At 37.2% G+C, this 72,089-nt stretch overlaps 1 long non-coding RNA gene across 1 annotated transcript; it reads right to left on the bottom strand.

Moving 5' to 3' along the window:
* Nucleotides 18,809-62,651, bottom strand: LOC108637878. Its single transcript, XR_001919390.1, has 3 exons — nucleotides 62,597-62,651; nucleotides 37,904-37,952; nucleotides 18,809-19,071 (listed from the first exon to the last, which is right to left on the bottom strand). It is a non-coding gene; the product is annotated as an uncharacterized LOC108637878 (long non-coding RNA).

The following is a 72,089-nucleotide window of genomic DNA, read 5'->3' as shown; positions in this document are numbered from 1 at the left end:
AGTAATCAAAAGGCTTGGAAAATTCTAACATTTCTCCTAAAATCTGCTTTCTAAAATCTTATTTTAGGAAAAATCATTTTATGAGGAACCAGATACTCCTGCTAAAAGAGAAAGTTACTTTAAAATAGGATTCCAGACATTTAAGGATGTAGGGAGCAGACTAAAGCCCAATAGTAGGATGTGATGATTATGTATGTGCAATTTTTCAGGCCAGAAATCCTGCTGGGCATTTTCCTTGCCCTCGGGGAGGTGAGATTGACAGTAGCTGTTCAAAAACCAATAGACAAGCAGTTTTCCTGAAGTTCTGAAATAAGAACAAAGCATTTCAGAACCTTTCCTCCTAATGTTCTTCTCCAATGGACAGAAAGACTCCTACTCCAGGTCAGTGCTTAAGAGTCACAAATTACCATTCAGTTCTCAGGTGGGGAGTTGGTTGGGAGGACTAGAATGCTGAGTCAAATGGTGCTTTGCAACACTGATATCTTTTTGACAGATTGCCCAGATTTCCTGGTTGATGAGCCATCCTTATCTGTGTTCTGGAGATGCACAAAATGAAAGTTCTGAAAGACTGCCACTCTAGTGCACTGTCCATTATTGATTGCCCTTTGCAATCTTGTCATATACTAAAACTTAGAACTGTGTATGCATGAAACGGGGGAAAAATAAAAGAAAGAATGTGTTATTAAGGATAACAATCAGTATAGTTTCAGGTTGCTTTTTATTTTGGAACATAAAATCTAGCAAGACGGAGTCTAAAGTATTGATATCTAACCTTAGATTAGGGAACAAAAGAATTGGATTCTGACTACTTTACTAAGTGGTTTGAGTAAACTACTTCATCTTTGTGCATCTAGGGCTTTATCATCTGTCAAAAAATAAAATGAAAAAAGAGAGAGAGAGAGACATTAACTCTAAAAACCCTTCTAACTCCAAAAGTGGTTTTAGTTTCAAAACATCATTCTCCTAGGATAGTAATCTAAGATATTATCTATTTAGAATATTTAAATATTTTACCTATATCTTTATAATTTCTTGCTTACTTTTACTGCTAATCTTTTGATTTACATAGTTTTACATCACACCCATTAGGGATATAGGGAAAATCTATTGTGTGCAGAGCAATATGAAATCTTTTTATTTGATATTAAAATTATAATATTAATTAAGATGCTGGGAATCTGGGGTTAGTAGATGCAAACTATTGCATTTAAAATGTATAAACAACAAGGTCCTACCTTATAGCACAAGGAATTATATCCAATCTCCTGAGATAAATCATAATAGAGAAGAATATTTTAAAAGGATGTATATATGTGTAAAAAAAAAAAAGACATGGCAGCACCCTAAATGTCCCCTGATGAATGGGTAAAATAGATGTAGTGCACATTAAAAATGGAATGCTACTCAGTCATAAAAAAGAATGAAACAACACCATTTGCAGCAACATGGATGCAACTAGAGAGTATCATAGGAAGTGAAGTCATAAAGAGAAAGACAGATGTCATATGATATCACTTATATGTGGAATCTAAAAAAGAGACACAAATGAACCTCTCTACAAAATAGAAACAGACTCACAGACATAGAGAACAGACTAATGGTTGCCAAGGGGGAGGAGGGAGAAGGAGAGAGATGTGCTGGGGGTTGGGGTTGGTAGATGCAAACTATTACATTTAGAATGGATAAACAACAAGGTTCTACTGTATAGCACAGGGAACTATATCCAATCTCCTGGGATAAACCATAAGGAAAAGAATATTAAAAATAGAATATATCTACATATGTATAACTGAGTCACTTTGCTATAGAGGTCGCTAAGAGTCAGACACGACTGAGCGACTTCCCTTTCACTTTTCACTTTCATGCATTGGAGAAGGAAATGGCAACCCACTCCAGTGTTCTTGCCTAGAGAATCCCAGAGACGGGGGAGCCTGGTGGGCTGCCGTCTATGGGGTCACACAGAGTCGGACACGACTGAAGCAACTTAGCATCAGCAGCAGCAAAAATTAGTACAACATTGTAAATCAACAATGCTTCAATTAAAAAGTATAAAAAACATTAAATTTTTTTCAATTTTAAGGAGAAGAACAAGATGGTGGAAGAGCAGGTGGACGTGGACTACATCTCTCTCTACGGATACATCAGGAATACACCTTCAGACACAGAAGTGCATGCAGAACACCAGCCAAGAGAGGACAGGAGTACCTGAGCAGAGGAAAAGAATACATAAAACCATGCAAAACTCGGTAGGATGAAGGAACTAGGGGGTAAAACAGGAGTGTTAGTAGGACTGGACCTGCTCTCGGTGGGTGGGAGAACTGAAGCAAGGATCCGATCCCCACATCAGGGCAATTGTCTAGTCAGAGGAGAAACATTTAAGGCTGAGAGTGAAACAGCTGATTTGTGGCAGCCTAAATGGAATGAGAATCAGATAGTCCTTGCCACAGCCATTCATACCCCAGACAGAGACTAGAGCCCCCTGGAAGGCACAGTGACTGGGAGCTGGAGTTTGAGGAGTGTGGAGCAATCCCAGAGCGAGGGGTGCTGTTGACTGTGGAGAGGTGGATCGACGGGATGTGAGGGAGGAGATCATGGTGGGAAATGGCTGTGGAGGAAAGCCAGGCAGCCAAGGAAGCAAGAGGATACTGCTGAGTCACACCTAGTGGGTGGAGACATCACCATAGCCTCTCTCTCCCACATGCCAGCATCGGCAGCTGAACAAGACAAGGCTGGCCCATCAAATGCCTGACGCACTGAACTACAGAGCAGGATCCCATCCAGGGTGCCTCTTGAAGTGCATGACACAACGATCCACAGAGGAGAACCCCAGCCAGGGGGGCCTCACTACGTACCCGAACAACAGAGAAGGACCCTAGGAAAGGGAGCCCTCTAACTGTCTGAAAGGGCAGAGCTATGGAGAAAGACTGGACAAAAAGGCCTCATCGCCAGCTACAAAAGCCTTGAAAAACAGACTCTGATAGGGCCGTAACTCCTGTGGCTGAGGCATTCCATGTCCCCGCACACTTGGTGCTGCCAGGGTGCCCACAAGCCAAGCAGTTGCACCACCTTCACACTCAACTCTCACTGGGGCAGAGCTGCCACAGGCAAAAAAAGGTCTTGCATCTATGCGCGAAGGGTCTCTTAGGTTGTGTCCAACTCTTTGCAACCCTGTAGACTGTGGCCTGCCAGGCTTCTCTGTCAGGGAGGGGGACTCTCCAGGCAAGAATACTGGAGTGTATTGGCCAATACTGGTTGCTATATTTCCTGCTGCCTTAGCCGCCAACCCCCCTGAGTACCTGGTGCTGCCAGAACCCCTGTGACCCAAGCAGCTGCATCACCTCCACTTCTGGCCCTCACAGGGGCAAACTCAAGTCCTCCAGGGAAGCCTCAGGAGCCAACCCCATTGGACAACCCACATGCAGAAGTGGAAGCAAACCACAATTGAAATACAGGGGCAGTGTGGCTAAGGAAGAAGACCCAAAACCTTCCCAAAAGCTGTACCAGCTGCAGATTAAATCCACACGATCAACTAGGCAGACTTTGTGTCTATGGAATACATAAAAGATCATTGAGAGCTCCCACAAAAGAAAACAGACTAGTTCTGATAGCTGCGGATATTGGAGGCAAGAACACATAGGGGTAAGACCAGATTAGAATCTGAGCTGCCCCTACAAAAGGTCCAGAGATCAGCACAGTGTTGGAGGCATCCTAGGGAGGTGAGATGGACTATGACTCCCAGCGAGGGAAAGGACTCTGACAGCAGTGACTAAAGAAAAACATATATTATTCTTATGTTTTGACTTGCTCTGTAGAGATGGGCATACCAGACCACCTGACCTGCCTCTTGAGAAACCTATATGCAGGTCAGGGAGCAACAGTTAGAACTGGACATGGAACAACAGACCAGTTCCAAATGGGAAAATGAGTACATCAAGGCTGTACATTGTCACCCTGCTTATTTAACTTCTATGCAGAGTACATCATGAGAAACATGGGGCTGGAGGAAGCACAGCTGGAAGTTTGCCAGGATAAATATCAATAACCTCAGATATGCAGATGACATCACTCTTATGGTAGAAAGTGAAGAAGAACTAAGGAGCCTCTTGATGAAAGTGAAAGAGGAGAGTGAAAAAGTTGTCTTAAAGCTCAACATTCAGAAAACGAAGATCATGGCATCCGGTCCCATCACTCCATGGGAAATAGACGGAGGAACAGTGGAATCAGGGGCTGACTTTATTTTTCTGGGCTCCAAAATCACTGCAGATGGTGATTGGAGCCATGAAATTAAAAGACACTTACTCCTTGGAAGGAAAGTTATGACCAACCTAGAGAGCATATTAAAAAAGCAGAGACATTACTTTGCCAACAAAGTCCATCTAGTCAAGGCTATGGTTTTTCCAGTAGTCATGTATGGATGTGAGAGTTGGACTATAAAGAAGGCTGAGCAGTGAAGAATCGATGCTTTTGAACTGTGGTGTTGGAGAAGACTCTTGAGAGTCCCTTGGACAGCAAGGAGAGCAGACCAGTCCATCCTAAAGGAGATCAGTCCTCGGTGTTCATTCGAGGGACTGATGTTGAAACTCCAATACTTTGGCCACCTGATGAGAAGAGCTGACTCATTTGAAAAAAAACCCTGATGCTGGGAAAGATTGGGGGCAGGAGGAGAAGGGGACAACAGAGGATGAGATGGTTGGATGGCATCACCGACTCAATGGACATGGGTTTGGGTGGAGTCCAGGAGTTGGAGGTGGACTCCAGGAGTTGGTGATGAACAGGGAGGCCTGATGTGCTGCAGTTCATGGGTCACAAAGAGTCAGACACGACTGAGTGGCTGAACTGAACTGTAGATTCTTTTGGATTTTTTTCTTTTTTTTCCCATTTTTCCCCACTCTGTTGTAGTTTATTTTACTGGCACTATGAAATCTATTTAAGCTTTTGAGCTTTTATTTTCTGTCACATTTTTTTTTTTTTGCTGTTATAAACCTCTGCCTCTATGTTGGGCTTTTACAGTTCTGTGGAGTTTTCCTTTTATTTTTTCTCTTTTTTTAGTTTTAATTTTTTAACTTATTATTATTTTTCTACATTTATTCCTTTGTTTGCTTTTCCTACTGTTGTTTTCCCTGTGCAGTTAATCTTTAATGTATACAAATCTTCTTCATCTACCTCTATTTAACTTTGCATATCTATTCTTTTTTTCTTTTCTTCCTTTCCTTTCCTCTCAACATATTTGTTAATTTTATTTTCATTGCATTATTCCCCAATTGGCAGCTTGCTCTAGTTTTTTTATGTTTGTGCTTTAGTTAGTTTTGTTTTTAACTAGTAAATATAATTTTTTATTTACTTCATTCACCAGGTCAATCTACTGTACTTTATTTTGTCAGACTGTTTTCCCTTTGCTCATGGGTGTATATGTGTATGTTCCACCATTTTAATTATTATTTGCCTGATTTTGTAACTGCCATTTCTCTGGGGTTCATCTTTGGTTTCCCATTTTTGGATATTTGTTTTAATCTCACTTAATGCCATAACAAACCACTTGTGGAATCTTCACTCCTGACCACAGATCAAGCCCTCAGCCTTTGGTGTGGGAGCACTGACTCCTAAGACCCAAGACTACCAGAGAACTAGCCCTGCTGCTGCTGCTGCTAAGTTGCTTCAGTCGTGTCTGACTCTGTGAGACCCCATAGACGGCAGCCCACCAGGCTCCCGCATCCCTGGAATTCTCGAGGCAAGAACGCTGGAGTGGGGTGCCATTTTCTTCTCCAGTGCATGAAAGTGAAAAGTGAAAGTGAAGTCGCTCAGTTGTGTCTGACCCTCAGCGACCCCATGGACTGCAGCCTTCCAGGCTCCTCTGTCCATGGGATTTTCCAGGCAAGAGTACTGGAGTGGGGTGCCATTGCCTTTTCCAGAACTAGCCCTAGGGAGTAGCAAATAGCCCCAGGGAGTATCAAATAGTGAGAACTCACACAAAGAAAACCACTTGAATACAAGACCCAGCATCACCCAACCACCAGTAGCCTCCTGTGCAGGATGTCTCATCTAAACAAAAAACAAAACAAAAATATGAACCCAATCAACAGCAGACAGGATTACCACCTCACTCAGCCTTGCCCATCAGAGGAAAAACAAACAAACAAACAAAAACTCAGCACAAATCTCAACCTATACAAAGCTTACACAAACCACTGGATCAGCCTTAGGAGGGAAGAAACAAAAAGGAAGACAGAATTCAACCTTTAAGCCTGGGAAAAGGAGACTGCAAACACAATAAGTTAAAAAATAATAATAATGAAAAGGCAAAGAAATACTACACAAGTGAAGGAACAAACTAGAAACATAGAAGTCCAAATAAATGAAGAGGAACTAGGCAAACTACCTGAAAAAGAATTCAGAATAATGATAGTAAAGATGATAAAAAAAAACCTTGAAAACAGAATGGAGAAAATGCACAAATCAATTAACCTAGAAGAATTAAACAATAAACATACAGAGACAAACAACACAATTACTGAAATTAAATATACTCTAGAAGGAATCAGTAGCAGAATACCTGACGCATAAGAACAAATCAATGAGCTGGAAGATAAAATGGTGGAAATAACTTCTGAAGAGCAGAATAAAGTAAAAAGAATGAAGAGAACTGTGGATAGTCTCATGGACCTCTGGGACAATATCAAACACACCAATATTCAAATTATAGGGGACCTAGGAGAAGAAGAGATAAAGAAAGGGTATGAGAAAATTTTTAAAGAGATTAGAGTTGAAAATTTCCCCAACAAGGGAAAGGAAATAGTCAATACAGTCCCAGAGGCACAAAGAGTCCCATACAGGATAAACCCAAGGAGAAACACACCAAGACACACACCAGTCCAACTAACAAAGACTAAACATAAAGAAAGAATATCAAAAGTAGCAAGGGAAAAGCAAGAAGTAACATACAAGGGAAACTCCATATGCTCAACAGCTGATCTTTCAGCAGAAACTCTGCAGGCCAGAGGGGAATGGCAGGATATATTTAAAGCACTGAAAGGGAAAAATCTACAACCAAGATTACTGTCCAGAAAAGATCTCATTCAAAGTTTATGGAGAAATAAAAAGCTTTTCAGGCAAGCAGAAGTTAAGAGAATTCAGTATGGCCAAACCAACTTTACAACAAATGTTAAAGGGATTTATATAGTCAAGAAATACAAGAGAAGAAAAAGCATTTACAGACTCAACCCCAAACAATTAAGAAAATGGCAATAGGAACATATATATCAATAATTACTTTAAACGTAAATGGATTAAATGCTACAACCATAAGACACCGATTGCTGAATGGATATAAAAACATGACCCATATATATGCTGTCTACAAGAAACCCACTTCAGACCTAAAGACGCATATAGACTGAAAGTGAAAGGATGTAAAAATATATTCCATGCAAATAGGAAGTAAAAGAAAGCTGGAGTACCAATCCTCATATTAAACAGAATAGGTCTTAAAGAGTATTACAAGAGATAAGGAAGGACACTACGTAATGATTAAGGGATCAATCCAAGAGGAAACCATAACAATTGTAAATATCTATGCACCCAACATAGGAGCAGCTCAATACATAAGACAAACTCTAACAAACATAAAAGGAGAAATTAACAGTAACACAAAAATAGTAGGAGACTTTAACACCCCACTCACACCAATGGATCAATCATCAAAACATAAAATTGATAAGGAAACACAAGCCTTAGATGATACATTAGATGAAATGGATCTCATTGATATCTTCAGGACATTCCATCCAAAGGCAGAAGGATACACCTTCTCAAGTGCACATAGAACATTCTCCAGGATAGACTACGTCTTGGGTCACAAATCAAACCTCAGTAAATTTAACAAAATTCTAATATTTAAGAAATTTAAGAAAATTGTATATATGGTTCCTATACACAATGGAATTTCACTCAGCTATTAAAAAGAATGCATTTGAATCAGTGTTAATGAGTTGAATGAAACTGGAATCTATCATACAGAGTGAATTAAGTCAGAAAGAAAAACACCAATACAGTATATTAACGTGTATATATGCGAGACAGCAAAAGAGACACAGATGTAAAAAAACGGACTTTTGGACTCTGTGGGAGAAGGCAAGAGTGGGATGATTTGAGAGAATAGTATTGAAACGTGTATATCACCGTTTGTGAAATAGGCTACCAGTCCAAGTTCAATGCATGAAACAGGGTCCTCAAAGCCAAAAACAGGACTACCCTGAGGGATAGGATAGGGAGGGAGGTGGGAGCGGGGTTCAGAATGGGGGACACATGTACACCCATGGCTGATTCATGTCTATGTATGGCCAAAACCACCACAATATTGTAAAGTAATTAGTCCCCAATTAAAATTAATTAATTACTTTTTAAAAAAATAATTTCATGAACTGTATAGTCCATGGGGTCACAAACAGTCCGACTCGACTGAGCGACTTTCACTTTCACTTTTTGAAGAGGAATAACTTCCACCATCCTGCTAGGAATTCTCAGGGTTTATCAGATTCTTTGGCTACATCTGCTCCAGGCTTCCTGCTCCCTCTTTTGGCTGAATTCTTAAGCTCATATGCCTTCTCTCATTGTTGCAATATACACACGGGTGCCGACAGCCACTTTTTTGCTTAACCAAGGACAGACTTAAAACTTAAAAAAAAAAAAAAAGACGACTTAAAGTTTCTGGTCTCTCCCTGGCCTGAAGAGTCAGTCTGATTTTCTGTGAGTCCCCGCTAGTCATCAGCCAGAGCTCACTCCAGTCACCATCAGGAATGTGCACCAGGAGCCAGACACAGGGTGTAGTAGTATATGAGCAAAGCAAGCAGAGTGCTGGAGTTGGGGGGATCAGTGGGCAAGGTATCACCAGTGACTCATGGGTGGGCTTTTTGATGCAGTCCCTGATGTGGTTAGGATTTGTGTCTCTTTAATACTATCTAGGAGTTCTATCTGCTACTCCCTCAGCCTCTACAGTGATGTACTTATCAGTACTCTGGATAAGATAAGCAAATGAGTCTCATTGGCTGTGTCCTGTACAGTTGGGGAAGCTACTTTGCCCAGTTTTTAATCGCAGTGGTGGTTGTTGAGTTTTAGTTCTTTGCGTATTCTGGATATTAATCTCTTTAAGGATTTGCAAATACTTTATCCCATTCTGTGGACTGCCTTTCCACTCTCTTGATAGTTTTGAATTTTACACAAAAGCTTAAATTTTGGTAATGTCCAATTGATATATTTGTTTCCTTTGTTGCCTATGCTTTTTCTGTCATATACAAGAATATTGCCATATGCTTTTCTTCAGTACTTTTCTAGTTTGCATATAGGTTTTTGATCCATTCTGTATTAATTTTTAAACGTGGTATAAGAAAAGGACCAATTTCATTCTTTTGCACGTAGACATCCAGTTTTTCTAGGACCATTTGTTGAAAAGAGTCCTTTCTACCACACAATGGTAGCACCTTTGTCAAAATCATTTAACTATATACGAGAGGGTTTATTGTGGATTTTTTATTCTAGTCTCTGTTATTTATATTTCCATAAGCCAATACACAATATTTTGATTACTTCAAATTTGTGGTAAACTTTGAAATCTGGAAGTATAAGTCTCTAGCTTTGCCTTTTAAAAATTATTTAAGCTATTTGGGGCCCATTAACATTCCAGTGAATTTTGGAATGGGTTTTTTATTTCTGCAAAAAATGTCATTGGGGTTTTAGTGGAAATTACATTGAATCTGTGTATCATTTTATGTAATGCTATCATCTCAACAATACTAAGTCTTCCAGACCATGATTAAAGAATGTCTTTCCATTACCAAAAAAAAAAAAAAAAAAGGAATCCAGATTGGAAAAGAGGAAGTAAAGCTCTCTGTTTGCAGACAACATGATACTGTACATAGAAAACCCTAAAGATAGTATCAGAAAATTACTAGAGCTAATCAGTGAATTTAGCAAATTTGTAGGATACAAAATCAATACACAGAAATTACTTGCATTTCTATATACTAACAATGAAAAGTCAGAAATAGAAATTAAGGAATCAATTACACTCATCATTGTGACAAAAAGAATTAAATATCTAGGAATAAATTTACCTAAGGAGACAAAAGAACTGTACATGGAAAATTATAAGACACTAATGAAAGAAATCAAAGATGACAAAAACAGATGGAGAGATATTCCACGTTCCTGGGTAGGAAGAATCAATATTGTGAAAATGACTATACTACCTAACACAATCTACAGATTCAATGTGATCCCTATCAAATAACCAAAGGCATTTTCCACAAAACTAGAACAAAAAATTTCACAATTCAAATGTAAACACAAAAGACCCCAAATAGCCACAGCAGTCCTGAGAAAGAAGAATGGAGCTGGAGGAATCAATCTTCCTGACTTCAGATTATACTACAAAGCTACAGTCATCAAGACAGTATGGTACTGACACAAAAACAGAAATATAGACCAATGGAACAAAATAGAAAGCCCAGAAATAAACCCATGCACCTATGGGTACCTTGTTTTTTACAAAGGAGGCAAGAAAATACAATAGGACAAAGACAGTCTTTTCAATAAATGGTGCTGGGAAAACTGGACAGCTATGTCCAGCTATGTCCATTCATAAAAGAATGAAATTAGAACAGTTCCTAACATCATACATAAAGATAAATTCAAATGGAATAAATGGTCTAAATGTAAGACCAGAAACTATAAACCTCTTAGAGGAAATATAGGCAGAACACTTGATGATATAAATCAAAGCAAGATTCTCTATGACCCACCTCCTCGAGTAATGGAAATAAAACCAAAAGTAAACAAGTGGGACCTAATTAAACTTAAAAGCTTTGGAACAGCAAAGGATACTATAAGCAAGGTGAAAAGACAACCCTCAGAATGGGAGAAAATAATAACAACTGAAACAACTGACAAAGGATTAATTTCCAAAATATACAAGCAGCTCATACAACTCAATGCCAGAAAAACAAACAACTCATTCAAAAAGTGGGGAAAAGACTTAAATAGGCGTGTCTCCAAAGAAGACATACAGATAGCTAACAAACATGAAAAGATGCTCAACATCACTCATTTTCAGTTCAGTTCAGTTCAGTCGCTCAGTCGTGTCCAACTCTTTGCGACCCCATGAATCGCAGCACACCAGGCCTCCCTGTCCATCACCATCTCCCGGAGTTCACTCAGACTCACGTCCACCGAGTCAGTGATGCTATCCAGCCATCTCATCCTCAGTCGTCCCCTTCTCCTCCTGCCCCCAATCCCTCCCAGCATCAGAGTCTTTACCAATGAGTCAACTCTTCACATGAGGTGGCCAAAGTACTGGAGCTTCAGCTTTAGCATCATTCCTTCCAAAGAAATCCCAGGGCTGATCTCCTTCAGAATGGACTGGTTGGATCTCCTTGCAGTCCAAAGGACTCTCAAGAGTCTTCTCCAACACCACAGTTCAAAAGCATCAATTCTTCGGCGCTCAGCCTTCTTCACAGTCCAACTCTCACATCCATACATGACCACTAGAAAAACCATAGCCTTCACTAGACAGACCTTAGTCGGCAAAGGAATGTTTCTGCTTTTGAATATAACTAGAAATGCAAATCAAAACTACAATGAAATATCACATCACACTGGTAGAATGGCTGCTATCAAAAAGCCTACAAACAATAAATGCTGGAGAGGGTGTGGACAAAAGGGAATGCTCTTGCATTGTTGATGGGAATGTAAATTGACACAGCCGCTATGGAAGATAGTATGGAGATTCTTTAAAAAAAAAAAAAACTAGGAATAAAACTACCATATGACCCAGAAATCCCACTCCTAGGCATATACCCTGAGGAAACCAAAATTGAAAAAGACACATGTATCCCATTGTTCATTGCAGCACTATTTACAATAGCTAGAACATGAAAGCAATCTAGATGTCCATGGACAGATGAATGGATAAAGAAGTTGTGGTACATATACAGAATGGAATATTACTCAGCCTCATAAGAAGGAATGCATTTGAGTCAGTTCTGATGAGGTGGATGAACTGGAACCTATTATACAGAGTGAAGTGAGAAAGAGAAAGATAAATATCATATTTAATGTATATATACAGAATCTAGAAAAATGGTACTCAAGAATTTATTTACAGGACAGCAATGGAGAAACAGACATAGAGAATAGGCTTATGGACATGGGGAGAGGAGAGGAGAGGGTGAGATGTATGGAAGGAGTAACATGGAAACTTACATTACCATATGTAAAATAGATAGCCAACGGGAATTTGCTGTATGGCTCAGGAAGCTCAAACAGGGGCTCTGTATCAATCTAGAGGGGTGGGATGAGTGGGAGATGGGAGTGAGGTTCAAAAGGGAGGGTATATATGTATACCTATGGCTGGTATTTTTTGAGGTTTGACAGAACACAACAAAATTCTGTAAAGCAATTATCCTTCAATAAAAAAGATTTAAAAAAGATTCTGTCAGTTGTTTTAATTAATATTATAAATATTTCAGCTATATTTTAAAATACAGATATAATAAATATCTACCACCTATTGTATAACTTTCTAGGCCCAAGACGGAGTGCTCCTGCCTGGAGTACCAAGTCAGCAAACTGAAACTAAGGTGAACTTTCCTGTTTCTATAAATGTTCCACTTGACTAGAAAAGCAGGATAGTCAGTCAGCCAGTCCCCAAAATGAAGCCAACTCTGGGCTCTATAGTTATTTTCCTTTCCCTTCTCATCTCAAACAAGGTTGACCATGTGGCCATAGCCAATTAGATATTTTCTATTTTTCACTTCCTTTTCCTTTACTTTTTATCCTATCACAGCTTCCTGCCTTCCACCCCATTTTGCAGTTCTCTGAATAGAGACTGTTTGCTTCCTCAAGTGTTAAGAAATTTTGTTTGTATGTTTGTATCACCTAAATTGTCTCCTTAAAGCATTTTTTAACATACTCAGTTTAAGAAAAATTCATTAATCTCCCTTTCTCCCATGTTTGATGTTTATTACTTCTAATCATGATCTTATAATTTTACCTATAAACTCTATCTGTGTATACAATAAGTACCATCTTGCATATGTCTATTCTTTATAAAATAGTAGGGTACTACGGGCTTCCCTGGTGGTTCAGTCAGTAAAAACTCTACCTGCAATGCAGGAGACCCAGGTTCAGTCCCTGTGTTGGGAAGATCCCCTGGAGAAGGAAATGGCAACTACTCCAATATTCTTGCCTGGAGAATCCCATGGACAGAGGAGCCTGTGGGCTACAGTCCATGCAGTTGCAAGGAGACAGACATGACTGAAAGACTAAACAGCAGCCTCAGTATACTATATTTATGCTCTGTATGTATATATGCAAAGTTATACTTTTGAGATTATCTACATTATTTGATGTAACTCAATTTTAATGAATGTGAAGGTAGGCCCACATCTGTAAACTCTCAGAGGAAAATTCTGCTACCCTATCTCCCAACTCAGGCTGAAACTGGCAAGTTGCTTATTTGATGGCCTGTACCAGTGAGTAGATATTTTTCAAGTTCACCTACCCCTGACTTTTTCACTGGTGTTGCAAATCTTCAATAGTTTTTCTTTTTATTTTCTATTTCATTTTCAACTCCCTGATTTATGTATCCACAGTGTCATTTTCTGTCCCCACAGGGCTATTAAATCAGCTCCTGAGAACTGAGAGATGGAACAAACCCCAACCCCCATCCCCACCTCCCAAGGCAGCTTCCACATTAGTTTTTGTTCTGGGGCTTTGTTTCCTCATCATTTATCTCCTTTGGAATTTTTCAAATTACCTTTTGGACATTTAAATGAACAGTTTTTATGTTCTATTACATGTATGAAAAATCTTCTGTGTGTTAGTAGCTCAGTCGTGTCTGACTCTTTGTAACAACATGGACTGTAGCCCTCCAGGCTCTTCTGTCCATGGGATTCTCCAGGCAAGAATACTGGAGTGGGTTACCATTTCCTTCTCCAAAAAATCTTCTAGATTTACAAAAATTGAAAGCTATTTAGGTTATCTAATCCCCCCAACCAGAAAATGAAGCCCTTTAACTTTCTTTAATATAAGTCAATATTGGATATTATGTTTAACATTCAATGATGGAGAAAATAATTTTAAGATTATTAAAAATGAAACCAAATTTTTCATATACAATTCAATGAGAAATCTTTATATTGTCATATCCAAACAATTTAGCTTTTTCTTAGCTCTTCTTAAGGCTCTTTTCAGAGGTCAAAGATGAAGAATTTGGTTTCTTTCAAAGTTCTATTGTTTAATTCATGCAATTTGAATTTATATGAATATAATTATGATTAACTCATTTATTCATCTCATCTTACATTTTCTTGATTTTTATTGAAATACCATGTGTCATGATCTATAAAAATTCAAAAATTTGTAATTTTGCCAAGTTTTTCCATTATTCTCCTGTAACTAGCCTATGCCCACAATAAAACAAGCTAGAGGGCATTTTACATCCCATTGTAAAACATTTTTCTGCCTCTGAAACTTTGTTTATGCTTTACATTATCCACACACTCTTATTCCCCACTCCTCAAGTCTAACTCTTAGACCCTACCCATCCTGTTTATATGTCTATAGTCTTCATGAAAGTACTCCCTTATTGCCCCAAATATGATTTCCAGTCTCTTTCTGTATAACTCTTGTGGTTTTATAAAGTAATTTTTAATTGGAGGATAACTTGTGGGTTTTACCATATTCTACCTTGGTATACTGCTTCATGGGGTTTTTTATATTTTGTTTTAGCTTAGAAAATAAGTGTCTCCTTTTTATTCTTGTAGTCCATAAAACACTTGGAAAATTTGTAGAAAGTCAATAAATACTCATTGAAATTCGAGATAAATAAAATCTCCTTTGCAATTCAAATTGAATGTTTTAAATAATTATAAGTAGTGTCATTATTTAAAATATAAACCCTGAAGGGGAAGATTTAAAAGTGTTACAAGCTACATAAAAGGTGTGACAACACATGGAATAAACCTCTCTAGATTCCTACAAAAAGGAAGGGTTAGACGAGACGATTTCTAAGGTTTCTCCTACTTCTAAAATGCTCATATTCTTTTCCAACTTCAGATGTGTTTTCATGAACATTTTGGTCGAGGGGCATAGTGTTCATACTGGCAATGAGACAGTCACCTGATGAGAACCAGGAATGCACTTTCCCCAAGAAACAGTGGTGCTTGAGGACTGTAGCTAGTGGGGGGAGGGGAGGGGCGGTGGTTACACCTGGATGCTTACTCCCTTCATGCACTGCTGAAAGCCATGGAGGAGAAAGCATCAGAAAGAGGAACAGAACCTCCTTTCTCTTACAATGTCTCTCCACTGCCCTCTATTGTCATAGCTGAACGGCTGTGCCTGTTGAAAGTGAGAAATGATAACAGGATCATTTCTTGACTGCAGAGCAGGCAATACAGCATGAATTTGAAGCTGAGAGGCAGTAAACTGATGACTGGCACAATAAGGAATATAAATTTCAATACATACATATTATCCTCAATTTAGGAGCATATTTCCTATAATTTAAAAGATGGAATGGTCATGTTATGAGGAGGTAAATTTGGATTTAAAAATTGTATAATTCCCTCAAACACCAAACTACTAGTAAACTAACTACAATTTCAGTATATTAAATTATAGTGAAGCAGCTCAGGGCATTACATGGTTTTACCTTATTCTATAAATTTGCAATGAAGAATATAATTCACCTTTCCATCTGTTCCAGTTTGATATCAAAGTCTATTTGTAATAATTACCATGAACTATACATTAGGAAAAAGACTTGTGCCTTAAAATGAAACAGCATCTAATGGCTGGTATATTAAATTATAATAAAATTTGGGGACTTCCCTGGAAGTCCAGTAGTTAAAACTTCCTTCCCATGCACGAGGTATAAGTTTGATCCCTGGTCAGGGAGCTAAGACCCCACATGTCTCGCACCTAAAAAATCAAAACATAAAACAGAAACAATATTGTAACAAATTCAATGAAGAATTTAAAAATGGTCTACATCAAAAAAATATTAAAAAACTATAACAAAACTTTGATTCTAAACCCTAGGGATTTACTTGAATAAATAGACACAATATGAATTATATCATGTTCCTCTATGACATGGTAAATCAACTGTACTTCAATTTTTTTTTTTAATCACATTCTTCACTTAACAGAATGAGGATCTGTTCTCCACTATGATTTCTGTGGACTTTGTCATCTACTTATTTTAAAATAGTTTTGATTATATTTGATAAATATAAAAATCCCTTGTACAACATAGGTGGTATGCCATAGTGGTTAAAAGCAGGAGCTTTACAAACAGAATGAGTAGGTTTGAACCCTGGCTCTCACACTGTTGAGACTCTGGGCAACTTGCTTAATCCCTCTCTTTTTCTGTTCTGTCATTTGTAAAATAGGGACAGAGTACCTGCTTCACAGGGCTTTTATGTGTGTGTATTAAATGAGCTAATACAAGTAAAGTACTTTGCCAAGAGCGTAAGTGACAAAAATTTGCTTCTGTTGTTTTTCCTGCTACCAATCCTTGAGGATAAATTGGTCAAGCACCAAAGATTGATTATAGTAGCTGATTATGTTAGGAAGAAAACAACTAATTTTCTCTAAAACTCTTATTACCACATCAAAGAACAGAGGTATGAATTTTAAATGAACTCTCTCTTCACTTAGAATTCCAGAACCATTTCTTCAGAATAGGATCAAATATATTGTTTTACTTGTCCTAATACATCGTCAGATAGTCATGACTGATTTATCCCCACCACTCAAGCTTTCAATTATCAATATAAAATGTATTTTTATGTTTAAGTTTATGTTTCCTCACCCCAAATCACCCAACAGATCCTCAGAAAAATCTGTTAAGCCCTAAGGATAAAACTCCTCAGACTTCTGATTTTAAAGCTTGCTAAATTTCCTGTTTCAAGCCATGGATATTAGTGCTAAAGAAGTTACTGATATAAAGTTACTTTAAAGAATAATCGGGTCCTGAGAATGCGCTATTGAGCAGCAAAGTGATAGAACGTTTTTTTTTCTGCCGGCCTTAATATATTTATGTATCTAGAAGTTCAATTCATAATCATTTAATAAAGTGAACACTTGTAGTCTTAAGTATTAAAAAAGAAACAGGCTATTAAAAGTTAAAACCCTATTTGTATTAAGCTATGTTAAAAAAAAATAATCCCAGGAATATTGTAATGAGTCTAGGTTTAGGAGCAGGCATTGTGCAAGTTAATGTAAGTAATGAACCTTTCATGTGAAATGATGTAGTGTCACAACTCATTTGCATCCCACTTAAAGTGTAATTAAGTTTCTCTGACAGCATGGCTTATGGCTGAAAGAACAGACCTGGCTGCTAAATTAATCCAGAGTCCCTCAGTTAATAACACTCAGCAAAGAAAACTTTATACACTCTTTCATTTAAAGTTCCCAAACTCCCATTTGCAGAAGCAAGGCAGCCTACAGAGAAATCTTTGTATAAAATTCATGGACACTCCCTAGACAGATTTAACCATCAAAACACCTGAAAACTGGCCTTTGATGAATCGGGACATAAGAATATGCTATTTTCCCTCCAGCTAAGGCTGGAGGTCTGGAGGGGTGGATTCACACTTAAATTTCACTGCACCATATATTTAAACTATAGTACATTTTCAAACTTAAGTATGAAGTGCTGGGAATTTTGAATTTATAATCTGAACTGGTTTACCATAATTAAGAGCTCAGAAATAATGGGATTTATTTTTTCATTCATTCTTTCAGGATGTGAGTTACTACATTTAAGTTCCCAAGTGAAGTTGTTGTTCATTAAATTTCTTCAAGTTTTTTTGTTATTGTCCTCATTTTTGTTAAGAATTGTCCCCAATATTGTTAAGAATATTCACTTTTGTAATCCCCAGAACGGATTATGAAGTTGCCACAAGATTAGAACTACACTGTGTTATTTAGAACAAGTTTTAACTAAACAAGGATTTAATTTATAAATAACCCCAAACTGTTTTTAGAGAGGCAAATGAGAGAATAGGCAAATTTCTTAGGATCGGATTCCCCTTCTCTCCAGGGCAACAAAGAATCTCTGCCCACCAGTTACATGGGCAATTGCATGGTACTATTATCCTGTTCTACTTTTCCATGGCACCCAAATTCAAAGGCTGATGCAGAAAAGAAATAGTTTATCTTTAAGCTTAAGGTCTCAAAATCAACTATTGTTGCCACCATAAATAAACTGATTCCTCAGACTCAGTGAAAGTGCTGGAGGCTGGAGAAAGATATACTTTTAACATACAAAACATTTCTGAATCCAACAAGTGCCCAATAATTTAATAATATAATGACTAGTGGACTTATTCTAGTCCACTAAACCAATATTTCTCAGAGTATTTTAGGCTAGGTTAGCATTTATTCTGACAGATGACCTGCAATGCCATCCCTACAAGAAAATTGCCATATTTAGAAAATAAATAATATATTAAAGTGTAACACTGAGAAGTATTTTCAAAGCACTGAGAAAAGCACTATTTTCCTTAAGGGCAAAATTTGCAGCAGTTCATTTTTCTACTTCAGGTCTCAGCACTATGCAATGTACGACTGGCATTTTAACAGAAACATACCATAATCTGTCTTAATTTTCAAAAGCTCTATTTCAGGGAACAGAAAACTTGCCAGGAAGAATGAGTTAATGGGAAAGAAACATCCAAATGATTATTTTCTTTTATCATTTATTTTTTTAAAAATCATTATTAGTAAAAGATAAAGCGTAAAAGCCATGTTCAATTAAATGATTTATTTCTTTCATGTTGTTGGAACATTCACAGTGGTAGCAGACAATGATTTTACTTCAGCTGTCCAGCTGAGGCCAAAAGGTGGTGGTACATGGAGTGTTAAGTGCCTTTCTTCATGAGTTATAACTTGTGTTGTCAGAAGGTAAAGGATCACAGGAAAGCTCTTTCCACAGCTCCGAGTCTGGCTGCTCCCCAGTCATCTCCCATAATCCACTTCAGGTTGAAAGTTTTAAAATACGCAAGGCGATGGCTTCAGGTCACATAGAAAAGAAAAAGTCAAATTTTAAGTTTTAAAGACATCACCATGTTTTTATTATTCATTAAATTAAATTTAAAGAAAAATGCACACAAGACCACCAGTCCAAGTTCGATTCATGAGACAGGGCACTCAAAGCCGGTGCACTGGGACAACCCTGAGGGATGGGATGGGGAGGGAGGTGGGGGAGGGGGGTCAGGATGGGGGACACGTGCACCCATGGCTGATTCATGTCAGTGTATGGCAAAAACAACTATAATACTGTAATTAGCCTCTAATTAAAATAAATAAAGTAATTTAAAACTGTTCATTAATACATTGGTTATATTATTTTTAAATGATATAATAATGAATTTGATTTTTAAAATATTTTTCTCATGTATACATGTACAGAACTTGCTACAGTATTCATTGAGGAGTAAGAAATCATTATTTCTATGCTAATTAATGATTATATACACACTTTTTTTAAAATTCAAATCTCACCTAAAAAATTTTATATGATCAGTTTGTTGCATTCACATTTTAAGATATGTCAGGATGGTCTGAATCTGAGGTTTACCACGCAACAACAAGGGTATCCTCTCATGTCTTATTGGCAGTTTCTGTGAATCCCTGGTTACTACAAAACACGTTCACTCAACTCACACAGACAAATTGTATACTAACTAAGCATTGGGTTGGCCAAAAACTTTGTTCAGGTTTTTCATACAGTATGGAAAACCCAAATGGACTTTTTGGCCAATCCAATAGTTTCATTCATACAACACTCCTGTAGAATGAGCTTTACCTATGTACTATCAAAGTATGCAAGTTTTTACTACCAGTGGCAATGTGACTATTATCATTCATAAAAGCAAACAGAAACCATACAGTCCTGTACAGTGCCTAGCACAGCCTGAAGGAAGTTGATTCAAGTTGACTGCTATGTATATTCATTTCCAATTAGGTGGGAGTTGAAGCAAATAATGGAGTTGTTAAAGTATAAAAAAGCAGGTCAAGCAAAAATGTCAAAAATAATTCAATTGTGTTATATATAAAGAACACAAAAATATATATATTATATTACACATACTTGAATATTTATAATTGTACATGTATATGTAGTTTTTAAATTTTAGGCACTGTGAAAAAATGATGAATGTTTAAAGCATCTTTCCCCTAAAATGTGTAGCATCTGAAATGAGCAGGTATTATACCAAAAGTTTCAAATATCTATAAAATATAATACACAGGGAATATTTGCAAAAAGTAAACCATATTTGGAGTTGGGTTGGAGTTATGAAGGGTTGGGCTTCCCTTGTGGAGGGTTGAGAAAATAATATAAACATATTATATATGTTTATAAATATATTATAAAATATAAAATAATATAAAACATAAAGGTTACTTGTTAGATTTAATTCTATAATTTAGAAAGCCAAAATAATTTAAAATTTTCCTTGGCATTTTTAGTTCCAATTAGCTCTCATAGTATAAACCAGAAAATGTTTTTAAATAAATTTGGAAAAAATCTCAGTATATGTGAATAGAGCTTCTTATTTTAATCACCAGAAATGCAATGAAAATTCTTCTGGCATATTAAAAAAAAAACTTAAGGAGTTGTAGTTAAAGCTCGTATCTCCCTCTCACAATTCATTAAAGATAAAACCTGAAAGTAAATACATAATCAAATTATTTGCATACTCACAAGTTAGGCCTTGTCCATACTCAGTTTCTTCATGTGGTATTGAATCTTCTAATCCCTGATCCATGAATTGCATATGAATTCATTTTATCCATACCAGGTGGAAAATATTCCCAAGGAAGAAATAGAATCCCATCCCACTGTTTCCAGGTAGTGCTGATTTTAAATTGTAAACTCAGTTCTTTCTTTCATAGTTTAGAGTTAATAATCAAAAAAGCAATAATTTTCAACTGGCAGATTTAATGTATTAAACAAATAGAACCTAAGTTTAAATTAGACAAAAATGATATGCTTTTTATAAGGCAAGCTTGTAACTCATGGCTCCTAAGTTGAAAACCCATTAGTAATGCCATTGAGTATTCACCCCACTCATAGTTTTATTATTTATAAAAAGTTGAAAATATTTATTGTCTGTTATTGGCTTCCCTGGTGGCTCAGATGATAAAGAATCTACCAGCAGTGTAGGAGACCCAGGTTTGATCCCTGGGTCCGGAAAATCTTCTGGTGAAGGGAATGGCAACCCACTCCAGTATTCACGCCTGGAAAATTCCATGGAAATTTCCATGAAAATTCCATGGAGGGCTATAGTCCATGGGGTCGCGAAGAGTCAGGGGACCACTGAGCAACTAACACTTTCACTTTCACTAATATATAAAATGTCAGATCATATTGTACAAAGAGCTGATTTTTATAAGCGCATAATGATACTGAAGACCTTTGCTTGGAGTTCTAAGGAAAAGTAAGGGAAACTACTTTGTTTGCTCATTAGCTGTATCTTTTAGTTATTAATATCTATGTAAATCCTTGGCAGGCAAACCTAGACAATGGAGATCTGTAGCAGTCACCATACCAAATGAACCTGACCTGAATCACGGAGATAACCTCTAATGGATTTTATATGCCCCTACCTGTTTGAGTTAGTCATTTCATTCTTTGTCACTATTTCAGAAACTGATTATATTTATTATATTGGCTATTATAACGCATTCATCAATAACTATTTTATCAGTTTTGTAATTTTTAGTAATTTTCTACTGACATCAATTTTTACCTTTTTAAATGGTTCACCTCATTAATGCGTATTAATATAGTCTTTTAACAGGGATAAGGCAAAATAGAGACAGGCTTTGGAAACAATCCATGTCTCAGATAGAGAACATTGGATTCCTTTTTAACACAGATTATCTCTCCATAGACTTCCTTCATTTCCAGACAGTTCCTGTCAACCCTTAACGAAGAATCTAATATTAACTTAAGTCAGCCAGAACCACTGACAATCCTATTTTAAAAATTACCCATTTGGAAAATAGTGATAGTGAAGAGCCAAATTATCTTCTCTGCTTTCCAACTCCATTCCCTCAGAGATCAAGACAATTCAATTAAAACAAAACAAAACAAAACAAAACAAAACCTCTTCAGGGAACTGCTGTAACAATGTTGTCCACAGGACAACTGACAATTTCTATGAAGAGATTCAGAAACCAAAATCTATGGTGTCTGATAAACACAGTCCGCTGGTCATAGTGATTTCTCTTGACAGTCTATTTTGAATCTGGAGAAGAAAGTATGTGAGGAATTTTACCCCTCTGGAATTGGCTCTATTGTAACTCCATAGTGCTGCCAATAGTTGTCTCCCTTTCAGAATTTTTTTAAGGAGAACATTTAAGATCAAGGGTCCACTGTGAAATTATTGGAATTCAATATACTATTCTTCTCCTAGGACAATCTTAAGTAACTTGTCTGACTTCCTTTCGAAACAGAAATTTCTGTAAGTTCTCCATTATGGCTGTAATTTCTGGATTCATTTGAAGATGAGAAGTGTTACTGTAAGAACCAAGCTTTAACTGTTTGGGATGTCATTTTTCCAAAAGTCATTTAAAAATATATATTTTTTAAAAAGATATGAGCCCACTGAACACCAACAAATCTTAGGATCTAAATTGTTGTTGAGTTATTCAGTTTTGTCTGACTCTGCAACTCCAGGGACTGTAGACTGCCAGGCTTCTCTGTCCATAGGATTTCCCAGGCAAGAAGGCTGGAGTGGGTGACCATTTCCTTCTCCAGGAGATCTTCCTGACCCAGGGATCAAACCTACGTCTCTTGCACTGCAAGTGGATTTTTACTCCTCAGCCACTGGGGAAGCCCCTAGGATCCAAAAAGAATACCATTATTCTTCTCATTCCACCTGCTTCTGTATCAAGAAGCTTAAATTAATTCCTGACTTTATCAAGCTCCTGATTGTCGTACAGTGAGTATTTAATAAGTGCCTGCCATGCAATAGATCTTTTCAAGGAACTGGGCATATGGTGCAAACAAAACAAAGTCCCTGCACCCACAGAGCTGACATTTTAGCTACATTCATAGAAGAGATTCTTTACCATTTACTAAGATAAGAACAGGATGCCATTTTTTATTTTCTGAAAGTATTACAGAAAAACAAATTAATGTTTAGAACTCAGACTACACCAGTAAACCACTGTTCAGCTGAACAAACTTTTTATTTATCATCTGTTATTCCCTTCTGTATGAGAAAATATAATTCTAAAAGGTCAAAGAGGAAGTCTACCCTGTACACCAGCATGTTCCCATTGTCTAGCACATTTAACACTTAACAATGCTGAACATTTGTAGAATGACTAATGAGCATTAGGCCAAATAATAAATGAATATACTGAAGTATCTTAGAAGCTGAAGTGGTTAAACAAGAGACTGGCAACAGTGAACATCAATATTTTCAGAACTGGTGAACTAAAATGGTTTGGAACAGGTAAATTTAATTCAGATGACCATTATATCTATTAATGTTGGCAAGAATCCCTTAGAAGAAATGGAGTAGCTCTCATAGTCAACAAAAGAATCCAAAATGCAGTACTTGGGTACAATCTCAAAAATGACAGAAAGAGTTCTGTTCATTTCCAAGGGAAACCATTCAGTATCACAGTAATTCAAGTCTATGGCCAAACCACAAATGCCAAAGAAGCTGAAGTTGAATGGTTCTATGATGACCTACCAAACCTTCTGGAACTAGCACCAAAAAAGATGTCCTTTTCATCATAGAGGACTGGAATGCAACAGCAGGAAGTCAAGAGATACCTGGAATAACAGGCAAGATTGGCCTTGAAATACAAAGTGAAGCAAGGCAAAGGCTAACAGATTTTAGCCAAGAGAACACACTGGTCATAGCAAACACCATCTTCCAACAACACAAGAGACGACTCTACAAATGGACATCACCAGATGATCAATACCGAAATCAGACTGACTATATTCTTGGCAGCTGAAGATGGAGAAGCACTATACAGTCAGCAAAAACAAGACTGGGAGCTGACTATGGCTAAGATCATACCATCACTACAAACAAAGCTACTGGAGGTAATTGAATTCCAGTTGAGCTATCTCAAATCCTAAAAGATGATGCTCTTAAAGTGCTACACTCAATACGCCAGCGAATTTGGAAAACTCAGCAGTGGCCACAGGACTGGAAAAGGTCAGTTTTCATTCCAATCCCAAAGAAAGGCAATGCCAAAGAATCTTCAAAGTTGCACACAATTGCACTCGTCTTACACACTAGCAAAGTACTGCTCAAAATTCTCCAAGCCAGGCTTCAACAGTATGTGAACTGTGAACTTCCAGATGTTCAAGTTGGATTTAGAAAAGGCAGAGGAACCAGAGCTCAAATTGCCAATATCTAGGGGTCGCACAGAGTCGGACACGACTGAAGTGACTTAGCAGCAGCAGCAGCAGTGGATCATCAAAAAAGCAAGAGAGTTTTCCAGAAAAAAAATCCATGTCTGCTTTATTGCCTACGCCAAAGCCTTTGACTGTATGGATCACAACAAGTGTGGAAAATTCTTCAGGAGATGGGAATATCAGCCCACCTTACCTGCCTTCTGAGAAATCTGTATGCAAGTCAAGAAGCAACAGTTAGAACTGGACATGGAACAACAGAACATTGTTTGGAACAATGTTGTTCCAAACATCATTTGGAATAACATGGTTCCAAATCAGGAAAGAAGTATGTTAAGGCTGTATGTTGTCACTCTGCTTATTTAACTTCTGTGCAGAGTACATCATGTGAAGTGCCAGGCTGGATGAAGCACAAGCTGGAATCAAGATTGCTGGGAGAAATATCAATAACCTCAGGTAAGCAAATGACACCACCCTTATGGCAAAAAAGAAGAAGAACTAAAGAGACTCTTGATGAAAGTGAGAGAAGTGAGAGAAAAAACTGGCTTAAAACTCAACATTCAGAAAACTAAGATGATGGGATCTGGTCCCATCACTTCATGGCAAATAGATGGGGAAACAATGGAAACAGTGAGAGACTTCATATTTTTGAGCTCCAAAATCACTGCAGATGGTAACTGCAGCCATGAAATTGAAAGATGCTTGCTTCTTGGAAGAAAAGCTATGACCAACCTAGACAGCATACTAAAAGCAGAGACGTTACTTTGCCAACAAAGGTCCATCAAGTCAAAACTATGGTTTTTCCAGTAGTCATGTATGGAAGTGAGAGTTGGACCATAAAGAAAGCTGAGTGCCAAAGAATTGATGCTTTTGAACTGTGGTGTTGGAGAAAACTCTTGAGAATCCCTTGGACTGCAAGGAGATCCAACCACTCAATCCTAAAGGAAACCAGCCCTGAATATTCATTCGGAGGACTGATACTGAAGCTGAAATTCCAATATTTTGGCCACCTGATGCAAAGAAATAACTCATTGGAAAAGACCCTGATGCTGGGAAAGATTTCATGCAAATATCAGTCCTGAATATTCGTTGGAAGGACTGATGCTGAAGCTGAAGCTCCAATACTTTGGCCACCCGATGCGAAGAACTGACTCATTGGAAAAGACCTTGATGCTGGGAAAGATTGAAGGCAGGAGAAGGATGACAGAGGATGAGATGGTTGGATGGCATCACCGACTAGATGGACATGAGTTTGAGCGTCTCCAGGAGTTAGTGATGCACAGGGAAGACTGGCCCGCTTCAGTCCATGGGGTCGCAAAGAGTCGGACATGACTGAGCAACTGAACTGAAGTATCTATTCACAGAGAAAACCACATGACCGTGGTTGATCTAACATCCTTAATTGTTCACAGTATCATCTTTCTTGCTTTCCAAAGTGACTCTTTCAAGCGATCTTCCTGTTATAATAGGCAGAAGGCAAGATTCTAAGAAAAATTGTGAAGACACTTATAGATTGAGGTAGGCATTTCTGTGCTCTTCCCCCCTTGTCCCTTGTGCTACCTCCCAACATTTAGATATTCTGCTGCTAAATTCTTTAAATTTTGCTCTGAGTGGTGAAGCAAAAGATTCCATCTACTAGCTGGAAGAGGGAACCAATGTACTATTTATATGCTATCACAAAGGCATTCCTTTGATATCCCAAACCTCAGCATCATCAGCTTGCCACCTACTCTCTCAAACCCTAGTTTTTCCTATTGAAAAACTATGGTTTGATCAAACTATGGTTTGATTGTTTTTTAATTGGAAAAATTTAAACTTGATTCAGAAACCAGATTAAAATCTGGTCCTCAAAAATATTTCAGGCCAATCTCTTCAAGGTATATGGTGACCGTTTTTATAATTTCAAGGAAGTCCTTGTTTAAGCATCTGAGTAGAACCAGAGATGCAAATGGAGGCATTCCTGCAGTTTCTTTTTAAGGAGGGAATTATCATTTCAGCAAGAAAATCAGTAAGGTCTCCAGTATTCCCCCTGAAACACCATCTTGGCCATCAACTTTGCTTGACTAAGATTACAGTAAGGAATTCCCTGGCAGCCCAGTGTGGTTTGGATTCCATGCTTCTACTGCCAGGAGCCCAGGGTTCGATCCCTGGTTGGGAAACTAAGATCCTGCAAGACAAGTGGCATGGCTAAAAAAGGAAAATACATACAACAGTTTTTTTTTTTTTATCAATTATCAACATATAATAGAAGGCATCATCATAGTGTCCTAGCTGTTGCTTCCCACTAAGAATTTTCTGCCACATAGCTCTTACTACAATCCTAGCTAAGATTATTTACATTCGAAATGAACTGATTAAAGTGGTCATTAAAAAAACTGTATGATTGTAAGGTAATGATAAAAATACAAGTTCATAGGGGACATTCAAGATGTCCTAAATCTGAATATTAAGAGAGGATCCAATGCCTAGAATATAGCCTTGGACACAGTAGGTGCACTCTAAGCATAAGTTAAAAGAGTAAATGTATGAGATACTAAGTCCTACACTGCAGTGTTTTATTTCCTGAAGATAGATAACTCATTCTGTGGGACAGAATCATTAGGAATTTCTCCACCTGAACTCTACTAGTCAGGACTTTCCCTGGAATATGAGCTAGCTCATTGAAGATAAGAGCTTAGACTCCTGTTCACACATATAACCCCAGTCGCAAGAATAACACCATGTACATGGTAAATACTCACAAAATATTATTTGAATAACTGAATTAGCCTGTGAATCCTCATATATGTCAAACCCCATATATGATGTCAGGGGTGTTCAATCAGAGTAGAACTCATAATACTAAATACAGGTAAACCCAAGCCAGCAAAGTTAAAAGTTAACATTGATGATTTCAGTGCAGTTTAATAGCCTATTTTCTTTCCTCAAAAAGTAATGTTTATAATTTGGGAAGGATTGTAATGGTTCTCATAAAGACATCAAATTCTTCTTATTTAAACCTGCATAATAGTGTGCTACAAAACTGTATTTTTGTTGTTTAATCACTGAGTCATATCTCACTCCTTTGCCACCCTATGAACTGTAGACTGCCAGGCACCTCCATCCATGAGATTTCCCAGCCATGGATACTGGAGTGGGTTGCCATTTCTTCCTCCAGGGGATCTTCTCCACTCAAGGATCAAACCCACATCTCCTGCATCAGTAGGTAGACACTTTACCACTGGGAGTCACCTGGGGAGCCTGCAAAAACTGTATAAATCTAGAGCTAAAAATGTGAAAGGCATTAAACAATACAGCAGATTTTGCAGGTGACACTTATATATCAATGAACTTCTAACATAAAGAACCATCCTCAAAGAAAAGGTACAGTCTTTAATATAGAAGAAAAAAGGTTTTCTTCCTTTCCGAGCTAGTGGGATTCCTTCCTTTGTAGATTCTCAGTGTAGTAGCATGGCTTGGTGGTGTTTGCTTCATTTTCTGTTCTGTTGTTTTGCTCTATTTTTATTCCAAAACAGAAGAAGAGATATTTAAAGTAGATATAAAGAAAACATATACCAAAAAAAGAAAAAAAAATTCAGAGAAAACTCGTTTTTAAGAAATCCAATCAATAATTAATTAAATTACCAAAACATTTTGGAAAAGTGGATACATGTCACTGTAGCAAAAGCTCCAAAAGAGCAGAGACTACATGTTATTTGACTTTGTCTCTTCCTCCCCTAACAGAATCTGACCCATAAAAAGTACTCAGCGAAAGTCTGGTAAATAAATGAATTAATGATTTCATTTCTGCCTAACAAATATATTCAAATAGCCAACTTTGTTTTCATTAATCAAACCCATTTTTTTTAACATACCACTTTCAATAGCAACTTTCTTGATCCTCAAGTGCACATAGACTTTTCCCACATAGTAAGACGAAATCGGGCTCCAGTTTTCAGTGTTGATTATGCTAGATACTACAGAGCCAAACCATTTTAAGAATTCAGCAAAACACTTAACTCTGTCTGACACACAAACAGACAGCAGTGTTAAATCTGTCACTTTGGTTCAGTTTTCTCTGCATCTGCTGATGGGATTTTAATCTGGTTGGCATGCACTTAAACAGTATACGCACACTTCTCAATTTTCATTTTCCCCCTTTTACAAAACAGAAAGTCAAATGGTAAAGTTAATAGAGCTGTAAAAAAATATAGTACCAAATTTATTTTAATCACTGTGTGAGTGTCATTGATTTAGGACAGCTGCTGTCTAAATAAATAGACCTAAGGCCTAATAACTGTCAAGGCCAAGGCAGATGTCTATTGCTGGAACCTGAAGACTTGTAGGCAGATCAGTGTCCAGTTAGGATGACTGGTCTCAGTGGCAGTTTCCCTACAGCTCAGAAAACTGCCCAGCTCTTTTTGTATGGTGAGGTTTCTAGATTGATTTCTTACTGGAACAGATTCCTCACAAACAAGGATAATCCTTTATTTGAGGTTTAGTCACTTGAATTCCCCTCAGTTCTCTTCACTTGTCAAGCTTTGCAATTTTTATTCATTCTTGGTAGAATGCACTTACTATTGTAGTTATGGCACTTTTCACTTTAAGCCTCTCTTTTCAGTGTCTTCGAGAGAGAAAGGTCTTTAGTTAGAAATTTCTCATGCTTGTTGACAGTCTGGAAATGATTTATTTTATAAGAGAATAGAGGTGAAAGGAATAGAAGGAAAGATCATTATTTCACCGTCTTTGAGAACTTATCAGTTAATCACTGGTTTATTGTTAAATGTGATGGCTTTCAAGATTTAATTTTATTGGGTTTATCTTTAAGAAACAACACTGAAATATCTTATAGTCTCATAAATAAAGTAAATCTAACAGGCTAAAAAAATTTCCTGTGGCTAAATTATTTTAATTTATTCTCTCTCACACTTATATGACAAAGTGGGTTACTAAAAAACTAGACAATGAAAATATGCTTTAATCATATATATTTATAAATAAATTTACAAATATAGTTTTAATATATGGATCTACAGATAGCAAATATTTATTTCATGGGTATGCTCTCAGATGCTTTCAATACTAGCTTCTTCCACACACATGAAAGAATTCATAATAATTATAATTGTCACTCTTTAAAATCTCTACTTAATATTCTGATATTTTAATCTACTGCTCTCCAAAGATTTTTTTCTCCATGAGAATTACTGCATATGTACATACATAGGACTAAATGATAAAACAGTTACTGAAAGAATTATTTAACAGTATTTCAAAATGTATCAAACTCACTCTGGGCTTTCTGGTTTTACTATATAGAAATAAAATATTTATTTATTTAATTTCTTGTAGAAAATAGCAAGATTCAAGGCCATCTGTTGCTTCTCTCTCTTCTTTTTCTAATAAAAGAAATTCTTTGAAGCAAAGTATTGCCAATTACATGTTCATCCAAGGAGAAGAGAAAAAAATAGCAAGTGGATTTGCTTTAAAGATTATTCCAACTTCCCAAGTGTGAAATCTTCAATATAGACTATTTAACAGTAAAAACTAGTGTGGAAAATACACGGAGATTAAAACTAGATACTAAAACTATAAGAATTCATAGGAAATTTGTCTTTATCTTTTAAATTAGATACAAAAGCAAACTGTTTATGAAAGTTAAGATCCCTATACTTATTTTTGATTTCTTATGCTAACCTTAGACTCTACAATAAAAAACTCACTGAAATATTGAATCTGCATACAGATAATAATTTCTCAAAACCAAGTTATATATCAGAACAGAAATAGAAGGAAAGTATGCATATAAAGTTATAGACCATGTTTATTATTATATTTTATTATCTGAGCCCTAGAATTTGATTTTATCTCATCCTTGTAATTCCAAATGTAAAATTAAAATAAATAACCTGTAATTTTTCCACTAAGAATGTTTGACTTAGGGTAAGAATAAGCTATTGCTAAATTTAAACTTCTCTTTCTCCTCTTAGGGCAGGATCAATAAATAAGAAGTAAGCTGGACATGAATAATGTACCTCAGGAGATTCCCAAAGAAGACACCAGGATATCCAGGATAGAACTCAGCATGTTAGGTAAACAGTACACTGGAGGCAGCCTCATGTGGACTGGAGTTGTCTAAGCTATTGTCCAGAAAGCATAAGCAGGAATATAAGGAAAACACATAAGGAAAGATTCTTTTTTTCCCTCCAAATTCAGAACAACACACTGATACCACCTTCTTGGGTACTAGGGGGCAAACGTAAGGGACTGCTGCCTAGCTTCCCAAAGTTGAAAACAATTATACTCAATTGAAAAATCTTTTTCCAGCAGAAAAGTATTACTTCTCACAAATTCTTTAATGGTTAACAATTTTATGTCCAATCAAACATTATTATGACTATGTATAAACCACAGTAGGACCATCTGGCAAGTAAATTACTTGGGGCACAAATCCCAACCCGCGATTTAAAAAAAAAAAAAGCACTATATAAAAAGCTCAGTTAGATGTTCGCCAAGATTCAAAATGAAAATACATGCACGAGCCATTCAGAATTCACAAATAAATAAAAATGGAAAGGTCAGCAATGGTCTTTCTTCTTCACTGTTAGTAGGCCTTTGAAATAAGCTCAGGAAATGTAAGTAGGTGGTTTTTGATTAATTTGATAGAGGTACAGCCATGGAACCAATTTACAAGTGATTTGCAGGCAGGCTGGCATTACTGAAATAAACGGTGCTATTACTATGATTTATGCTACTATTCCTAACACAAGTGATAAACTGAAATTTACAGTCCTTAATTACTACTATGAAAAATTGGGAGGGAGAAAAAAGAGCAAAGATTGGCAATTTGCAAACTTGTCAGTAAGGCAACATGCAAAAATTCATTTGCTTTACTTAAAAAAAAAAAAAGACACTGCACAAATGGGCCTTTCTATATTGTTATCAACCCATTGGGGAAGGACAGGCAGTTCAAAAAAACAAATGACCAAAATGTAACCTTGAGATGCCAGGAAGTATGGTTTAGGAAAACAGCTGACAAAATGCAGTCACTAGTTATAAAAAGTAGGGAGGTGATGAAATACTGCACTACACTATATGTTATTTGGGCCACTCACGAGGCCCAGCTTGCTCTTTAAATCACTTCCTTTCAAATGTTTTATAGTGAGGGTGGGATAAAATTAAAGAAATCATATCTGTAACTTTTTAATTGAATGTTTTCCTCTTATCCTATTCATATCCAAATAGTACTGAGAGTCTGTTAAGTTATTCAAAAATATTTACAGAGACACTGCTATCCAGAGAACTCTAACAAAGCTACACAGACGACCCTATTCTGAGAGGCATGCTCAAGCACTGCAGTTGTCTAGAGGCTGGAGATTACGTGGACGCCTAGTTTCCTGGACCGTGGCCCTGTCCTCTCTCTGTCTTCCATAACTTTCTACTCTAATGGTCCAGCCAAGTTTTATTTCCAATACTCATCCCCTCAAGTGATTGACCTACTATCAGGGAATGCTTAGGGTTCTAATGGACCTTCTAGTCACTATTTGCTGTTTGGTTCAGTATATAGCAATTCCATTCAGTGGTCATTCACACTACTTCACAGTTGCTAAATAGCAAAACTCTGCAAGGTTACAAGACGTGGCAACTAATGGTACATAATAAGCAAGAGAGATGCAACAAAGATGGCAGAAGTTTCCTGTCTGCTTGATTTAGAAGATAATGGGGCAATTTTAGATAGAGATGCTCAACCAAAACCTGGAAATTGATAAGTCAGTTTCAGGAATGTTAACTTTGACTTGCTGTCAGGATATCCACATGCACACAGTGAGCTTTGCTAGGAATGTAGGACTAGCACTCTGGAGAAAAGTTAGGCACAGATATACATATATTAGGGAAATATGCGGAGAAGGCAATGGCACCCCACTCCAGTACGCTCGCCTGGAAAATCCCATGGATGGAGGAGACTGGTAGGCTGCAGTCCATGGGGTCGCGAAGAGTCGGACATGACTGAGCGACTTCCCTTTCACTTTTCACTTTCATGCAGTGGAAAAGGAAATGGCAACCCACTCCAGTGTTCTTGCCTGGAGAATCCCAGGGACGGGGGAGCCTGGTGGGCTGCCATCTATGGGGTCGCACAGAGTCAGGCACGACTGAAGTGACTTAGCAGCAGCAGCAGAGAAATATGAATAGAAATTAAGGTTGCAGGCGTGGAAGAGGATCAGATGATCATAGCGGGGAATGTAAAACACACGAGATCTAACAGCAGAAACAAAGAGAAGAGATACTTGGAGGACCAGGAAAAAAGAAAACAATAAGATCGCAAAGGACTAATCAAAGAACTAGAACTCTGAAATGAATCTCAAGAAGAAAGAAAGGATCACTATTGTCACATGCTGCACAGAAATCAAGAAGAATGAGAAAATTCCATTAAGTCTGTTGACCAAGATAGCTTCAATAGATAAAAATCAAAATACAAGATTCTGAGAAATACATTTAAGGAAAAGGAGCTCTCTCCATACACTATGGAGAGAGCTCGGAAAAAGCTCTTTATACAGTAGATAATAACGTATATATGTGTCTTATGGATTTTTTATTTCCTGCCACTTCTTAAAAATTTCTTCTTTTATCACTGGGATATTATAGTGTATGAAAAAACCCTTCAAACAGGTCTTTTATGGAGAACCATGATCAGTGATCATGATGGATTATTTTATCTTTGCCTTGTTCCCAGAAAGCCTAAAAGCATTTGGGCATTCTACAATAAGCATTTTCTCCATTTCTACTTCCCATCAACTCAGGCTTTCTTCCCACTCCATAAATCTTCTTTTTTTAAAGCGTCATTTTCTCCATTTCAGTAACTTTTCTCCTGAGATTTTAAATTATAATAAAAATTTCACATTTTTAAAAATAACCTCCTTACTTCAAATTTCATAAATTTCACACTTTTCCTTCAGGAGTTTCCCATACCTCCATTCATCTGTATTTGGATAGTATCTCTTTTCCGTAAGTATTTTCTAAGTCACATTTTCATCACCACACTTGAAATGCAACACATGGAACATGCAATGCTGTTTCTTCTGATTTATATTCCTTTTAATATTTTCATCAGTGGTTAATACCATTTGAAGGCTTACTCTACGTATTAAACGTTTAATGTAGTGCCTGACATTCATTGTTTCATTTCATCATCTCTAAAAGCCTTTGAAGTGATTGTTTTATTCTCTCCAATGCACAGATTAGGAAACTGAGTGTCAGAAAGGTTAGGTCACTAATCTAAAGTCACACAGCAAGGAAGCAACAGAGTTGGCTGGAATTAGTACCCCTGTCCATTTGACTCCAATGTGCATCATTTACCTTGTAGAAAATTCTACCTCATTTTATAAGACTATCAATGGTCAATTAATGCATTTTTATTTTTGGAAAACAGCAAAAAAAAAAAATTAAGTTCTCATTAGTGAAACAGGCCTCTGTCAATTCTGGTTCATCCTAACTCAAAATACTCAGAAGGATAGATTTCAAGATTGTTTTGTTCCTTTTATCCTTTCTTCACACTTTATCAATCAGCATCCTGTCTTGAAGACCCAAGTTGTTTCATGGGTCTTTCCCTCTGTCACACCCCCCTTGTTTTTACCTCTACCCTAATTACTCTGAATTCTTCTTTATTGATAGAGAATATAAATGTGCATAAGATCACCAAAATTTCAAATTACTCCTTAATTTTCATTAATGATACATCTTTTAGATTTGATTTTAGTTTTTTTATTCTTTATCAGATATAATACACATCATGAGCCTATGAGTATAGATACACACAATTTAATGGTATTATGTTAGTAGTATATCTTTATATTATATAACAGTATGAATACAAAGTTTCAAATTTTTTACCATATTGTACAGTTATGTGCACATATATAGGTAATTTAAGGGTGTTAAACCAGCAGCGTATTTTGTATTAAATATTTCTCAAACAACACATAGATTATTTTTTTAAAACACTTCATTTAGAACTTATTTCTCCTTTTCACTTTCACAACTGGAATGCTAGCTATATTCATATCTTTTCAGACACATTAAAGATCAAAAAGCACAATTACATTTAAAAGAAAAGAGAAGATGCCATACCTCTATCTATGTGATACTTTTCCTAGAACTTCACTGTTCAACATGGTAGAGATCAGCCATACCTAGCAATTTAACCTTAAATCTGAATTAATTAAAATTTGCACTAGGTACATGTCATGTGGCTAGTGGCTACCATTTAGGGCAGAGCATATGCAGAACATTTCCCAACATCACAGAAATTTCTACTGGACAGAGCTGATCTAAGAAGATTCAAAAGGTAAGTCAATCTTTTGTACACCTTGCTGTTTCTCTTAAGATAATTCTCCTCCATGAATGAATAAAGAAAATGTAGTATATACACATACAGTAAAATAATATTCAGACTTTTAAAAAGAAGGAAAGTCTGCAATATGTGACAACATATCTTGAATCTTGAGGACATTATGCTAAGTGAAATAATGCTAAGTCAGTCACAGAAAGACAAATGTGATATGGTTCCATTTACACGAGGTATCTAACATAGCCAACTTCATAGGATCAAAGAGTAGAACCCAGGTGCTGGGGGATTTAGAAATGGGGAATTACTAGCAATAAGCATAAAGTTTCAGTTTAGCAAGATGAATAAGCTCCAGGGGTCTGCTGTACCACACTGTATCTACAGTCAACAATAACATATTATACACTTAAAAATTTAAGAGAGTAGGCCCTATGTTCTTTGTTCTTACAACAACAAAAAAAGATTGTTTAAATAACATAGAGCTATATACGGGCAGGGTTCAAATGACAAACGACAGATAATAAATTATTATTTTACCATTAAAAATAGATTATTACTTCCTTCTTAACTCTTTTTAAATATTGCTAACCAAAAAGCAGAGACATTACTTTGCTAACAAATGTCCATCTAGTCAAGGCTATGGTTTTTCCAATAGACACGTATGGATGTGAGAGTTGGACTGTGAAGAAAGCTGAGCACCAAAGAATTGATGCTTTTGAACTGTGGTGTTGGAGAAGACTCTTGAGAGTCCCTTGGACTGCAAGGAGATCCAACCAGCCCATTCTAAAGGAGATCAGTCCTGGGTTTTCATTGGAAGGACTGATGCTAAAGCTGAACCAATACTTTGGCCACCTCATGCGAAGAGTGACTCACTGGAAAAGACTCTGATGCTGGGAGGGATTGGGGACAGGAAGAGAAGGGGACAACAGAGGATGAGATGGCTGGATGGCATCACCGACTCGATGGACATGAGTTTGGGTAAATTCTGGGAGTTAGTGATGGACAGGGAGGCCTGGCATGCTGCGATTCATGGGGTCGCAAAGAGTTGGACATGACTGAGCCACTGAACTGAACTGAGTATAAATTTTGCTACTAACTATTGTTTAAATAACAATCCTGGAAATATTTTACAATGTAAGATCAATAATGCAAATGTCCTCTAATTCAAAAAGTCTCCGATGACTTTTTCTTAAACAATAGATCTTGAATCATTTTTTATTTCCACTTGCTCCAAAATTTAAATAACAAAGTAAAACAAGCCTTCCCAATAGTGTTAGTCACTTGATTGTGTCTGACTTTTTGTGACCCCATGGTCTGCAGCCCACCAGACTCTTTGTCCATGGGATTCTCCAGGCAAGAATACTGGAGTGGGTAGCCATTCCCTTCTCCAGGGGATCTTCCTGATCCAGGGGCCAAACCAGGGTCTCCTGCATTGAAGGCAGATTCTTTACCATCTGAGCCACCAGGAAAACCCAGTAGAGTGAGCAAGTTTTTCTAAAATCCAGTGATAAGACCACTGTCTCTACAGTGGATTGATTCAGTCCTTTGCTAAGAATTTTGTTTCTAGAGTTGGAGAAGAATTCCTCAGTAGTGTGTTATACTTTGTATAGACGGGTCATTATTTCAGCTCCTCAGTCCCACATTTCTACCCCTGTTAGCAATTTTACAACAGGCTTCTGGTTTTTTCCTTGCCTCCCCATTTTCTGAAGTTTCAAACCGATAGAATACACAGGTGAAAAGCTTACAAGAGTTAGGGTTGTAATATATAGTCATGGACCACATGGGATAACTGGCCAACATACACATCAAAACTCTAATCCTGGCCTTTTTAGCACACACTCTTGGACTCAGATATCTTTGACAACAAAAAGCTTATGTCTGAATGTGTTTCTATTAGAGAAAAAAAGAGATACATCATCTATTGTGTCTTTTCTTAATGATTCAAAAGAATTACCAAAACACACACCGAGTATTTTAAATATGAAAACAAGAAAAGGAGCTAAAACTCCTGAAAGCAGTTGCCAATGGAATAAGACTCTGGTGAGAAATAATGGATCAAAGGTATATTGTATTCAGTCATATAAGCCTTTCAGTAGATTTTTGAATTATGTGCATTTTACAAATAATTATTTTATTGATATAATTGCTTTTAAAAAATGAAGAGAAATCACTTCATTGTTCATCAATTGAGGAACATACTGATATTATCTATTAGACTAAAACTGAAAAATTGCAAAATATATGAATTTGGAAAATATTTGACTTTTGCCCTAGATTGTATTTACAAAACATATTAGCACCTCTTCACAATTTAGTAAGAAGAATATACCATTTTTTTAACTTTTAAAAATATTTTTTAAAGATTTTCTATGGATACAGACATTTAAAAAGGCAAGAAAATGCTATGGAAATGATATAGACCAACTTGAGAATAGTGAAAGTCAAAAAAAACTGAAAAAGATAGGAAGAAGAAAAGAGGGAAAGAAGGGTAAGGGATAAGAGATGGGTATCAGCTGTGTCTATAAGGATTTATTTTTAATATGTGTCAAATCTACATGGGAAATGTTAAATCTCAGTGGCAGGTGTCATCATTTTCTGTGGTTTTCAGTTATTTTGAAATTTATTCACTTAAAAAAATTTCTCCTTCTTCATTCGAACGTGTCTTCAGTTTACAGAAAATTTTCTAATTAAACACACAGTATTCTCTGCTGCTCCTTTTTAGAGAACTGAGTAGAAGCTTTAATCCCAGAAGAGTAGTGATCACTATTAAATCCAATGTGCAAGAGCACACGTAAAATAACAATTACTGATCCATATTAATTATCCACCCATAAACCAGCCACACCAGTGATATGACATAATATATACATATATATACATACACACACACATATACATATGTATATACATATATACAGACACACACAAACATTAACCTCATACACTTCAGCCCTACTCAACCTCTGAACTCTTATTTGTCTCCTCTTCACCTAACTTTGAGAAGAAAATAAAAGTTAAACATGAAATATATAAACATTCTAATCTTCAAAGTCATTTAATCCTACATTTTAAAATATAGTCACTGTAAAAACAAAGGCTGATTTGATTGAGCAAAGATTTGTAGTACTCACTGCAAATGCATCATTGTTGGAAAGCAGTAGGACCAGGTGCTGTCTTTGCCTAAGCAAACAAAAAGAGAATCATAATGATAGAGTTGAAATTAGGCTGACAGTTCAGGCATTTTGAAGTTAAAATGTCATCCAATTTTAATTTTTTACCTATATTTTCCAGTATATCATTCTCAGAAAACTGCAGGCTACTTAATAGACTAAAGCTAAAAATGAGTGACAGTAGGAACCAGAACCCTTAACATTTACACAGTTTAAAGAGGTTTCTCTTTCTCCATTTGTGTAGGCTTCATAAATTTCTTCAACCTACTATTGAAAGTATGCTAAACATGGCCATCACTCTAAACTTCACCTAAATTTTCAGCTGTTTCTATTAATTGAGTAATTGTCAGATAAAAGAATATTAATTTCAGGACCAGTTATATAGATTCTGGGCTTCCCTGGTGGCTCAGATGGTAAAGAATCTGCCTGCAATGCAAGAGACCCAGGTTTGATTCCTGGATCAGGAAGATCCCTTGGAGAAGGGAATGACTACCCACTCCAGTATTCTTGCCGGGAGAATTCCATGGATATGGGAGCCTGGTGGGCTACAGTCAGTGGGGTCACAGAGTCGGACAACTAAACGACTAACACTATATAACTTCATGTTAATAATGTTTAACACACTGTTCAAAATATGCTAAAGTGTTCTGCTCACAAAATAGTCAGATATGGCAAAGTATCAGGATCAGTTTGGCCTCAGTTTATTTACTGCCTTTCATACAGGTTCAGTTCAGTTCAGTCACTCAGTCGTGTCCGACTCATTACGACCCCATGAATCGCAGCACGCTAGGCCTCCCTGTTCATCACCATCTCCCAGAGTTCACTCACACTCACGTCCATCGAATCAGTGATGCCATCCAACCATCTCATTCTCGGTCATCCCCTTCTCCTCCTGCCCCCAATCCCTCCCAGCATCAGAGTCTTTTCCAGTGAGTCAACTCTTCGCATGAGGTGGCCAAAGTACTGGAGCTTCAGCTTTAGCATCATTCCTTCCAAAGAAATCCCAGGGCTGATCTCCTTCAGAATGGACTGATTGGATCTCCTTGCAGTCCAAGGGACTCTCAAGAGTCTTCTCCAACACCACACTTCAAAAGCATCAATTCTGCTCTCAGCCTTCTTCATAGTCCAACTCTCACATCCATACATGACCGCAGGAAAAACCATAGCCTTGACTAGATGGACCTTAGTTGGCAAAGTAATGTCTCTGCTTTTGAATATGCTATCTAGGTTGGTCATAACTTTTCTTCCAAGGAGTAAGCATCTTTTAATTTCATGGCTGCAGTCACCATCTGCAGTGATTTTGGAGCCCAAAAAAATAAAGTCTGACACTGTTTCTACTGTTTCCCCATCTATTTCCCATGAAGTGATGGGACCGGATGCCATGATGTTTGTTTTCTGAATGTTGAGCTTTAAGCCAACTTTTTCACTCTCCTCTTTCACGTTCATCAAGAGGCTCTTTAGCTCTTCTTCACTTTCTGCCATAAGGGTGGTGTCATATGCATATCTGAGGTGATTGATATTTCTCCTGGCAATCTTGATTCCAGCTTGTGTTCCTTCCAGTCCAGCGTTTCTCAGGATGTACTCTGCATATAAGTTAAATAAGCAGGGTGACAATATACAGCCTTGACGTACTCCTTTTCCTATTTGGAACCAGTCTGTTGTTCCATGTCCAGTTCTAACTGTTTCTTCTTGACCTGCATATAGATTTCTCAAGAGGCAGGTCAGGTGGTCTGGTATTCCCATCTCTTTCAGAATTTTCCACAGTTTATTGTGATCCACACAGTCAAAGACTTTGGCATAGTCAAGAAAGCAGAAATAGATGTTTTTCTGGAACTCTCTTGCTTTTTCCATGATCCAGAGGATGTTGGCAATTTGATCTCTGGTTCCTCTGCCTTTTCTAAAACCAGCTTGAACATCAGGGAGTTCACGGTTCATGTATTGCTGAAGCCTGGCTTGGAGAATTTTGAGCATTACTTTACTAGCGTGTGAGATGAGTGCAATTGTGCGGAAGTTTGAGCATTCTTTGGCATTGCCTTTCTTTGGAATTGCAATGAAAACCGACCTTTTCCAGTCCTGTGGCCACTGCTGAGTTTTCCAAATTTGCTGGCATATTGAGTGCAGCACTTTCACAGCATCATCTTTCAGGATTTGAAATAGCTCAACTGGAATTCCATCACCTCCACTAGCTTTGTTCGTACTGATGCTTTCTAAGGCTCACTTGACTTCACTTTCCAAGATGTCTGGCTCTAGATTAGTGATCACATCATCATGATTATCTGGGTCGTGAAGATCTTTCTTGAACAGTTCTTCCGTGTATTCTTGCCACCTCTTCTTAATATCTTCTGCTTCTGTTAGGTCCAGACCATTTCTGTCCTTTATCGAGCCCATCTTTGCATGAAATGTTCCCTTGGTATCTCTAATTTTCTTGAACAGACCTCTAGTCTTTCCCATTCTGTTCTTTTCCTCTATTTCTCTGCATTGATCGCTGAAGAAGACTTTCTTATCTCTTCTTGCTATTACTTGGAACTCTGCATTCAGATGCTTACATCTTTCCTTTTCTCCTTTGCTTTACGCCTCTCTTCTTTTCACAGGTATTTGTAAGGCCTCCCCAGACAGCCATTTTGCTTTTTTGCATTTCTTTTCCATGGGGATGGTCTTGATCCCTGTCTCCTGTACAATGTCACGAATCTCATTCCATAGTTCATCAGGCACTCTATCTATCAGATCTAGGCCCTTAAATCTATTTCTCACTTCCACTGTATAATCATAAGGGATTTGATTTAGGTCATACCTGAATGGTCTAGCGGTTTTCCCTACTTTCTTCAATTTAAGTCTGAATTTGGCAATAAGGAGTTCATGATCTGAGCCACAGTCAGCTCCCGGTCTTGTTTTTGTTGACTGTATAGAGCTTCTCCATCTTTGGCTGCAAAGAATATAATCAATCTGATTTCGGTGTTGACCATCTGGTGATGTCCATGTATAGAGCCTTCTCTTGTGTTGTTGGAAGAGGGTGTTTGCTATGACCAGTGCATTTTCTTGGCAAAACTCTATTAGTCTTTGCCCTGCTTCATTCTGCATTCTAAGGCCAAATTTGCCTGTTACTCCCGGTGTTTCTTGACTTCCTACTTTTGCATTCCAGTCCCCTATCATGAAAAGGACATCTTTTTTGGGTGTTAGTTCTAAAAGGTCTTGTAGGTCTTCATAAAACCGTTCAACTTCAGTTTCTTCAGCATTACTGGTTGGGGCATAGACTTGGATAACTGTGATACTGAATGGTTTGCCTTGGAGATAAACAGAGATCATTCTGTCGTTTTTGAGATTGCATCCAAGTACTGCATTTTGGACTCTCTTGTTGACCATGATGGCTACTCCATTTCTTCTGAGGGATTCCTGCCCACAGTAGTAGATGTAATGGTCATCCGAGTTAAATTCACCCATTCCAGTCCATTTCAGTTCACTGATTCCTAGAATGTCAATGTTCACCCTTGCCAACTCTTGTTTGACCACTTCCAATTGATTCATGGACCTGACATTCCAGGTTCCTATGCAATATTGCTCTTTACAGCATCGGATCTTGCTTCTATCACCAGTCACATCCACAACCGGGTATTGTTTTTGCTTTGGCTCCATCCCTTCATTTTTTTCTGGAGTTATTTCTCCACTGATGTGTGCATTTCAACCAAAGTATGAATTAAGTACATACTTGCCCAATGTCATGTTTACAAGGTAAAAAGAGAAACTGCCTCATCAACAATGTTAAGGAATGAATATCTTAGAAGTATCTTTTAAGAATTCAGGTTCTTGGTAATGATGTCTTTAAAATTAGAAATTAAAACTAGATTTTTTGTATTCAACATTGTAACATTAATAAATTAAATTGAAGAATTTTAATACTTAATTCCTTTAAATTTTACTTGCTCACTTCTAATAATGGACAAAAAAGAAAGACTCTCAATTTAGCACTATTTGGCCTACATATTTAATTCTTATAGTGTTGTGTACTATTTATATTTTTAAGAAATCATTTATTTGTTGTTGTTGCTTAGTTGCTAAATCATTTCTGATTCTTTTGCTACCCCATGGATTGTAGTTTGCCAGGCTCCTCTGTCCATGGGATTTCCCAGACAGGAATACTGGAGTGGGCTGCCATTTCCTTCTCCAGGGGATCTTCCTAACCCAGAGATCCAACACATGTCTCCTGCATTGAAGGTAGATTCTTTACCACTGAGATACCTGGAAGACCAGCAGAAATCATTTATAGCGACTGGTAAAAATAATGTTTTCTTTAAAATTGTATATGCTTTATACATTTCTCCACCACTTCACTGACACTCTACAATCTAAGGCATATGAATTCACACTTTTTAGAAAATAAATACAAAAGTGCATCTTAATATGATTTTGTTCTTTTTCTTCATTAAAAAAAAAAACATTCAATTTATTTGAACTTAAAAAAAAAAAACAGTTCATCCATTTCATCCACCTCACCTACTCTCCACCTCTGGAGACCACCGATCTGTTTTCTGTATCTATGAGCTTAGATTATCTCTCTCTCTCTCCATCTTTCCATCTAGATAGATAGATAGGTCAATATTTTATCATCAGGTATTTGTCTTTCACTGCCTGACTCATTATACTTAATATAATGTCCTCAAGGTCCATTCATGGTAAGATTTCATTCTTTTTATGACTAAATAATATTCCATTGTAGATATATACCACATCTTCTTTCATCCATCAATGGGCATTTAGATTGCTTCCATGTCTTGGCTACCATAATGTGGCAATGAACATGGGGACATACACATACATGCATGTGCAGAATTTTTTTCAAATCAGTTTTATTCATTTCCTTCAGATAAATACCCAGAAGCGGAAGTGGAATTGTTAAGTCATATAGTAGTTTTACTTTTAAATTTTTGAGAAATTTCCATACTGGTTTTTAAAGTATCTGTACCAATTTACATTCTCACTACAAGTACACAAGGGTTCCTTTTTCTCCATATCCTTGCCAACACTTGTTATTTCTAGTCTTTTCTGATAACAACCATTCTAACAGGTATGAGGTAATAATACCTCATTTTGCTCCCAGCTTGCCTTTGATATGTAAAGTAATCAATCCAGAGACTTCACTCTCTCTGTCTGGCCACACCACCCAGGAGGCAGTATTCCTCTGCTTTAATCATCCCAGTCCCAGGTATCAGGTAATTAGGGACCACCCTTATAGCTTACAGCCTGGAAAAGTTTTCCAAACTAGCCAAACCTGACCTGTTTACACTACCCTGCCTTGACTTTTTCTCAGGAAATCCCAATCTACAACACCCACCCCCCACCCCTTCTGGCTGCTGACCCATGCCAGTGCTTTCCCATGTTGCTCTTCATGGTATGCCATGTCTTCTGTTTCTAGGACCAATGAGTATGAGAAACTTTATTGTTCTGAACTTCTCCTGGGTCTCCTCTAGTGGCCATGTCTAATGACCATCACATCAGAGAACACAGAACATGATGTCTATGTTTCACACATGCAGCATGACTGCTAACTATCCATCAATATCTATCCTCTCTTGCTATATTTTAAAAATAGATACAATAGAGTTTAGCTGGCCTGTGGTTGCCTGGCTAGAGGTGACATTTTCCAGCCTCCTTTGCAGCTAGATGTGGCCCTGTGATTAGGTTTTTGCCCAACTTATCACATAGATGAGAAATAAAACTTGCTTTTGTTCATCTAAAAGGCAAAAATGGGAACAGCATCTAGCAAGTATATAAAATGAGTTTCAACTAAATATGGAAAATTACTTTCTAACTATGGCAGTCTTTAGAGGCTACTGTCCTTCAAATACTATATCTTTTCTATCAAAGCCTAGACAAAAATCTTTGCTCCAACAACAAGGTGAAAGAGATTTCAAAACTGAATAAAACTTTTAAATAGATGTCCCTCAAAGTTTCTTCCAGCCCCAATATTCTGCAATTCTATGTAAGACAGGAAAAGAAAATTTGGGACAAGGAAGAGAAAGTAGGAGGCAGGACAAAATGGCCAGAGAGAATGAGGAAAAGAAAAGGAAGAGGAAATAAAAAGGCAGCTTTCAGAACCAATGAAGATTACTGGGAAATACATCTGAGTAACTAGAGAATATTTCCTTTAGTTATCATTTTTATGCAATACCAAATTTCACATCAGTTCAGTTGTTCAGTCGTTTCTGACTCTGCGACCCCATGGACTGCAGGAAACCAGGCTTCCCTGTCCATCACCAACTCCCAGAGCTTGCTCAAACTCATGTCCATGTAGTCAGTGATGTCACCCAACAATCTCATCCTCTGTCACCTATTTACCGTCCTGCCTTCAATCTGTCCCAGCATCAGGGTCTTTTCCAATGAGTTAGTTCTCACTGATGATAATACTTCCTTCCCAGGTGAAGACAATAAGGTAATCCGTACATGATTAACAAAGCCTAGCATATGAGAATTTCTCAACAAATGTTATTTATAAGCTGATCACATTTGTTGTTGTTCAGCCACTAAGTCATGTCTGACTCTTTGTGACCTCATGGACTGCAGCATGCCAGGCTCCTTTGTCCTCCACTATCTCCTGGAGTTTGCTCAGATTCATGTCCATTGAGTTGGTGATGCTCTCTAACCATCTCATCCTCTACCACCCCCTTCTCCTTTTGCCTTCAGTCTTTCCAATGGGTCAGCTCTTTTCATCAGGTGGTCAAAGTATTAGAGCCTAAGCTTTAGCATCAGTCCTTCCAATGAATATTCCAAATTGATTTCCTTTAAGATTGACTGGTTTGAACTCCTTGCAGTCCAAGGGACTCTCAAGAGTCTTCTCCAGCACCATCGTTCAAAAGCATCAATTCTTTGGTGCTCAGCCTCCTTTATGGTACAACTCTCACATTTATATATGACTACTAGATAAAACATAGATTTGACTATACGGGCCTTTGTTGGCAAAATGATGTCTCTGCTTTTTAATATGCTGTCTAGGTTTATCATAGCTTTTCTTCCAAGGAGCAAGTGTCTCTTAATTTCATGGCTGCAGTCACCATCTGCAGTGATTTTGGAGCTCAGGAAAAGAAAATCTGTCACTTCTTTCACTTTCCCCCTTCTATTTTCCATGAAGTTATGGGACCACATGCTATGATCTTATTTTTTTGAGTGCTGGCTTTCTAGCCAGCTTTTTTAGTCTCCTCTTTCACCCTCATCAAGAATTCTTTAGTTCCTCTTCACTTTCTGCCATTAGACTGGTATCATCTGCATATCTGAAGTTGTTGATACTTCTCCCAGAAAACTTGATTCCAGCTTGTGATTCACTCAGTCTAGCATTTCCCATGATGTTCTCTGCATAGAAGTTAAATAAGCACGGTAACAATATACAGCTTTGTCATATGCCTTACCCAATTTAAACCAATGAGTTGTTCCATGTCCCTTTCTAACTGTTGCTTCTTGACTCAAATACCAGTTTCTCAAGAGACAGGTAAGGTGATCTGGTATGCCCGTCTCTTAAAGAATCTTCCACGGTTTGTTGTGATCCACATAGTCAAAGGCTTTAGCATAGTCAATGAAGCAGAAGTAGATGTTTTTCTGGAACTCTCTTGCTTTCTCCATGATCTAAAGAATGTTTGAAATTTGATCTTTGACTCCTTTGCCTCTTTGACATCCAGCTTGTACATCTGGAAGTTCTTGGATCATGTATTGCTAAAGCCTAGCTTGAAAGATTTTGAGTTAACCTTGCTAGCATTGTGAAATGAGTTCAATTGTATGGTTGTTTGAACCTTCTTTGGCATTGCTCTTCTTTAGGACTGGAATGAAAACTGACTTTTCCCAGTCCTGTGGCTACTGTTCACAGCACCTATAAAATGATGTCAATAATACAACCATTCATATTATAACCTATGTACTATAATTCATTGACTAAACATCCTATGAGGAAAGATTTGCCTATTTTTTCATAACTGTATCTCCAGTGCCTAAAACAATGCCTGAAACACAGTAGGTATTAAGAAAAAAGTGTTTTCAAATAAATTAATCAGCAATAAAGACATTTTTATAGTAAAAAATTTTCATTTTCTTTATTATAGACTTTTATTTCAAGAATTATAAACTACATGGATGAATGCTATATTAAGATTAAATGAAGCAATCTAGCTCCTTCCAAGATGCCACCTTACAAAGACAATATAGGCAATAACTACTTAGAGTAAAATGGCTACCTTTATATAATCTGAATAATAAAATCTTTAAAGTGGCAATAAGTGTGGTAAGTTAATGAAGCATACCTGTTTAAAAAAAATTCAGAGAAGTCTTAACACATAAAAACTTGAAAATCCAAAGTGATTCTTGATTTTTTTAAATTAATCTTGGGACTACATAAGACACATTCTTTCAACAGAAGAAAATGCTAATAATTTCAATCTTATCTCCCAACAACATACTTTAGTAATTCATGATACATGACACAATAGCTTATGTATATTTGTTTCTCCATTCAGCACTCCAGAAAATTTTCCAAAAGGTAGTGTTCCGGGTGGAGAAAAAAAGAAAGAAAACATGAATAATTTGAATAACCCATAAGGATTTATATTTGAGGACTGTATAATGACTTGCTGGAGATGTGTAGATAAAAAGATCACCAATCAACTCTGCGAGATTTTCCTTCTCCATTTCCCCCAGAACCTTCTCTGCTTTTGAAGAACGATTCCTTACACCCTGATATGTGGTCCCAGCAGGGCTGGCAATGACAGCATCACAACCGCTTTGCAGACAGAAGCAAGAAGAAGAAACCTGTTTCCTTTAAGTTGGCCAAGTTAGGACTGCTGCAAATTTTCAACTGCCTGAGTCACCTCCCTCAGCATCATCTCATAAAGGAAACCCCTCTCTACAAGATGAAAGAGTGAGACAGATACACATAGATGTGGAAGGGATTTAGAGATGAATGGAAAGGGCTGGTGGTGGGTAGGACATGAAGGTGTAAGAAGAGAAAACAGCAAGAGAGAAATACTCTTTGACATCACTCTAATCTCTGAATTGAGGCAAAATGAAGCATGCCAGCTAGTTCACCTTTGATCTTCTGAAGTATCTGAGTCAACAATTCTTTCTGCTCAAATTTCCTTGAGTTGTATTTCTTTCAGTTATACATACAAGAATTTTGCTGAACAGGAGACTTTCAATTTACTTAGTCACAGAATAGCTACAGGCACAGTATAAATTATGAATCAAAATATATAAAGTCTTATAAATACTCAAGATTTTCAACTTTGGACACAATTTTTGTTGGCTTACTGTTTTTAATATTTTATGCATTTATATGATTAAAACTGCAAAACATATCGGTTTTACTCATTGAACTATTCTCGCTGAGATGCAAATATCCACACAATAAGAGTGAAGAAAATAAGTGAGTCATTTTGAAGAAATTATCTTAGCAACTCAAGTTAATATAATTTTTAAGTTATCAACAGAAGCAGCATCGAGACTAAAGAGCATGGACTTTAAAATCAGACTGTTCAGATTCAAGTTTAGCCTCTGTTACTGACTAGCTGTGAAACCTTGGTCAAGTTATTCAATAGATATATGGCTTCCTTTGTGGCTCCGTTGGTAAAGAATCTGCCTGCAATGCGGGAGACCTGGGTTCAATCCCTGGGTTGGGAAGATCCTCTGGGAAAGGAAAGGCTACCCACTCCAGTATTCTGGCCTGGAGAATTCCACAGACTATAGTCCATGGGATCACAAAGAGTCGGACATGACTGAGCAACTTTCACTTTCACTTTCCTCACCTGTAAAATGCATTATGGTAGGGCTAAAGGATTTAGCATGTGAAAAGTACTCAGGATAGCATCTGACACAACTTAAGCATTATAGTTTTGTTAGTCATTATTGTTGCTGTTATTGTCTATAACAACTGATGTGGCAATTGGCAGATCTTAGGTTTCACCAGCATGACTTGGAAACAGCAAGACAGTTCTTTAAAATGCCTCATTAATTGGCTTATTTCATCATCTCACACTTTGCTTCAGTGAAAAAAATAAGGATCAGAACTGCCCATCAGATGCACAAAAGAAAAGGTGCACACATCCAAACTGATGAAGCATTTTAGCAATGTTAGTGATGCTAAAGCCAAGAGTCACATGGCAGGTTCCATCTAGTAGAGCAGGTTCCCTCTACTGCTTGCCCATTTTCCTCTAAGCAAAAGGAAGCAATGGCAAGCAAATTACCTGACTGGGAGTATGGGACTTGAGACAGAAAGAACCTAATGCTCTTTGCTTCTGCTGATTTTCTATGACAAGATGATAATATGCTCCAAAAAAAAAAATTATGCACTATGACTCTAGAGAAATCATGCTCAAATATTTAGAAGGCCAGGCATGCACTGTGACTATGAGAAGCATTCTGAATATAAACAGTTAAATTCAAAATTATAAAAACACACTATAAGCAAAAATCCTCAAAGCAAAAACAAACAAACAAAAAAAAAACAACCTGCTGGTAATATTTAGCTACTTACATATCTGGTTATATACATCCAAAGGTGAACAGTGACTTCACCTGGGTAGCAGTATTACAGTTGATTTTTATTTGTATATGTGCTTTATATTATTTCCTAAGAGTTTTTAATGTATATGCTTTCTTTTTATTATCAAATGAGAAAGACACACAAAATGTGATTTAAAAAAAAATTACAGGTTCAGTGACTCAGCTAATCCTAACTGAATTTGCTAACTTGTTACAACTAAGAAAATCATAAAACTAGACTTGAGATAAGAGGACAGACATGAATAAGCACTTTAAGGAACAACTTTTACCAAAAGAAAGAGAGAAAAATCTTCACTCTGAAGAGGTGAAGTACATCCTTAGATGACTGGCTGTCATAGAAAAAATCCAGTATAGCCTTTTTTACCAGGCAGAATGTGAAGTTATTTAAATAGACTGAATGTGGTTAAGTGTTTTTTAAGTGTAGTAAAATTGTATTTTACAATCCAAAATGACTATCTAAAGAATTCTTTCTTTCTTTAAAGTTATCTCCATGTAATGCATCTCTTAAACCATACTGCTTGACTGAGCATCTTTACAGGTATCAACATTGTTTGTCCAGTATAGTAAGGGCCAGAAGAATTCCTATACTCTTGCATAGACTTTGTGTAGAAATGGTAATGCCCTGGATGGAATTAAATAGATGGCTTTAAATTTTAAAAGTTTGAAACAAATACTTTGGAACTCAGTACTTCAGAACTCATCTCATTAGGAAATTATCTTCTAAACTTTGCTTGTTAAATGAAGATGAAGTCTATAAAGTGTAAGGGGTGTGTGTGTATACAGAAGTTACTTAGCAGAGTTGAATTAGAGTTATAAATACCCTAAAAAATTGGGTATCATAAGTACACCAGAAGCTCTCTATAATTTTGAGACCTGTGAGACTAGTTTCACAATGTGGTTAGTCTATCTACTTTAGTGCTTCTAACTTGGTATGGTGTCTACAATAACACATATGGCTGGGACTCAAACACAGTTTGCAAACCAAATAGAATGTCTGACACATTAATGATTTTTTAAAACTATTTGGAAAGCTAACCTAAAGTAGCAATCAGCCTGTGTGGACTAAAAGAGAACTTATAGGCAGAGTTCCACCTCCAGATACTGTTTAACCTTGCTGTTCAAAAAAAAATCAACAACTGCAAATAAAAAACAATCATCATATTGAGAAATTTAATCCAAAGAGTCAAGAAAGTAAACATTTATAAAAAATTACATCCTGAAGAATGGACATCTAGTACCTTATATACTAATAACAACGGCAACTACTATTTATTGAGTACCTACTATGTCCCCAACACTGTTCTAAAAAATACCTATAAAATTAAAGTTTATATTCAGCATTACTATAAACTATTTTAGAAAATTCAGTGTAACATTCTCAAGACTTGTGAACATTAAATGTTAAAGTAATTTATCTTTTGTCCATACAAAATATTCTGTTTCAATTGTTTCCCAAAGTAATTTCACTGAAAAACTCATTCTATAGCATTTCTATAGATGAAAGTGAAAGTATTAGTCACTCAGTTGTGTCCAACTCTTTGTGACCTCAGATGGTAGGTACTAAATACGGGCTTCTCTGGTGGCTCAGCAGGTAAAGAACCTGCCTGCAATGCAGGATGCACAGGAGATGTGGGTTTGATCCCTGGGTTAGGAAGATCCCCTAGAGACAGAAATGGCAACCCACTTCAGCATTCCTGCCCGAAAAATCCCACGGACAGAGGAGCTTGATGGACTATAGTCTACAGGGTTGCAAAGAGTTGGACACAACTGAATGACTAAGCACAAGTTCAGAACAGCATTTGACTTCAAACTGCACCTAAACCACTTTTGCGACCTTGGACAAAACTGTCAAATGCCTTATGCTTCAGTTTCCTAATTTGTCAAACAGAGGTAAAGACAGTATCCATGTCATAGGACTAATAGGAGAAATTTTTAGAACAGTGAAAGAAAGGCAATGCAAAAGAATGCTCAAACTACCGCACAATTGCACTCATCTCACACGCTAGTAAAGTAATGCGCAAAATTCTCCAAGCCAGGCTTCAGCAATACGTGAACCGTGAACTTCCTGATGTTCAAGGTGGTTTTAGAAAAGGCAGAGGAACCAGAGATCAAATTGCCAACATCCTCTGGATCATGGAAAAAGCAAGAGAGTTCCAGAAAAACATCTATTTCTACTTTATTGACTATGCCAAAGCCTTTGACTGTGTGGATCACAATAAACTGTGGAAAATTCTGAAAGAGGCGGGAATACCAGACCACCTAGCCTGCCTCTTGAGAAATCTGTATGCAGGTCAGGAAGCAGCAGTTTGAACTGGACATGCAACAACAGACTGGTTCCAAATAGGAAAAGGAGTACGTCAAGGCTATATATTGTCACCCTGCTTATTTAACTTATATGCAGAGTACATCATGAGAAACGCTGGGCTGGAAGAAACACAAGCTGCAATCAAGATTGTCAGGAGAAATATCAATGACCTCAGATATGCAGATGATACCACACTTATGGCAGAAAGTGAAGAGGAGCTAAAAATCCTCTTGATGAAAGTGAAAGAGGAGAGTGACAAAGTTGGCTTGAAGCTCAACATTCAGAAAACGAACATCATGGCATCCGGTCCCATCACTCCATGAGAAATAGATGGGGAAACAGTGGAAACAGTGTCAGACTTTATTTCTTGGGGCTCCAAAATCACTGAAGATGGTGACTGCAGCCATGAAATTAAAAGATGCTTACTCCTTGGAAGAAAAGTTATGACCAACCTAGACAGCATATTCAAAAGCAGAGACATTACTTTGCCAACTAAGGTCCATCTAGTCAAGGCTATGGTTTTTCCAGTAGTCATGTATGGATGTGAGAGTTGGACTGTGAAGAAGGCTGAGTGCTGAAGAACTGCTGCTTTTGAACTGTGGTGTTGGAGAAGACTCTTGAGAGTCCCTTGGACTACAGGGAGATCCAACCAGTCCATTCTAAAGGAGTATCAACCCTGGGATTTCTTTGGAAGGAATGATGCTAAAGCTGAAACTCCAGTACTTTGGCCACCTCATGCAAAGAGTTGACTCATTGGAGAAGACTTCGATGCTGGGAGGGATTGGGGGCAGGAGGAGAAGGGACGACAGAGGATGAGATGGCTGGATGGCATGACTGACTCGATGGACGCGAGTCTGAGTGAACTCCGGGAGTTGGTGATGGACAGGGAGGCCTGGCGTGCTGCAATTCATGGGGTCGCAAAGAGTCGGACATGACTGAGTGACTGAACTGAACTGAACTGATGTCATAGGACTAATATGAGAAGTTTTTAGAATAGTGTTGGGGACATAGTAGGTACTCAATAAATAGTAGTTGCCATTGTTGTTATTAGTATATATATATCATATATATTTATGCATATACATATATGTACATATGAGTATAAAATATGTTTGAGTATGTCAGGTTAGTAATATGAAACAAATATATCTTCTGAAGGATTTGGGAATTACGAAGAAGCACAAGCTGGAATCAAGATTGCCGGGAGAAATATCAACAACCTCAGATATGCAGATGACACCACCCTTATGGCAGAAAGTGAAGAGGAACTAAGAAGCCTCTTGATGAAAGTGAAAGAGGAAAGTGAAAAAGTTGGCTTAACGTTTCTGAATGTTGAAAGCTCAACATTCAGAAAACGAAGATCATGGCATCTGGTCCCATCACTTCATGGGAAATAGATGGGGAAACAGTGGAAACAGTGGCAGACTTTACTTTTTGGGGCTCCAAAATCACTGCAGATGGTGATTGCAGCTATGAAACTAAAGGATGCTTACTTCTTGGAAGGAAAGTTATGACCAACCTAGATAGTATATTAGCCTGGAAAATCCCATGGACGGAGGAGCCTGGTAGGCTGCAGTCCATGGGGTCGCGAAGTTGGACACGACTGAGCGACTTCACTTTCAATTTTCACTTTCCACTTTCATGCATTAGAGAAGGAAATGGCAACCCACTCCAGTGTTCTCTCCTGGAGAATCCCAGGGACGGGGGACCCTGGTGGGCTGCCGTCTATGGAGTTGCACAGAGTCAGATACGATTGAAGCAGCTTAGCAGCAGCAGCAGCAGATAGTATATTCAAAAGCAGAGACATTACTTTGCCAACAAAGGTCCATCTAGTCAAGGCTATGGTTTTTCCAGTGGTCATGTATGGATGCAAGAGTTGGACTGTAAAGAAAGCTGAGTGCCGAAGAATTGATGCTTTTGAACTGTGGTGTTGGAGAAGACCCTTGAGAGTCCCTTGGACTGGAAGGAGTTCCAACCAGTCCATTCTAAAGGAAATCAGTCCTGGGTATTCTTTGGAAGGACTGATGCTAAAGCTGAAACTCCAATACTTTGGCCACCTCATGTGAAGAGTTGACTCATTGGAAAAGACTCTGATGCTGGGATGGATTGGAGGCAGGAGAAGAAGGGGACAACAAAGGATGAGATGGCTGGATGGCATCACCGACTCCATGGACATGAGTTTGAGTAAACTTCGGGAGTTGGTGATGGACAGGGAGGTTTGGTGTGCTGCGATTCATGGGGTCACAAAGAGTCGGACACGACTGAGCGACTGAACTGAACTGAATATGCTAATATATAGTGACTCTCCAAGGGACCATTAGAGTTTGCAGTGTTTTCCAAACATCTCACTAGAACCTTTTTTTTCCCCCCTCAGCTATTTTTCAAAATTAATATCAGTGAACAGACTTGAGGGATGTAAGTAAATAAAAAGAGAATTTCAAAAAGAATTTTTATAAATACAAACTAATTCATCTACTATAATCAATCAAGTAAGGAATGCTAAAAAGTCTAGTTCTAAAATTAGATAACCTGGCCTTTGAGTACCAGATCCATTACTTATGCCCAAAGTGATCACAGGCAAGATAATGAACTTCTCTGAGCATCTGCTTCCTCGCATGTAAAATGGTGATAGCAATCATAACTATCTCATAGGACTGCAGTGAGAATTAAATGGATTGATACTTGTAAAGTGCTTGCCAGAATGCTGTCAAGGAGGGGAAAGAGATTCTGCTCAGGGCATCCTGTACACGGGAGCGTCTCCAATCTCCCACCTCCACCCCAATAAGGCTGTGACCTTCTGATGCCACATAAGACTTGAGAAGCAGGAGAATTCAGATGTCTCCAAATATTTCTAGTTAAAGACACATTATTGCTAGTATATGCTTGCCTGGTGGCTCAGACAGTGAAGAATCTGCCTGCAGTGCAGAAGACAAGGGTTCAATCCCTAGGTCAGGAAGATCCCCTGGAGAAGAGAATGGCAACCCACTCCAGTACTCTTGACTGGAGAATCCCATGAACAGAGGAGCCTGGGGGGTTATAGTCCATGGGGTCACAAAGAGCTAGACACGACTCAGTGACGTTCACATTGCTACTAACAGCTCTTGAGGGCTAACATAAATCCTAATTATAAAAGGCCACAGCATAACAAAATCATTCATCTTCTCAGGGCCTTCATAACTCACCCCCTGCTGGGATTATGTCTCTGCCAAGACTTCAGGGGCCAAAGGAAGTTGCTTGGAGAGATCTTGTATCTTCTCCTACTCTGTGTGCACTTGCTTCTGCTGAATTTCTCTATTCTTTGTTCTTGCAAATTTGGAAATTAACATAATTTATTATAATGCAGTTTGAGTGGAACAGAGGAGGGGAGTTCTTTGTATTTGTAGCTAAATAGAAATATGATAGCAAAACAGTTCCTCAACATTAGCACAAAATGAATATTGTTGGTTGATTTTTGGTTACTGGCTAAGTCATGTCTGACTCTTTTGTGACCCCATGAACTCTAGCCTGCCAGGCTCCTCTGTTCATGGGATTCTCCAGGCAAGAATACTAAAGTAGGTTGCCATGTCCTTCTCAGGGGACCTTATCTACGCAGGGATCAAACTCATGTCTCCTGCATTGGCTGGCAGGTTCTTTACCAACTAAGTCACCAGGGGAGCCCAAAATGAATATTAACTGTTAGCTGTCATTCTGATTGGAAACCTAATGCAAAGAGCTGACTCATTAGAAAAGACCCTGATGCTGGGAAGGATTGAAGGCAAAAGGAGAAGAAGGCGACAGAGGATGAGATGGTTGGATGGCATCACTAACTCAATGGACATGAATTTGAGCAAACTCTAGAAGAGAGTAGAGGACAGAGAGGCCTGGCGTGTTATGGTCCAAGGGGTCGCAAAGAGTCAGATATGTTAGCAACTGAACAACAACATCATTCCCATTCAGAGTTAGACCCAAGGTTTATGGGGCTAGAAATGTATGCATTTTTACAGGACCCTGTCTGAAAAAAATTCAAAATTATGAAAACAAAATTAGACATGGACTCAGTGAAGAGATCCATGCAAGTAAGAGGTTAAAATTTCTTTAGCTGTACAGTAAATCCACTCAGGGGACAGAAAATACACATTCTTGCCTCTTTATTTTTTTATTTGTTTGTTTGTTTTAAATTTTATTTGTTTTAAATATGACAAGGGAAACAAGACATTATCTAAGAATTTAAACAGCAGTAAAAAACATTAGAAAAAGTCAAAATTCAATTTGGGGTTATGTAAATGCCATGAAGCAGTATATAATAAATTTCTAAATGAATGGCACAGCAAAATACATTATTGGAGTTCAAAGGGTAGAGTAATCACCATGAACTGGATTATCTTAGAAGGCTTCACCGAGGAGGCATTATTTTGGTAGGGTTGAAAAGGAAAGATTTGGGTAAGCAGAAAGAAAGGAAAATCCTATGTTGTCAAAGGTTCAACTCATTTAAGTTAAAATGAGCAGACCTGCTTGGTTGAGGCAGAGGTTTCTGGAAGAATAGTAATTGAACAGTTTGCAGAGCAGCCAATCAAAGGCCTTGAGCAGCAGTCTAACAATTTTGGGCTTAGTTTTGCAAGCAAAATGGAGCTATTAATCTTTTTTGGAAAAAAAAAAATAGAGTAACATAATCAAAGTGGTGTTTTAGGATCACCAGCTGGGTCATTGTATGTGGGATAAGCAGGATCAGAGAGACCCTAGGAGCAGAAACACCAGTGCAAAGCAGGCTGTAATGGTCCAGACAGTCCTCAAGAAGTCATGCTGAGGACAGGAATAAAGGAACATATTCTAGGGATACCCCAAAAAATATGATTATAGGATTTGATAACTGTTTGTGGGGTGAAAAAGTGAAGAGGTCAATGACAATATCAGGATCTCAAGGCTGGTAACTTGGAGAGTAACACAAACTGGAAAGTCAGAAATAAAAGTGATTGTGTATGAGGACGATCAAATCTGGACAAGTTCAGATTTAGGCATGGGAAGTCTGGGGTAAAGAAAGGACATATTCAGGTTTCCATGTTCACAACAAAGTTGTAAATATGGTTTCAAGACAGATTCCAGAGAAAGAATTTCTACTCTTTTAAATTCTAAATAGTTGAAGAAATGAATTTTTTAAACAGGACAATAGCATATCTCAAAAGGTTCCAAACTTGGAGTCAAGAGGCCTCAGATGTAGACACAGATATGTTCAAGAGTAGTCAGGCTTTTAGACTCCTACAGGTAGAGTTCCAATACACTATGATTCAATGAAAAATCATTTTGTTTTCCATAACTTATTCAATGAAATGTCTAAATTAGAAAATCATAAAATATCTGGATGAAAAATCTTTCTCAAAATATACAGCTATGTTTTTTTAGAAATAAGAGTAACAATACCTCTAAAATTTTTTAAAGGTATAATTTTATAGTTCTTAGAACGTAAAAAAAGATTCCCAGGTGGCTCAGTGGTAAATAATTAGCCTGCCAAGCTGGAGACACGGGATCAATCCCTGGGTCAGGAAGATCCTCTGAAGGGGGAAATGGCAACCCACTCCAGCATTCTTGCCAAGATAATCCCATGGCCAGAGGAGCCTGGCAGGTTACAATCCATAGGGTTGCAAAGAGTGGGACACAACTTAGTGAGTAAACAACAGCAGCAACAACAAAACTTAAACACTGTCAACTAAATTTAAGGATGCATGCTTTACAAATGCCACTCAACAACTGAATCAATTATCTATATTTACAAATCAATTATCTATATTTACTTCTTTAACGTTTTCACGTGAATTGTTAGTACTGGTTCAGAAATAATTTTTAAGTGCCTATCAGATACAGACTGTTTATTCAAAAAATTTCAATTCTAGGTCACATAATTTTTGACTCCAGCTTTCCATGTCACTCAGGATGAATACTATCAGGTCTTCGGAAACTCTGAGAGGATTAACAGATACTGTAAGAGAGCACTGCCATATATCATAGCACGTGCTCTCTATTTCTCTCAGCTTTGGCACTCAAAATAGAAAATTTTTCACCTTCAGACTCCCAGAGTCCATCAAAAGGTTGTCCAGCTTCACCTGGTGGTGCTGGGGGGAAATCATCAAAGAAAGGAACATTCAGGTCCCTCAGTAAGTCTTGGACTTGAGAGTCACAGGTAAACTGTGCGGCACTGGGTGAATGGTGCCTCTTTGCGGTAATTCCATATTCCAGTGGTCAGAACAAGACAGAAGACCAAACCCCGTGATATAAGTAAAGCAATGTCTTTCTAGCCTCCTTGGTCTTTACCAAATTAAACTGAAATAACATTATTTTTACTAATAACCTCAAGGTAGTCAACACCCCCATTACATTTTAAGGAATTATACTAATTATAGTAAAATATTTTTGTGTGGTATTCACCCACAGCAAAATTTATACAAAGAATACTTTGAGGAATTGCTTTTTGTGACTCAACACACAGGTACCTTTATTTATGTAGCATTTACAGTGTTTAAACATGTGAATTTGCTTTTATTCATTTGTTGGAGAAGAAAACTCAGTTTTTTTTCCTTTACCCTTCTAGGTTCTTCTTATTGGTCTAATAATTAAATTGCCATGAGACAGATTAATAGGAGAAAAACAAATTTAACTTTTTACATATGGAAACCTCCTATACATGAGAGGTTCAAAGACTGAAGGTAAAATGAAGTACAGATGCCATCCTCACCTAAGGACTGGATAGAAGCTTGGGGCTTCCAAGGATAGGAGGGTTATGCACAGGACAATATGAGGATAAGCAGAAGTTTGATAATTAGATCTTTGCCCTGCCATATAGATAAAGCCACTTAGATAAAATTTACCTCTGGTAAAAACTCTTTTCTAGGAAAAATTCCTAATTCAAATGCTTATAGGTAGTTAAAGGAAAGGCAGTAGTTTCTCTTGAACCTACAGAGACTCAACTGGCCCCAGCTCAAAACAATCTCCATACAAAAGTGACACCTTCTGAGGAGGCTCATTCTGAACCCCTACGCATTCCATAAATAATTTTTGAGAGCATATTGTGTGTACAGCTTCTCACTAGATTCTGCAGGAAAAAAAATTCAAAGTAGCAGATGTAACCCCTAACCTAAAAGAACGTATAATCTTTATAATCACGAAGAAAGACAAAATGCATATCTAAAATCCAATGAACAGTTCGATGAAGCATACATTTAGAACCTGACTGGATAAGAGAAAAGTAGTGGAAACATGGAGATAAATATAGGTTGTAGTAGTCAGAAAATGCCTCCTAACACTTGAGCTGCACAAGAAAGGAAAATATATATGTTGAATATAACTATCTTGGATAGTTTATTCTGGATGTTTGTTTTGTCTACTTCAATTTCAAGATTTTTGAGAACAGAAAATAATGACATTAATTAGTCAGCATTTATTATACTATAATAAATGTATACTATATGTATATTATATGTATGTGGTGGTAGTTTGGTCTCTAAGTCATATTTGACTCTTGCAACCCTATGGACTATAGCCTGCCAGGCTCCTCTGTCTATGGGATTCTCCAAGCAAGAATTCTGGAGTGAGTTATCATTTCCTTCTCCAATAATATATGTATCCCCCCCAAAATATCTTAGAGTGTTTCTCTTACCTGGGTATACATTAAATGTTTATTAAGTATTAATCAATTAATAATACAAACATTTCTTGTGTAACCACCATCTGCTTTTTGTGCTGTTAGAACTACGAAAAGAAGACATTTTCCTTGCCCATAGGTAACTCACAATCTAGTGGGAAAGAGAACTGTTAACAACACGCAAGAAAGCTGTGAAAGTGCTGTAACAGAAATATGGGAGCACAGAGTAGGGAGCCTCTAGTTCTGACGGTGGGAACTGAAAGAGTTGAGAGTGCCAGCAAAGTTCACAGATGTTATTAATACAATCGAAAGACATGTAGGAACAGAAAAGGAAAGGCTACAAGGGTGATTATGAATGGAGACAACTGCTTGAATGAAAGCACAGAGCACTGTGAAAGCTGAAAGAAGATGAGAGATGATATATAAAAGGAATGTAAGGTGCATGGTGGGTGGTAGGGGGATACAGTGAGAGAAATGTTGCTGATAGAAGTGGGTGCAGATCCTGGGGGCTAACATTAGAGTTTATGCTGAAGCCATTGGAAACCAATGTTACATTCTAAGCAGAGAATTTACTGACAAGGTTTATGTTTTAGAAGAATCACTCTGAAGAATATATAGAAGAACAAAAATACTTTTAAGAAATCTGAAGCCTTATTCAGAATTCATTTTTCTATTCCAATTTCCCCTAACTACACTGGTAAGTCTGTTTTCAAAGTTACAGTCTTTATTTCAGATGATTTTGTGAAATGTCTGTAAGAGAAAATGATCTTAAAGAATAGAATTGAACTGAATTCAGTAACGAGACTCTTTATTCCCTCTCTACAACATAATACTTCTTGAATCTCCTAGTGTTAGATACACTTTGTTGCTGCCGCAGATACACTCCCGCCTTCTCAATTATTCATTCCCCATTATGTAAAGAAAATTAGCCAAAGTGATTCTGATGGAAGGAAAGAAAGCAAAATTTTGAGCCAGGCATAAATTAATCTAAGCATTGACTGCTATAGGTTTAAATAACCATTTAGAAAGCTACCTCATCATAAAAGAAAAAGAAATTTAACTGCACAAAAGTTTAAAACTCCATATATTCAGTGATATTATTGTTCTTCTGCTCCTAAATATTCTCAAACTATGTCTATCTCTGAGCTACTTTTGCTTAAAAAAAAGAGAAAAAATTTTAAATGTACTATGTTGAAGTTTCTTTTCTTCTTTTCTTATAAACAATGTTCTTTGTAATATCCCCAAATGGTCAAAGGCATTCTGGCCACTTGGAAATTTCAGTAAAAAATATCATCTTTAGTAAAAATTCAAAATTTCAAAATAATCATAATTTTGCAGGAAATTTTAGTTGTTTTGTTATATAGTTGACAAATATTAAATGCCAACAAGAAAATTTATGGAACAAAATAAAATGAATATGTGTGAACAAGAAGCACATATTTTTTATTCTAGTATTCAAACATTCTCCAGTATGAAACTTTTGAAGTGAGATATCTTTTTTGTTAAACCCACTTTGTATATACAGAAAAACTTAAATGCAAAACCAAAACAACACACCATACACTACGGTTTGAGGTGCCCTTATGCTCAACCGCTGATACAATTATGACGTAGCTCCCTTCCTAAAATAGCTTGATGTTTACCAAATTCTCAACTGTCTTCTTTCTATTGAATTTATGAAATTCCCATTTGATGCCAGCACTACAAAGAACAGAATTTGGACTGATGAGTTTTGTTTTAATTGGATTTCCACAAAGGAATATTATATTACCTGTGGTAACAAAGAGATGTAATTTGGCCAAAAATGCTATGACTCCTGAAAGGCAAAACTACATTATTCTAAACTGGAAGAAATAAACTTCTAAAAGTTAATAAAGAGCAAATAACACTTTTAACAGGCGTGTTTTATTGAGCCATATAAACTTCTCTTGTCAGATTTTAAAAAAGAAAAGTCTCTATAGGAAAATCACCAATGATTTTCATGTGACAAATAATAGGAAACCAAGCTACACTAAAGGTAGGGTGAGGCTGTATCAAGTTAGAAAATTTTATTTTTAGATTTTCTACTGATATCTATAAGGGTAAAGAGTTATAGAGAGTTAAACACAATTATGCTGAGCCAATGGAATCAATATAAATACATAGTCTGAATAAGCAGGCTACAAACACCTTACTGTATCATTGCTTCAATTACAGGGCTTAAAATTTTTGCCCAGCTCTTTCAGATAAGCACCTCTATTCTCTATCTTGCCTATGTAGACACAGTCCTAAAAGAAAGCCAACAATTAATGTAGGTTTCTATAGCCATTTTTTATCCCTCTAATAAGTACTTTTGAAGTTCTATTTTTTCAGATCCAATACTACTATTGAGTTATAATTTTTTTAAGATTTAACTGTAGAGGGGCAAAAAAGTCATAAAATCAAACTGACATCATTCTCTTTGAAGGGGAATTAGTTTATATTTTATAGGGCACACAAAGTAGCAATAAAATGAAATTATCAGCTTTATTTAATAAGATATAAACAAAACTAATATTTTATATGTGTGTTAAAATAATCAAGACTACTAATTTGAATTTGGGGAAATATGAATATATTTAGCTATTACCAAAATGCTGCTCTGTAGAATAAAATGGTGAGGCTGTTTATAATCTGAATTTATTCATCTGAAATATAAATATATAAAAATATATATGTACATTACATACCAGGTAATTTAATAAGTGTACGATCACAGACTTACCAGATTTAAATAAGACTTAAAGCATAGCATTTTTACTCCCATCAAGATAAAAAACAATATTTAATTTTATGTTTTAATTATACCTTACTTATAAATAAGAAATAGAAAAAATAGGAACTATAAGCTAAAAACTATATTGAGGTCTCCTACATACATTTCTAGCAATTAAAATAGTGATGAAGTAGATACAAATAATATTATAGGAATAAAATAGAATCTGAATTTGGAAAACAGTTACAAGATCCTCACTGAGCTGTACAAAATTATAAAACCATGAAGCTTGTCCTACAGTAGAACAAGGTGATCTCTGAAATTACAAGGCAGTGAATTCAAAACCATAAAAAGGAAATATTACTTCATAACCTTTAGTTAACCTGTGGCTATAGTTCCACAGGAGGTCATAAAATCAAATTCTGAGGCTGGATTTAAAAGCTAGATAACTTTATAGCCACTCATAACATCAGGGTTCAAGCTCATTGCCTTCAACAGCTGGAATAGAAATCTTTGATCATTCACATCGGTAGACACTAGGTATAAAGGTAGGGAGAACCATGTGTTATTCCAAACATTAAATACTATTTTTTGGAGTCAAATGACACTGTTTACCACCTTGGTCTCCTTTCTAACATGTGTAGAGTGGTGAAGAACAATAGAAGCTGCAGGAAATTGCCCTCATTCGTCAGAGTTCATCATTCTCTTATGGAGTCTTCCTACCAATTTACAGACCCACATGCACAGTAAACCTACATTTGATAAGACACAGGCATCAGATGGATGCTAGTGTTCTCATTACCAGGCTACTTCATCTTGAGGGATCTTCTGTTTCTAAGCTGAAGCTTCACTTTTCAGGAATGCCTACCCTCTTACACAGTGCTTTAGCACCTTCCTATATCTATCATTTGCTCAAAAACTACATTTTACAATGTCTTACCTATATAAACATTTAAGTTGCTTTTTAAAATGCACTGTCATTTCATCACTATACATCATACATGCTTTTAAACTGAGCCTTTGCTCATTCTGCCTCTATCATAGGAAAGCCATTCTCTGTCCCTTCCACATCAACTGTCCCTCTTAATTCCAGTTTCTTCATGAAGTGACTCCTGCTCTCCTCAGGTTAAAGTGACACTCCAAACCTACACTCCCTCTATGTCCAAAATATTGTACCTGTATTTCTAGTATTTATCCATTTTTACCTTATTTTAAATGATGCATAAATGAATCTTGCTCAACTCCCCTGTAGAATGTAAAAATTTTATAAGCAGTTACTGAACTTAAGTCAGCCCTTGTATGTTTCTCAGCATTTTGTTTAGTGTCTTCAACGTGCCAACTGCTCAGTAAGCATTTGTGGCACAAAAGAATAATTACACGAATGAGGACTGTTATTTATCGGACAATAATGCACATGAAGAATTACTTTGCCACATACCCATTTTTTATATACCAATATCTTATTATAATTCTTACCTCTCCTCTTCCAGTAGCAGTTGCTTTCCTTCTTGGTTGTTTTTGAAAATTTCAGTCCTTTAAAATAATAAAAAGAAAATTAATCTCTATAAAAATACAAAAGAAATACACTTTTTAGATTGAGTATGTACATGAAAATAAATACTTCAGTAAAAATAAAAAAGAATGCTGAGACTGTCATTATTTTAAACACAGTGTTGTGGTTGTTTCTGGGTAGAGTTGAATAAAACACCAAAAATATCATTTTGTTAACCTGCTTCTTCCATCTAGTGGCAAAAAGCAGTAAGAAACAATGTTCTAGAAAAACACTGTGATAAAATGGTTCTAAATGCTGTTTCAGGAATTACTTGATGGTAAGAGTCCAACACCCAAGGCTTAAGTTATCAATATACAATAATTATTTCAAAATAATTCTAGCAAATTGGTAGGGTTCAGCTCAGATAACTGCCAAAGTTATGTAAATTCATAAGTGTATTTGCACATTTTAACAAAGACTTCTGATACATATATAAAGGTATATATCACCCTGCATTAAATTGGAATAGATTTTGTTTTGGATAAACAAGTTTTATTTCTAGACCAACCTGTTAGATAACTATTTCGAATTCTATTATTTCCTCAGCTATTGGCACAGTGATATTGTGCTATTACTATTAGTTTCAAGCGGTATAATTGAGAGCCACTGAAAGTGATCTATCCCATTGGAATTACCAGTTAAAATACTTTTGCAATAACAGTCAGTGAAATACATTATGACTTGAGGTATGAGATCAAACTGAAGGAGGAAAAGAGGTAAAGTTTAAAGGAGCTACAATCAGCTGCTCTTCACTGCCATTCAAAGGCATTAATGAAAAAGTAATATGCAATGTACAGCATGATTGTGTATTCTCTGCACTTTCAAAGGCCACCAGCTAATACCTAATATATGAGATTTGCCTGCCCTTCTACCACTTTCTATTTGCCTCACTGCAAATGTAATTAATGTTCTAGATGTTTTAGAAGTTAAATGTGGGTTATGCAGAAATGTATAAAACATTCTCCAAGACAGCAAGTTTCTCCCCTTCCCTTGTTCAAGTGAGCCAGTTAGCAATGTTTAATGGTAAGGGTTGTCAACATATTAAGCTGAAAATATATTAAGACTACCTAAAGGAAAATAAAAGAATTAGTGAATGCCATGATAACCTGAAATTCAGTATTTTGTATTAAAAGAAGACTTTTTGTTTCCTAATTTTGAAGAACTGAAAAACCCTGCCATAACCCTCTCAACTCCTAAAGCAAATTTTCCTATAGAAGGATTGGCTGTTGGTTTTTTCTCCTCACCCCAGCCATCCTCCCTGCTCAAAGGAAAGCAGGTTAAGGTTTTCTGTTCTGCTACATATGGGAGAGAAGGGGAAATAGAGCAATGACATAACAGAGAGGGTAAAGTAAAGAAGATGGGATCATAGTGAAAGTCATGTGGGCAAACAAGGCAGAAAGTGGTTCCCATTTCCCCAGTATTCCTGTGATCAGTCTCTCTGGATTGGACCAAGGAAAGGGTGCCAATTAGCTGGCAGATTACTGGAGCCATTGCCATTGTTTGCTGCTGCTAAATCGCTTCAGTCGTGTCCGACTCTGTGCGACCGCATAGATGGCAGCCCACCAGGCTCCCCCGTTCCTGGGATTCTCCAGGCAAGAACACTGGAGTGGGTTGCCATTTCCTTCTCCAATGCACGAAAGTGAAAAGTGAAAGTGAAGTCGCTCAGTCATGTCCGACCCTCAGCGACCCCATGTACTGCAGCCTACCAGGCTCCTCCGTCCATGGGATTTTCCAGGCAAGAGTATTGGAGTGGGGTGCCATCGCCTTCTCCGGATATATACACTACCACATGTAAAATAGCTAGCAGGAAACAGCTATATAACTGCTCAGTTCGGTACTCTGTGATGACCTAGAGAGCTGGAATAGGGTGGTGGTGGGAGGGAAGCTCTAGAGGGAGAGAATATATGTTTACATATAGCTGATTCACATTGTTGTACAGCAGAAACCAACACTAAACTGTAAAGCAATTATCTTCCAATTGAAAATCAATCAGGGAGTGGACATATGTATAACTATAGCTGATTCATGTTGATACATGGCAGAAACCAACACAATATTGTAAAGTAATTATTCTCCAATTAAACATAAACAAATTTAAATTAAAAAATAAATTCTATAACTTAAAAAAATTAATGGCTAAAATCTTCCCAATTTTTATTAAAACCCCAAATTCAGAGACTCAAGAAGTTCAACAAAACCCCAGTTAAGATAATGGTCAAGAAATCTATACTATGGCACATTATAAACAAGCTACCAAAACTCAGTGATAAAAGGAAAATCACAAAAGTGAGTGACCAAATGAAGATATGTGATTAAACAAAGAGAAAAAATAAGAAAACAGCATATCTCATCTGCAACTATGCAAATAAGAAGGCAATGAAATTACGTCTTTATCGTACTGAAAGACAAAGTCAGTCTAGAGCTCCATGCTCAATAAAACTATCTTTCAAAAATTAAAGATTTTTCTGACAAGAAAATTTGGAGAGAATTTCTCCCAGCATATTTAAACTCTAGAAAATACTAAAGGAAGTTCCTGAGACAGAAGAAAATAAAGCCAGATTGAAAAACAAAATCTTTGATTTCAAAAGAATGAAAGTGCTAGAAATGGCAGATATGGGGGGAGATATAAAACAAATGCTTTTGAGATATAAAACAAATACTTTATTTAAAAATAGTTTTAATATAATTGATTAAAAGAAGCAAAAATAAAAACAACATAATGTGGGTAGAAGAATAAAATAATGTATTCTAGTAGCATATTGTGAATTCAATGAGTAGAAGTTATAAAACATCTACTCTTTGAAAGGCACATTTAAGAAAATGAAAAAGTCAAGTCAAAGACTAGGAGAAAGTATTTGCAATACATATATTTGTCTAAGGATTTGTATTCAGAATATATTTTTAAAACAGTTCAATTATAAAAAGACAAACAAAAATAGGCAAATTATTTAAACAGACACTTCATAAAAAAAATATGTGAATGGCCAATAGGCACATGAAAAGATACTCATAATCACTGGTCATCCACACTGAGTAACCAGCACACCCACACTTGAAAGTCTAAAATTGAAAAAACTGACAATATCAAGATGGGTGAAAATGTGGAACAACTATAACTCTTTGTTAGTACTATAAAATGGTAAAGCCACTTTGCAAATAATTTATCATATTCTTAAAAGCTAGACATTATAGTTACCATGTGATCCAATAATTTTACTGTTAGATATTTACTGAAGATAATTAACAGCTGATGGTTGCAAAAATATGTGTATGTAAATGTTCATACCGCTTTTAATCAAAATAGGTAGAAACTGGAAGGAATCCAAATGTCCATCAACAGGTAAATCAATAAATTGTAGTCTATCCATATAATGGAACACTTCTGAACAATAAAAAGGAACAAACTATATATGTGTGCAACAACATGAATAAATTCCAAAAACATCATGCCAGTGACAGACCACAGACCCAAAAGACTGAAGTCATAGAAATTAATTAAATGAAATTTCTAGAAAAGGCAAAACAGTAGGAACAGAAAATAGAATAGTTGCTGCTCGGGTATGGGATCAGGGATTGATCACAGATAGGCACAGGGTATATTTTAAAGGAATCAAACTGTACATTTAAAATGAGTACATTTTGTTTTATATAAATCTTACCCGAATAATGTTGCTCTTAAAAAGTAAGACTCTGGCTTCTTTTTAAAAAACAGGGTTGGTGGTGCAGATGCAGGGGAGTAGGGCAAGGGGAGAAGCAGGGAAACCAATCAAAGACTACAGTAATAACTCAAGGTTACAATAATCCAGGCTAGATGATAGTGGTTTGGGCTAGACTGGTAGTAATGAAAGTGTTAAGATGTAGTGAGAATCTGGATATATTTCAAAAGTGGAGATGATGAGATTTGTCAATGAATTGGATTTTGGTCAAATAAAAAAGAAATTTTGTTCTGAACTACAGGAAGACTTGCCATTTAAGATAACTCGGGGAGTATCAGGTATGGTGGCTAAAAAGAGTTAGTTTTGGAGATGCAAATATGAGATGCTTATTTAGATAACTTAGTGGCAATATGAAGAGGTGTATGTGTTCATGTACACATTAGAAGGATGAAAACATACACTTGGGAATCATTAGTAAATATACATAGTTTAAACCACAATACTGATTGAGGTGACCAAGGGAGAAAATAGAAAGAAGAGGTCTAAAGATTGATGTTTGGCAAAGTCCATTTTTTAAAGTTTGCAAAGGGAAGGAACTAGCCAAAAAGAATTAGAAGAACTGAGAAAGTGATATCTCCAAGACAAGTGAGAGACATCTAAGAGGTAATGATCAACACTGTCAGATTCTGACACAAGCAAGATGATGTCCAAAAAGATTATAATAACATAAGAGCAAATTATCTGAGATACCATTTCTCACCTATCAGAATAGCAAAATCTTCAAAGCATAGCATACTCTGTTGGAGAAGCTGTGGGATAACAGGAACTATCATACTTTAATGGTAGAAACGCAAATTTCCCTATGGCACATAATTTTGTATTTTCCAGCAAAAGTGTATATGTATTTGCCCTTTAATTCAGAAAATACTATTCTTAGGATCATCTTCAAAAGATATACTGGCAGAAATTCAAAAGTCTTTATGAAATAGATAGTTAAGTAGCAAAACAGCAATCCACTTTCTTCTTTTATATGGTGAAAGATGTCCTAAGTGAAAAGAAAGTGCATGTGTGCTAGGTCGCTTCAGTCATGTCCAACTCTGTGTAACCCCTGGATGGCAGCCTGCCAGGCTCCTCCATCTGTGGGATTCTCCAGGCAAGAATACTGGAGTGGATTGTAATAACTTTCTCCAGGGGATCTTCTTGACCCAGGGATTGAACTCAGGTAGATTCTTTACCATCTGAGCCACAACAGTCAAATCTCCTTATAAATCAAATTACAAAAAATCTGGTGAAATTATACTTGCTAGCAAGAATTTCCTTCTCAGCAGAATGCTTTTAGCAGGATATATTTGGTTGGTTTAAGATTGCTTATGATGAAATATCATAATTTGGATTTGTGGGGTAAGGGTCCTTGGAAAATGTCACATAATCAATGTAATAATCTGAATATAAATGGAATATGTTTATTGACTAAAATATAGCCTCCCTTTCCTGTAGCTGAAAACATGAAGCCTGTTGCCTTTGTTCTTTTACAGGGAACATTGCCTAAGTTCACTTCTTACCCAGTTTTAATTAGTCATGCTAAATGAGAACCTTTAGAATTGTACTAACACTAGCAGTACAGAATTCTAGGAGGGCAACAATAGACCATTGTTCCAATTAAGGAAAGGGTTAAGGTGTTTTGATTAAGGAGTTTTGATCCCCACTAACCCTCTTTTTAACAGTCTACTATACAAGCAGAAGGTTCCTGAAGGTAAATAACAGATAGTCAAGGATCAAACAAGGTCGTTCCTCTGGTTGCTTCAGTTATATCTAATATATAAAAACTATATAAGAAGCGTGACAAGTCAAGGCAGCATGCTATGCCATTTATCTATTAAATTAGATATAACTTAATATCTAGCACAATGCCTTTTTATCAATTCCAAATTCAGAATCTAACCAGACACAGTTTGCATTTTCATGGAATGGAAACCAGGGTAAATTTACTGTACTGCAAATTACATCTCCTGGCATATTGCCAAAATTTAGTGAGTCAAGATGTGTACTAAACCACCATTAAGAACAAGTTAATGTACTACATAGATGCTATTATGTTAATTGACTCCTCAGAGGAAAAAGGTCAAGAGGAGTTAAGAACCACAGCCACTTTTATGACAAAGAGGATAGCTGATAAATCCAGCTACAATTTAAATTGAGCCCAATCAGAAATTCTAGTAGCAACCAAATGCATTCTTTAAACTGTGAGAAACAAGTTATTATCTCTAGCAAGCAAGAAACTCACAGCTAGGAGGGTTATTTGAGTTTTGATAAAATTACACTGCTCCTGTAAGACTATTGCTAGCCCCTATCATAAAGTCATCGAAAATAAATCTTATTTTAAGTGGGGTCCTAAGGGGGAAAAAAAAAGATTTGCAGAAGATAATGGTGCAGGGAGCCGAACTAACACCTCGTAATGCGACTACTCAGATTATATACGAATATTCGCCTCTTAGAATATATATAGATGTGAAGTCTTTGGGAGAAATCAAATAGGGCTACTCAGCAAAGACCTCTTGGATTTGGATTTGAAAACTAAGAGGCAGCACCTCATTAAAACCCACCTAAAATAGAGCTGCTGTCTTGTTACTGGGTTTTGGTCAAACTGTTCTCAAAGAAGGACATCAAATAATTCTGAGGCTAGATATCAATCCTGCCTTGGATGATGCCAGAGAGATATTGAATAGAGAAAAGGCATCACAGCAAAGCAGATCAGCAGGCAATGCTACAAGGAAGAGGGTTCAGTTCAGTTCAGTTCAGTCGCTCAGTCGTGTCCGACTCCTTGCGACCCCATGAATCGCAGCACACCAGGCCTCCCTGTCCATCACCATCTCCCGGAGTTCACTCAGACTCACGTCCATCGAGTCAGTGATGCCATCCACCCATCTCATCCTCAGTCGTCCCCTTCTCCTCCTGACCCCAATCCCTCCCAACATCAGAGTCTTCTCCAATGAGTCAACTCTTCGCATGAGGTGGCCAAAGTACTGGAGCTTCAGCTTTAGCATCATTCCTTAAAGAAATCCCAGGGCTGATCTCCTTGCAGTCCAAGGGACTCTCAAGAGTCTTCTCCAACACCACAGTTCAAAAGCATCAATTCTTCAGCACTCAGCCTTCTTCACAGTCCAACTCTCACATCCATACATGACCACAGGAAAAACACAGCCTTGACTAGACGGACCTTAGTTGGCAAAGTAATGTCTCTGCTTTTGAATATGCTATCTAGGTTGGTCATAACTTTCCTTCCAAGGAGTAAGCGTCTTTTAATTTCATGGCTGCAGTCACCATCTGCAGTGATTTTGGAGCCCCCAAAAATAAAGTCTGACACTGTTTACACTGTTTCCCCATGTATTTCCCATGAAGTGATGGGACCGGATGCCATGATCTTCGTTTTCTGAATGTTGAGCTTTAAGCCAACTTTGTCACTCTCCTCTTTTACTTTCATCAAGAGGCTTTTTAGCTCCTCTTCACTTTCTGCCATAAGCGTGGTGTCATCTGCATATCTGAGGTTATTGATATTTCTCCCGGCAATCTTGATTCCAGCTTGTGCTTCTTCCAGTCCAGCGTTTCTCATGATGTAATCGCATAGAAGTTAAAAGCAGGGTGACAATATACAGCCTTGACGTACTCCTTTTCCTATTTGGAATCAGTCTGTTGTTCCATGTCCAGTTCAAACTGCTGCTTCCTGACCTGCATACAGATTTCTCAAGAGGCAGGTTAGGTGGTCTAGTATTCCCATCTCTTTCAGAATTTTCCACAGTTTATTGTGATCCACACAGTCAAAGGCTTTGGCATAGTCAATAAAGCAGAAATAGATGTTTTTCTGGAACTCTCTTGCTTTTTCCATGATCCAGAGGATGTTGGCAATTTGATCTCTGGTTCTTCTGCCTTTTCTAAAACCACCTTGAACATCAGGGAGTTCATAGTTCACATATTGCTGAAGTCTGGCTTGGAGAATTTTGCGCATTACTTTACTAGCATGTGAGATGAGTGCAATTGGGCGGTAGTTGGAGCATTCTTTTGCATTGCCTTTCTTTGGAATTGGAATTCAATGTCACAGTTATCCAAGTCTATGCCCCAACCAGTAATGCTGAAGAAATTGAAGTTGAACAGTTTTATGGAGACCTACAAGATCTTTTAGAACTAACACCCAAAAGAGATGTCCTTTCCATTATAGGGGACTGGAATGCAAAAGTAGGAAGTCAAGAAACACCTGCAGTAACAGGCAAATTTGGCCTTGCAATGTGGAATGAAGCAGGGCAAAGACTAATAGAGTTTTGCCAAGAAAATGCACTGCTCATAGCAAACACCCTCTTCCAACAACACAAGAGAAGACTCTACACATGGACATCACCAGATGGTCAACACCGAAATCAGACTGATTATATTCTTTGCAGCCAAAGATGGAGAAGCTCTATACAGTCAACAAAAACAAGACCGGGAGCTGACTGTGGCTCAGATCATGAACTCCTTATTGCCAAATTCAGACTTAAATTGAAGAAAGTAGGGAAAACCGCTAGACCATTCAGGTATGACCTAAATCAAATACCTCATGATTATACAGTGGAAGTGAGAAATAGATTTAAGGGTCTAGATCTGATAGATAGAGTGCCTAATAAACTATGGAATGAGGTTCGTGACATTGTACAGGAGACAGGGATCAAGACCATCCCCATGGAAAAGAAATGCAAAAAAGCAAAATGGCTGTCTGGGGAGGCCTTACAAATACCTGTGAAAAGAAGAGAGGTGTAAAGAAAAGGAGAAAAGGAAAGATATAAGCATCTGAATGCAGAATTCCAAAGAATAGCAAGGAGAGATAAGAAAGTCTTCTTCAGCGATCAATGCAAAGAAATAGAGGAAAAGAACAGAATGGGAAAGACTAGAGATCTCTTCAAGAAAATTAGAGATACCAAGGAAACATTTCATGCAAAGATGGGCTCGATAAAGGACAGAAATTGTCTGGACCTAACAGAAGCAGAAGATATGAGGAAGAGGTGGCAAGAAGACACGGAAGAACTGTAGAAAAAAGATCTTCACGACCCAGATAATCATGATGATATGATCACTAATCTAGAGCCAGACATCTTGGAATGTGAAGTCAAGTGGGCCTTAGAAAGCATCACTAAGAACAAAGCTAGCAGAGGTGATGGAATTCCAGTTGAGCTGTTTCAAATCCTGAAAGGAAGAGGGTACTAGGTGGGAAGTTCAGGGTGAGTGCAGTGAATAGGAGAAAAAGTTGCTCATAGAGCCAATGGGAAAGCCCCCTGAGGATCTCCCTTCCCTATGCTTCTCAGTGGTCTGAGCAGCCCTATGATTCTCTCCCTAGTCAAGACAAGCAGCTGCCTGGTTCACTAATGGGAGTTCCTGCCTTGAGGGCCATGTTACTGTTTGGAAATTGGCAGCCATCTGCCTTGCTGATAGGAAAAAACCTTGAGGGGAGAAGGAAAGGCAAATCTGGTAATTTGGCAGAGTCGAGAGATGTTAGGTTAGCATTTGGGAGAGGAATTAGGCTCCTAATCTAGAGGATCATTTAGATATTTGCAGACTCTGGGTTGTAGTCAACTGCAAGTGGGTCCTAGATCATTAGACAATAGAAAATATCCTTATGTGGCACTCAAGGAAAGCTCTGTGGGAATTAGGAAGAATTAAAGTGGGTCACAGGCTTCCCTGCTGGCTCAGTAGTAAAGAAGACATGAGTTCAATCCCTGGGTCAAGAAGATCTCCT

Source organism: Capra hircus, chromosome 17 (genome assembly GCF_001704415.2).
Source record: "Capra hircus breed San Clemente chromosome 17, ASM170441v1, whole genome shotgun sequence".
Taxonomy (NCBI): Eukaryota; Metazoa; Chordata; class Mammalia; order Artiodactyla; family Bovidae; genus Capra; species Capra hircus.
The sequence above is the reverse complement of the archived record's forward strand: the minus strand, read 5'-3'. Positions and strand labels throughout refer to the sequence as shown.